Source organism: Haemaphysalis longicornis, unplaced genomic scaffold, assembly GCF_048455015.1.
Source record: "Haemaphysalis longicornis isolate Haplotype H1 unplaced genomic scaffold, Haemaphysalis longicornis Haplotype H1 scaffold_1, whole genome shotgun sequence".
Taxonomy (NCBI): Eukaryota; Metazoa; Arthropoda; class Arachnida; order Ixodida; family Ixodidae; genus Haemaphysalis; species Haemaphysalis longicornis.
In genome coordinates, this window is record NW_027526203.1 from 148,075,890 (window position 1) to 148,146,302 (window position 70,413).

The 70,413-nt window shown below is 47.3% G+C and overlaps 1 protein-coding gene and 1 long non-coding RNA gene across 2 annotated transcripts in view; one reads left to right on the top strand and one right to left on the bottom strand.

The window, feature by feature from the left end:
* Nucleotides 1-10,618, top strand: part of LOC144155050 (uncharacterized) — a 12,641-nt gene extending 2,023 nt beyond the window's left edge. Inside the window, exons 3-4 of the mRNA XM_077686268.1 lie at nt 9,035-9,266; nt 10,515-10,618. Of these exons, the coding sequence (XP_077542394.1) occupies nt 9,035-9,266; nt 10,515-10,618 (336 nt within the window). The remainder of the gene's footprint in view (nt 1-9,034; nt 9,267-10,514) is intronic.
* A 32,266-nt stretch (nt 10,619-42,884) lies between these two features.
* Nucleotides 42,885-59,566, bottom strand: LOC144166445 (uncharacterized). The gene is made up of 3 exons (XR_013321680.1): nt 59,481-59,566; nt 45,502-45,676; nt 42,885-44,621 (listed from the first exon to the last, which is right to left on the bottom strand). It is a non-coding gene; the product is annotated as an uncharacterized LOC144166445 (long non-coding RNA).
* Nucleotides 59,567-70,413: the final 10,847 nt, after the last annotated feature.

Genomic DNA, 70,413 nt, shown 5'->3' on the forward strand with positions numbered 1-70,413 from the left:
AACTGTGTTGTAGCGTCGCTCACTGTGTCTACGGAAGCCTATATTATGGCTTCCGCAGAAAAAAACAAACAAATCTATAAATGTTTTCTCGGGCCTTAATGATGAACATTCAGTTACGAACTACCTGGTGACACTGGTGCCATGTCACAAAATGGCCTTTTATATCTGGCTGAGTCCATATGTTATGGGACGAATGGGGGGGCGGAAGTGGCATCAAGCAGTGGGTTGTGGAATGTAGTTTTTTTCTGAGCGTAGGCTGTATTTTAACAGAAGTATTAGTTCGTGGGGAAAGCTGCCAGGTGCTATGGTGAACATGATACATTTAACCTGGTATTCTGAATAGAACCTACACTCTCGAGCCTCCAGTGGAGGAGATCCTTGAAATCGATTTCCCCATGCATAGGCATTGCGGAACCCTCACCTCAGCCGAGTGGAGGGGGCATATGGAGTGGAGGAGGGACTCTGAATATGGCCCTTAGCTTCAATTGAAAATAGTGCTATTTTTTTTCATTCAGTAAGACAATGAGTGGATTATGCTGGAGAAAGTGGTGCAGCAAATATGATTTTGTGACAGTACCACCTTTACTGTATGCTTCTCATCTGACATGAAACATTTGATTAGCTCAGTCAAGCTTAAGTTAGCGTTTCTGAGTGTGAATTTTGTCACCTGAAGCAAGAGCGGAACCCTTCGTGGAGTTGCTTGGGCAGTAATGCCTGATAGATGTAATTGGTAATAGCTGAATGGAACATTCCTGTGAAACTGCATCAGGATGGCCCAGAGTTAGTGTAACATGGGCGCTTCCCTGGGTGCATCATGTTATTGGAAAAGAAAAGCTTACTTTGAAATTACTGCCTTTCAAAATTGTCCTCGCGAATGGCGCCATCATGCAAACCAAACCGAGATGTAGAGGGGTAGGAAACAGCCACCTATTCAAGTGAAATGTTTATGGTGTCTTGAGGGTTCATTTAAAGGGACACTGAAGTGAATTTGTCAAGCTCCTGTATTTGCTTGCACTGCGTAGACTCGCTCAAATTAACACACTTTTCATCGTTTATCCGGTTGACAAGTCGGTAATTATTTTTTAAAGCTCCAAAGAAGAAAAACTACCATGCGTGGTCTGCGGTTGCCGCACCAACTAAAGGCTGTGACGTCGGGAGGAGGTGCGCCATGATTGGACGATGTCCAAGGTTAACATTCAAGCAAGTTTTGGTTTCGGTTTTGTAGAACATGCTTGACATTCAACGTCATTGGATGGGCATTCTCGATATCTCAGTAATGGTCGTACCGCGCTTCTGCCATGTTGACAACTGTAAAATGCCTAAGATAAGCCTCCCAGGATGGCTTGGAATCGTAGGAATCACTAGCGGAGGCCTACGCAGTGTATGAATGCCCTTCGCGTCCCCGCAGACGCTCAAATGCCATGCGCTTTTCCTCCATCTTTGGAGCTTGCCTCACTCATGCCTGTATCGTAAAAAGCATGTTTGCACCAGGCCAAGGGTTTGCTATTCTGGCCTGTGCCCACTGCCCGCAAGCAGTCTCTGCTTATGGCAACAGCCCGCCAACAAGAACTCGCTAGCGCGTCAGTGTCAGTCTGCGCGCGTTCTGCGAACTTTCTCGTAGATCAGTGAATGTTACTTCCCAAAAATGGTGAACTCAGTGTAGAAAACATCGGCCGGAAATTAAAAAATCAACTTACAAAAAATGTACCCTGGGGGATTCGAACTTGCGACTTGCAAAATGACATACCTAGCGCTCCAGACCACTCAGCGACGGGCCAGCGCTGCCGCTGTTGGAAATATAAGCTATATAATGTATAACTAGTGTACACTTGTATTTAGTTTTAGCATTTCAAGCAGCTTAGGTGTTTATTTGTTCTATAGTGCTCGTGCTGTAAGCATCCCCCAAATTTCCAAATTATATGACGCCTAGCAATTGTTTCTTATACAGAAAAGCGTTCGCAGATGTGTGGTCGTGCTGCTGACCGCTGTGTTTGTTCACCCAGCGCAAAAAAGTGCTTCCTGCTCCTTAGTTTTACGCTGTACGGTAAAAGTTTCAGTTTATTTTATTTCCTTAGTACCTATATTGACTTTGCTGAATCGTCTCCCGCCTTCAAGTGTCCTTAGGTTTTCCTACTAGCATACCAGTCAGCGAAGCGTCGCATGTGCACTTGCGTAGCGTTTGTGTGGAGCGACCTGGACTTGGAACTTGATACAGTGTACAAACTAAAGAATCGCACATTCTTCCATTCACAAACGTGTCGTGGCTTAGTTTCAACTGAGTGAATGAATTTCGACAACCCGTCGGCGGCCAGCGGACTAAACGTTGGGCCGACTGACCCTGTCGGAAGGTCGGCGAGCCGTGCAGTAGCCCAGTGAAGCCAAGTCATTTCCTCCTGATGTCACATGAAAACACCCCAGAAAATGGGCGAGGATGCAGAGAGGAGGGCAGCATTTTTGAATTAAATTTTCTACACAATAAATTCGCGTAACCCACTCAGAATGGTCGAAACATGGCCTATGGACTTCGGACTACAATTTGTGCTAGTAATCCCGCAATGTTTACAAGTGACTTCAGTGTCCCTTTAAAGGATAGTTTGAAATGTCGAAGAGGCTAGCACTTGAATATTGCACTTGTTTATATTTCCCTTGGACGCACCATTTATGGGTACTTATCTTGCTGTGTACACAGTTGGGCTTGGTGCATTGAATTATCGAAATATTCTGCAGTGTATTTGCAACTGAGTTGCTACTGTAGCAGGATGTGTGTATATTGTGAAAAAATGATAAATACCGGCATCATTTTCCTGTCTCAGTCTTGTGACAAGTGCGAGGATGCATTGGAGGTCATCGCAAGCCTGAAACTGAAGGTTGCTGACCTGGAGGGAGAAAATGAGAAACTTCAAGCTACGGTAGAGTACATGACATCATACAGAGACGGAATTGATGGTAAGTTAAATTACAGTGCTGCTCTTATGCTGAAGCGAAATACCTGTTACAGTTGAACCTTATTATAATGAACACCGATATAGGGAATTGTCGGCTGTAGTGATAACTAAATATGAAGTTTGGTTGGTCGCACTTGATTTCTGTGGCACCTATTCTTTTTAGGACGAAACCGAACCGCGAGAGCCGCGCGCAGTAACGGCTATAACAAAGAAGTTATTTGTTTGCGCAAGGCTCAAAACTTGAAAGCTAGCATTAAAAAGAGATGAAAAATTGAGATAACACAGGCATTTTTATTGTTTGAAAAAGTTTCAGAATTTTGTCCTCCGACGCAGTGCATTTGACTGGTTGCACAACCCAAAATACAAGTAAAAACTCCAGGCCTGTAATGTCCAACGGACTTTCTTCTGTTGTAATTTTTTCTTCTCATGTTCCGCTTCATTTAGTTTGAAATGCCACAAGAAGACATAAGGATTACCTCGTTTTTAGTGGGTATGAAGGCCAGAATGTGTTTTTATAGTATTTTTGCGAGAGCCAGACTGCCGATTTGTTGAGAGCCGATTTTTATCTATACTGTTATATAGAATATCAGATAGAGTGAACTAATTTGCGTCCACGATACCACTTTGTTATAACGAGGTTCAACTGCACAGCTTTCAAAGACCCAAAGTTTAGGGCCCTCGGTAGTAAAAGGTTGCACCAGTCAGAGGTGGCCTGTCCCACCAATGCTCAAGAACTGGTCGGTTTATGTGCAAGGATTTGTATCTTTTTTTAGCATCAACGATTTGCCAAAAAGTGTAAGCTTGCTACCATGCCAAGATGAGGATTATCTGAAGTTGACACCAGTTTTTGGTATTCTGACTCTATATTTTCATTTTTTTATACACTGCAGGACTGCCATTCTCTGCATTGTGCAAACTGTTAAGTAAATGCTCCAGCAAGCTGTATTTTCTGTCTTAGGCGACCTTAATGCACTATTGTCAAACATAGTTGCTTAGTGCACAAGACAACAGGGTGGACGAAGCACGCAAGATAACTATCAGGCATCAGCTAATTCATTGTTTACTGCACATGAAATAGTGCAATGAAAGTAGGAGTAATTGGGTGGTAATAGTTCGATTGATTGTAGGGTTTAACGCGCCGACGCAACGCAGGCGATGAGGCGCGCCGTAGTGGAGGGCTCCGGATTAATTCTGACCACCTGGGTGTCTTTAACGTGCGCCGAAATCTCGTACACACGGGCGTTTGTGCTTTTCGCCTCCTTCAGAAAAAATGTGGCCGCCGCGACCTTGTGCTCCGCAGCGGAACGCTTTAGCCACTGAGCCACCACGGCGGGTGGTGGTGCTTAGCGTCACTAAATAAAGGCTTTTAGAGTATCGGAACTCTTTTCTGTCATTGTTGTGTGCCGCCAGGATTTTCATTGGTCGGTCGGCACGACATGACATTTGTTTAAATATGGGCGCAGCCATTTTGTTTCTGGGCGCCTCTCTCTCTGCTGCGCCGACGCCAGAGCGGCTAGTCACACCCTGCCCATCACAACCAGCGGCGGTTTCATTTGGAGAGATGGCAACAGTGCAAGCCAGAAACAAAATGGCTCACATATGCTTCCTAATGCACGAAGTGGCGGTACTCTTAAGCGTAACTTATTTAGTGACGCTAGTGGTGGTATTTCATCTGCAGGCAAGAATTAGTTGTTGCCGAGCTCTTGACCTGCAGGCGCCTCCAGGTCCATTCTGTTGTGTGTGCAGTAATTATGTTTAACAATTGCTGTAACTAACTAGCCCATATTGGTGCTCTGATAAATACGCTAAACTACCTTTTGTTGTAATAAAAGCAGAAATGGCGCAGAACGCTTTTTGACTTTCTTTAGAATTGCTGCTGTTCTTTTTGAAGTTGGCAAAAGTGAAGTTGGCAAACAGCATTACATTGAGCATAGTCTTTCAAAAATGGTATATAATACCGAAATTATGTCTGTCAACTTCCATTAAGACAAACTTTGTTATAACGAATTTCATGGTTAAAGTGAGCAGCCCTTCTGATTGCTTGTGGCATGCACAGTACAAAACATCAGCTTAAGACGAACTTCTGATAATATGAACAAATTTTCATGGTCTCGTCGAATTTGCTGTATGAACACAAGTGCACAATTGTTTCATTTCTTTCTGTGGAGATCCATTTAATGCATGACTCAATTACTATAATGTAGGGTGATAACATTTGAAATAAACTTGGATGGCACAACCATTTGAGCTCAAGGACACGAGTTCGATTCCTGCTGTAGTGGCTGCTTTTCTGATGGAGGCAAAAAGTGAAAATGCTTGTGTGTCTATACTTAGACTTTGGTAAAGATCCCCTAGAGAATTGGTTCTCAGCCATGACTGCCCCAGGGACCCCTTTTGGGCTTGCGAAAATGATGGGGGACCCCAAGACGGAACATAAGTTGATCGCTGGTATAATAACTATTTGCATTTGCTGCTTGCGTCACCTGCACATTTATCCACCCGCCTTGTCTGCGTGGCATTAATGATGATGGGCATCATAGTGTTAAACAATTTGCAGTTGAATCTAAAAGCCTTTTTAAACACCTGTTTTCAACACCTGCGTCTGTTTTTTCTTCTCATAGCTGGCGTGTTGTGCACAAAGCAGATGTTAAAATATGTGCTACGTGAAGCAACTAAATGTGCATGTAATGTGGCGAAACCTTTTTTCATTGCAAGCAAGTGCTGGCAAAATCGAGAAAAGAATGGGGGGGGTGGCGGAGAAGTTATGAAGGAGGCTTTGCAGACCCCCCCCCCCATTTGAGAACCACTGCCCTAGAGGTCAAAATTGTTCTGGAGCCCTCTACTGCAGCATTCCTCATAGGCCAAATGTAGCTTCAGCACATTAAACACCACAATCAATCGGTCAAAACTATTTAATCCTGAAGAACCACTATGTCCCATTAGTGCAGTCTGGTTCCTATTTTTGTTTTTGCTTTTATTTTTTAATCACTGTACATGTTTTTATAAGAACCAATTTTATAGCTTGAAAGGTAATTTATTGATCTTGTTTTCTAGACCTTGCAAGTGCCGTAAGAGACCTGCGAGTGGTGTGTGCTGAAATTGAGGCAAGGTCCGTTTCCTCCACTACCAACAGCCAGGCAAAGGTATGTACTTCAAACCAACGTACTCACGTTACCGAGTTTTAAAAATCCCCATGTGATGAGGATTAGTCCTGAGCACATGTTGCCTTTTCAGAAAAATATAGTGCCCCTTTTTGCCAAAATGTAACTACCGCTCTTTAAACCCTCTGAATTTTAAGCAATGCTATAAAGAAAGGTGCCAGAAAGCTGCCTTGACGACTAAAATTCATCAAGGTAAACACTTCACATAGGTCCATCTGTCTTGGAAGGTGTGGCCAAGAAAATAAAACCACAGCCAAAACTTTTTTTTAAAGCTATTTAATGTTCTTAGACTAGCACTCATGTTATATAATAGGGGATGCGTGCAGATTTCTACAGGTCATTTAGTGTATCTGGGTATGACCAATATAGATTACATATGGTTCAGACTATGGCTTGCATAACTATGGTGTTTTTACCTTAACTTTAGGCACATTACATAAATTTTCCTCATGATAGCCATCTGATTGCCAATGAACTAACATGCAAAGCAAAACACCTCTGGTAGTATAGCTTGCTGGGCCAGTTGGTACATTCTGATCTGAAAAAAAAGCCTCGGCATAAATCTACCAGAGATGCAAGTTGTGTTCTCCTTCTTTGCCTCGTGTCTTCGTTAAATTATCGCTGTTTATTTTTCTCAAAACACCTGTTTTGCTGTAAATTTTGAGAGCCAATGCTTGTTTCCAAACTTGCATGTCATGATGCTCCACATGCTACTGAGCTGGATGAATGGGGTGTAGTTGTGTTGTCAGTTTTAGAGCTACAGAAACAAAAAGTTATGGCTGCAAACAGAATTTGTTGTGCGAGTGGGTTTGATGAGTGGGAAGTGTTTCAATACTTGCAGTTGGGGTTATCTCTGCCTAATGAAGGGGAAATAAGGAATAAGCATTAAGCTTAATTTTAATCATTTTTTTCTTCTCAGGGAGCATGTGTTTAATATTCCAAATCAAATTTCCAACATCTATAGGAGGCATTTATGCATCTTGAATCCCAGGTGGTGGTCCCATGTGCTCCTTATCAGCATACTCGTGTACCATACAAGGGTTACGGGCATTGTGAAAAACAGGTGCCAGTTATACGCTTTTCATGGGAAATTCCACTTGGCAGTCTAGAGGTGTATTTTTTGGCGGCAGGTTATTTGCTGTACTGGTCTTTCCAAAGCAGCTCATCCCACTGCAGGTGGTCCATGTTTGGCTGTAATCAGTCGCCTGCTGCTGGTTCATTTGGATTTACTTGCTCTGTACTGAATTCTGTTAGTTCTGATGGAATTTAGCTGCCCCTCCAGATTGAAGAGTGAAATTCACTATTTGATTGCTTTTGGTTTGCTGCATAGCATCAAGTTCTATCACTTCTGTTGCAAGCATATGCAAGCAAGGCCATGTACAATACAGGGGAACAGGTTGACTTTCTTTTTTGCATTAAGGTTAGTGGAGTTAGCGAATTTTAAAACTATGTCATGAAAGAAAGTGAAGAAAAACCCTCATCCAGAGTGGGGACTGAACCCCTGCATTGTGATGACATGTCGGATGCCTTACAGATTTGCCTCTAGGCGGCTATGTTCTTGGCCAGTTTCTGGAGTTGAATACATATCACCAGCAGAAATGAGGCATGGACGAGGAAAGATGCACACAGGACATTCACGACATGTAACGCATGGTGGTAGCATTAACAAGACGAGGCTAATAGATGGCACGCTCGCACATATGCCTGCCTTCCTCTGAAAAGCCTTACAGATCTATGTTAGCTTGGTCGTGCATGCCTTCTCAAAGATCAGTGGCATCAAATGCTGCGGCGTGTACACATTGCTTGCCAAGTGGACTCCCACTGCAAAGTGACGCCACTGCTGCTGGAAGCTCCCTTAGTCATTTATGCGCTGTCCCTCTGACCTCGTAGCATTTGCCACAAAGTAATGCTCTTAACGATGACTCGTTTGCTCGGGATGAACCTGGTGGCATGTTTTTTTGAGCAACCTCGCCCGTTCTTCTCACTGACAGCTAGGCACTCCTGCGTCAGCTGGTGTACTTGCAGTACCGCTACCAGTCTTAACTGCCTTGATAAGGCTTTCAGCGACAGACGCCACCAGTTCCTGAGGGAACCCAAAAGATGACAGGCGGGCCACTTTTATGCTTTCGGGGGCCCTGAGAGACACGACTTGACGAGGAAGCCACACAGACAGTTATCACTATACTGTGCTTGACCAGCTTTCAGCACACCAAATTGTAATTTTAAATTCTATGTTCATACCTAGGTTGAAACGCTTAGCAACTGTGCTCATGGCTTTCACCGCAGGTGCACACCTCAAATCTATGATTCCATTCAATTGTACCTCATGAGTGAACTTTAGCCCTTTAAATAACTTCTGGATGTGGTACAAATAGTTTGAGATGATTTTGTCTGTGTGGCTTTCTGGAGGTTAAGAGGAGCAAGCTGATGTCGAGTGGAACACCATTTCCCACATCAAATGTGCAGACGGACCCCTGAAGTTTGGCCGTATCTCAGCAGTAATGCTTGGAATCCTGTCAATACCACACAGCAACATTGAATGCGAAAGGCAGTTCGGCGTAGTAAAGAAAAATCGCCCCCAGGTCCGGGCATCCATGTCTGACACAACCCTTGGCGACGTTGTTTTGGCGAAGTGTCACATGGGTGAACATTGTATATAGCCTGTTGGTAGTTTGAAGAAACAGTTCATTTCCTGCTATGTTGTAAGTAAACAAAAAAATGTGTGTAAAATTACCCATTCTGTTGTTGCTACTACCCACCCCTCCCCCCGGTCAGATCTCCCTAACGCCATCCTGGCAAACCTGGCAGGTATGCATAAGTGTAATCCTCACGAAGTATTATCAAATTTTTAAATAGGTTTCATATCAGGAATATGTAATTTGAAGCCAAATATTATTTGTGACATAACTAAATTTATTTTATTTGCAGGAACCTGAAGGCGACACTGACATTAAGGGCTTTTTTGTCCGGAGCTCCCTCTTAAAGATGCTGGAGATCAGCCATTCGAAGAGCCCGACAATGTACGCGCGAAAACTTCTTCGGCAACTCTTCGAGCCAGGAGAGCTGGCCGGCACCTCTATAACGGGCAAAATGTCCAATGCCCACAGAGAAAAGGCGGCCAAACCGCAGCTGGACCCAATCAGGGTCAACGCCGTCGTCAGTGAGTATATACTGTTTTCACATTGGGTTAGTAAAGAAGTGCATCTACTTGGTGTACTTAAGTCAGGAGCTACAATTGGTTTCCATCTTTACTGTAATTATCAAGGCCTTGAGAAGCTTGTATAATGTCTTTCCATTAAAACTTTTGGAATTGGTGCAGTAGGACCCCAATCATTCGACCTGCTTTTTACGGCTGACCAGCGCACTGCTGCCCCACTGGTCATGAAAGCTTTTAAAGTTTGCATGGGAACACATGTGCTGATGGATACAACAGCTTGCATGAAACTGGAAATTCTCAGTGAAGTAGGAAAAACCAGTACTGGTTTCCTCCCTCCACTTAATACTGCACTCTTTATGGCCTCATCCAGTCATTAATTTTTGCGTCTTTGGTTTGCGTTCGTTTTCTTTGGTGTATCTCGGGCAAACAAACGATGCATTAAAACTAGTGTCAGAGAGGTGCGACAAAAACAAACATTAAAACAAAAACTTGGTTGAGCTACTCCAAGCAGAAAAAAACTAGATACAGCAATAGGCAGGCACTCCCCACAAATGGCAAGCGAGCGGTGTGAATGGGGGACAACTTACTTGAAATGAGCAAAACCCCTCCGTCTTCGGGAGAGGAGCAAGAGGAAAGGGAAAGAGCATGATTAGTAGTAGGGCATAAAGAAGAGGATTGTTCTGGGGGTGGAGACTCATCTTTCAAGGAAGCAGAAATGCTGCCAATTTTTTTGTCTATTGTTCTCTGCTGCCACGTGGCCATGCTACGTTTTTCATGCTGTGCCAACTGTCGTGATTTTTAAGCCAGCTGGACACAAGCAGATTGCTCTGAATGATCATGATGAGATGTTGCATTTGAGTTGATCTGGTCTCAAGGCAAATTTTTCATGACAACAGATCAGAGGAGGCACCTCATGGAGCACTAATTTAAAAAGGCTGGCATGAAACAGTTCTGCGTAGGCTTGGCCTGTTGTAATTTGTACCGGTCAGTTGCTTCTTGCACCTCCTTTACCACGATGAGCCATTTGAAGCAATTAAATAAAATGTGTAAATGTTCGAATGATTGGTTTCAAATGTGATTCACCTCTCATTATCAGGGATTTCCAGGTATATTGCACAGATGTTCCTGCATTTCTTAGACCCCAAAACAAGTTACGGGATCTTAACTCGAAGAAATATTTTTTAGTTTTAACTTAGCTCTGCCCATGATGGACAAGCAAATATTAGTGATTGGTCTTCTTTTATTTTTCAGAGTACACATGCAAGAAGTTTGGCTTGCTGAAAGAGGGACCAGTGCGGGCGTCCCTGTCATCCATGTTGAACAAGGAGAAGCCGGCTCCTCCCATGGACAAGTGAAGTGTCCCTTGAACAAGGAGAGGGCGGCTCCTCCCATGGACAAGTAAAGTGAAAAAAGAAAAACCTCGCTAAATTCAGCATCAATAAACAGTAGCTCTTGCTTTTGTTCAAGATCTGTCTTGCTCGGAATGGTCAACTGTACTCCTTTTCTGAAGGAACAGTAGGCTACTCCTTAGTTATACCCTGTAGTGCAATGCAGCAGAGTTCTCAATGGTGAAATATGCATTAGGTGCACTTTTTAAGGAATACCATGCATTGAGAAGCCTTTGGAGATGTGATGGCAGTTACAGATCACTTGTGCATATGGAGCTGGGCATGGCTATTGCATGAAGGCCACGCATTTTCAAGGTAGGTGTGTTAATCAGATTTTAGGCCCATGGTTAGTTAAAACAGCCGAGAAGCAAGGCAGGGCAAAAAGCATACTACACAGTTTAGCCTAGGCAGCTGGGCAAGAGACAACGAAGTATCAGAACAACGAAAAGAAATATCCCGAAAGAACTGCCTCTAGTGAACTGATATTTTGTTATGTCACCATTTGGGCAGAAAAAAAAGCAACGAAAGCTGGACACACATTTTACTGTAAAGAAAACAGTTGTGGTGGGATAAGCTTTTGAGAAGTCTCTAGCTGTCCCTAAGTTCAGAGGGGACATATAAAACCAGAAGAAATGTTTTAGGCAGCTATGGCATACTGCTTAAGAGCACCGCAGGAGAAATCATGAGGTTGTATTTTGAAAACCATACAAAAGACTAAGGCAGCTGAAAGGCGTCGTAAGAGTGGTCGTGAAGGTGTCTTTTTAAAACTGTGCAAAACACTGTAGGCAGCTAAAGCACTTGAAATTAAAACCTATACGTAGAGCTACAGCACTTAGGCTAAAGTTGTCAATAGGATAAACCATAGAGAGGTCAGCAGTAGTCTACAGGCTTCTTTAGAAAATGCTATGGTTGGCTAAAGCTTCCTAGCTAAAGAAAATCGTGGCATAAGTGATACGGGTACCAGTAGGTGGGGCTATAGCATTTAGGCTAAACGTGTCGATAGTATAAGCCATAAAAAAGTCAGCAGTAGTCTACAGGCTTCTTTAGAAAATGCTATGGTTGGCTATAGCTTCCTAGCTAAAGAAAATCATGGCATAAGTGGTACAGATACCAATAGGTGGGGCTATAGCATTTAGGCTAAACGTGTCGATAGGAGAAGCCATAGAGAAGAGAGCAGTAGTCCACAGGCTTCTTTAGAAAATGCTATGTTTTGCTATAGCGTCGCGGCTAAAGAAAATCGTGGCATAAGTGATACAGGGTGGGGCTATGGCAGGTGGGGCTATGGCAGGTGGGGCTATGGATACAGGTGGGGCTATGGCATTTCGGCTAAACGAGTCGATAGGATAAGCCATAGAGAATTCAGCAGTAGTCTAGAGGCTTCTTTAGAAAATGCTATGGTTGGCTATAGCTTCCTAGCTAAAGAAAATGGTGGCATAAGTGATACAGATACCAATAGGTCGGGCTATAGCATTCAGGCTAAAGGTGTGTATAGGATAAGCCATACAGAAGTCAGCAGTAGTCTACAGGCACCTTTAGAAAATGCTATGGTTGGCTATAGCTTCGCGGCTAAACAAAATTGTGGCATAAGTGATAAGGATGCCAATACATGTGGCTATAGCATTCAGGCTAAAGGTGTAGATAGGATAAGCCATAGAGAAGTCGGAAGTAGTCTACAGGCTTCTTTAGAAAATGCTATGGCTTGCTATAGCTTCCTGGTTAAAGAAAATTCTGGCATAGGTGAAAAAGATGTCAATAGAAAGCCATAGAAAAACCTTTCGACGTTTAGAGAAACCGTATGCAGGACCTATTTGAAGGGGCTATAGCACATTGTCTAAAGAAGGATATACAACATACCATAAAAATGTCTTTAGCAAACCATAGAAAAAGCTAAAGAATTCTCTGGTTCACTGTTCATAGGACCATAGAGAAGGCTAAAGACACCTGTAGGAATTTCGATAAAAATTCTAAAGACAGCCGTAGAAATGGGTAAAGATAATCGGGCCAAATAGCTAAAGCCGACCGTAAAAAGGATTTTCTATAGCCGACCACACAAAATTTTTGGATGGGATGGGCTAACGGGCCGAAATCATGTGGTACGATGTCGGGCGCTCTCTGTTGATGGCAAAAACTTCTCTGTTTGGCCATTTAAAAACAGTCAGATACATCTCCGCTAGCGTACTCCTACACCCTGTCTGGAATACCTTGAAATGTGCCTTCGAACAATAATATAAATATAATGGCCAGAAATTTTACTTCTTCGACCAATATGATGTCATATCTTTTCATCGGAACGCTCCCAAACAGCGAAAGACCTACACATTAAAAATACCGCATTACCTTATCATACAGTGTATCTGGCTTCGAAGAAGTGACGGCGACGCCGTTCGCGGCGAAAGTAACCCTCATTGTAAAATGCGCCGCGTATTGCTTCCTCCACTGCAAACTTTCTCCGCTTTCGACTTCCACCCCCCGCACTCTTCTCCTTCCTTCTCCCTCCTGTCACGATCAATCCAGTGGAAGCTTGTTCATTGCAATTCAGTTCGCATTGACTTCGCACTGATCGCCAGCAACCTGCGTGGAGAGAGCGTCCCTTATTTATTTCAAAATGCTTCCAGCGCCTTGTCGAGATTTTGGCAGGAAGCTAGGGCGCGGAAAAAACACACACAATAAAAATATCCGTAAGCTATACATCGTTTAGAATACGCGGTACATTGTTGCTTACCTAGTTCTAACCATTTATTGGCACGTAAATTCAGCATTATCGACAAGGTAAGCGAGACAATATAAATACAGTACAACCAAATGATTACAGCGTAAAAGAGTCAAACAATGAAACAGTTTAAACAATCAATTTTTGCGAAGATGACCACTAGCGCCATGTTCGAGTTCCGAACGCAAAAGTTAAACATGGGATGAAAATTAGTTCAAAGAATAGACCTTTCCGGAAAGTTGCGCACGCCCCCAAACGGCGGCCGCAAAGCAGCTTGGGAACTGTGAGCGCCGCAGCAGCCGCCGCCGCTGCCGCCCGGGCCGCTCTTCATGTAGCTCTACCGTGCCAAACCGTGCTGTGCCCGACAGCGCCTGTGGCGGCAGCATTTGTTGACGGTGCAGCTTCGGCGTTGAACATTGTATGATGCATGCAGAACATCTGCTATCCTGGACAGCTGTTCTGATGACTGGCTTCTTTTTGAAACTTCAGCAGTCTTACCACAGCCCGCATTTCTTCAACAAACTGCTGCATTTTGGGGAGTTGCAGTGTGTATCTTATCCATTCATGCTACACTATGTATTTGTTTCAAGTACTGTTGCCTAAGAGGTGGCAAGTCTTATTGTGCAATCCTGAGCTTTTTTGCTCTTTTCGACTGTGAGTAAATATGAAAATAGAAATCTTTATTTCAGTCAAAAAAAGACGAGGCAGCTAGGATGGTATCATTACAATAAAAGACACGTACATTTTTATTCGGTTAGCAAAACTAGCCAATACCTAATGAAAGGTAAAACTGTTCAGAGGGCGCTAATAGAAAACATGCATAGTTGACATTTCGCTTACTTATCGATTTAGAAGCGGTTCATGTGTGAAGTTGTTCAGGTAGCAACAAATTTTCCATATCTGGTTGGGCTTGTCAGCCACCGCATTTGGGAAAACATACCACATGTAGTATTCTGAAGTTATTCACTTCTCGAATAACTCGCTCAACGTGTCTCCTCAGGGTGACGATCTGCTGTGTGCGTGTTTTCTCCGCTACTGTCAGTTGACGCCGACCATTTAACATGGGGGGCCTGTTCAATTTAACGCCAACATCACGGAGCTCATCTTCGATCAATAATCCTGGGTCAGCTATTACGAGCTGTCTCCTTTGTTTTCCCACAGGAAGCACACCACACCTTCAAAGTGGGAAATAATAATTCCACAATGAGCGACCGAAAAGAAATAGCCGAAATGCTGAACTCACAACAGCAGACACCCCGTTCCTCCAATGCCACAGGAAACGGGCTGCAGGCAGTCGCTGTCGCTGGATAAACCACATCGTTGTCTGCTGGAGCGAAAGCATTGTTTTATCGCCTTGTTACGCCCTTTGTGCTAAAATTAATTTCAAAATGGGCGTTGATTACTCTGAGCTGACAGGAGTATCTCGACAGTGCTGCATTTCACTAGTTCGTCTTGGATGCCTGGAAGCGGGACGTGTGGTTAGGATAGCGGCGTTTCGTTCACTTCACGGCAGCTAGGAAACAAAAAAAAACGTATAAAAGGCATAATTTGCGTTATAATGCTGGGCTTGCCTGTTTTTACCGCAGGACACCTCTCGGCGAAGACCCGGTGTGGAAAAATGGTCGCATACGGTCCATGTAACATTTGCGTGTGCTAGCGTTGAAATGGGCTCCACATATCCTGTGATGCTCGGACGGCTCCCACAAAGCGAATCGGCCATCACGACCCTGGCGATTTATCCGGCGAACCCATTAATCCTTCTCAATTTTCGTGTGCAATGTACAAACTTGTGCAAACTTGTGCAATGAAACATGCCGGTCTCGTAGCGTATTGTTGTCCAAACCAAGCACACAGCACGTTTGTCCGCCTCCTGCAGCTTCCTTGGCAGCTTCCAGCTTCCTTGGCAGCTTCCTGCAGCTTCCATATCGTCAGTATCGCGCAAACTACAAACGCTAAGGTAGGTTGTAAACGAGTGTAGCTTTGCACACGCGGAAATGATCACGAATAGCGTGTGCACACGATATGGGCTTCTTCGTTTTCCCACTCGGCTCCCCGCGGGCTGCAGGAGGCAAGAGCTGGTTATTTGTATTTTTCTCGGGTAGCTCAAGTGTCACATTTGTTTTCTATTTCCTCGTGTTGATGAATTTCTCTTTTCCCGCGGCCAGCCAGAATCGCGAAGACGCTTTTCAACTGGCAGCAGCTGGTTCCACTCTGCAAGCTAGCAGACGACGTTTCTAGCAGACGACAAAAGGTTCTCATGCGGTGCAGGCAGTTTCAGAAGGATGCGGAGTTTATTCCTTATTTTGGGTTCTATGGTTTAAAGAGGTTTTAACTGATACGCAACATAACTTTGAAAGCACGGCACTTCACTCTACTTAAAAACTCTGTCCTTTGACGGGCTCGCTGCGCGCACGCGGCGCGACCACGCCGTCGCCGCTCGCACCGCGTGCGCACGCAGTTCCCATGACGCCTTGCGCGGGCCCGCCAGGGGAAGGAGCGGCGGTGCAGTTTCTGGAAAGGTCTATTGCTGCTAGTACTCATGGCTGTTAGGCTGTTCCATTCCCTTATCGTTGATGGGAAGAATGAGTGCTTTAAGCAGTCCGTGCGGAATGAGTATTCTTGCAGTAATTCGGGATGCTGTTTACGCGTGGACCTTAATTGTTTGACCGTGACGTATTTGGAGGCGTCGATGTTGGTTTGCCTATGGCGTAGCTTGTACATGAATCGCAGGCGTGCTATTCTTGCTCGTTTCGTTGGCAAGTCCGCTTGGTTAAACTTGTTAAAAATGAATCGCATGGATTTTTCTCTTAGTGCTTTCTAGCTGCTTTTTGTGTTGCAAGTTGGGCAAGTTGGAAATGCACCATGAATGGAATCACCGCAGACGATACGGGACGCAGAGAAGAGAACGCAGGACAGAAGCTCTACGGGTGCCAAACAATGTTCGCATATTCGAGAACAGGTCTCACGTACGTGTTGTAGGCTAACGGTTTCTTTTCAGAAGGTGCTAGCCGTAGGAATCGTCTCAGAAAAAATAATTGTTTAAATGCAGTTGATGTAACAGTAATGTGAGCATCCCATCTGAGATCGCATGGTACACGTGAGGCCAAGGTACTTGCGATTACTTGCCGTAGGAAATGGGGTGCTATTAATGGTATACGAGAACAAAGAGCCTCACACTTACATCAATAATGATGCAGTAAACGTCATTGCGGCAGCAAAGAAGAAGAAAATCGGCTGCAATCGTGCACTTAAACCTTCGTAATGGTCGCGAAGCTTGCCTACAGCTTCGCTACCTTCAAGTTTCACACGTTGGTGCGAGTTTTCTTGTGTTTTTATCTTAAATGACACAATCATCCGCAAAAATTATCACGTTTATGGGGATCTGAGAGGGTAAGCAATTGATAAAAAATTGTGGCGGATTCCTCTGTCATAGGTATCGGTAAAACATGAAAGTGAAATGTGCAGTGAAATCTGCAGCTGAGCATGATTTGCGGGTCGGCGGCTGTCTTGTGGGTGCGCTTGGCGAGCAACGACCTGCTGGCGGGTCGTTTCGGCAAAGGTGTACTCACGTCATTTCCGTGACGGATATGATGTCAATCGAATCTTGGTGTGTCCCGGCATAAAACACTTTCGTGTTAAAATGTAAGCCCCGAAAACGAACAACCTTATTTATAACGTACTCTTTAGTTCTAAAGGTTGCTTCCCCGCAAAAAGACCCTCTGTGCAGGGGTGCACAAAAAACCCAGGCCGGACCTAGCAGTTCTCGCCCAACACGCCGAGCATCGTCAGGCTAATCGGGCGTGCAGAATAGAGATCAGTATTCCTGTAAAGAAAAAAAACCACAATAACAAGCATAGAAACAGCATGATGGGTGATAAGAAACCGGTAAACAATGGGACCCCCCCGTCCCTTCCACCCCGTGTGTTCTGGTAAAGATTAGGTTTGCAGCTGCTCTCGACAGGGGAGGGGGGTTGATGTCACTCGAGGGTTAGCGCATTCGCGAGGCTAGACTGGACCTAGCATTTCTCGCCTAAGGTGCCGAGCGCACGCGTCAGGGCCCACACTATAAATTTAAATACCCCCGATAGGGAATAAATTGCTTCTCCTCTAGCATCCTCCGTATACGGAGTTCTTTTTACTCCGCTAAAAGGGAGTATCTAGTAAACTCCCCTAAAGGAGGGAGCTTTTCAGGCATTTAGCGGAGTGTTCTTGCTCTTATTAACCCGCTGAGGAGGGGAGCTTTTGGGGGCATTTACGGAATATTTCGTGCTGTCAATTACTCCGTTGAAGAGCAGTTTTTTATGACATTTAGCGGAGTATTTTATGTAATTAAGAACACCCCTGAAGGAGGGCGTGTTTAACCATCCGGAGGAGTATCTTATGTCACCTAAAACTCCGCCACGAATAAGTGTTTGAGTTTCTAGTGAAGTATTTTATGTTTTAAAAAACCACGCTGAGCAGGGCAGTACCGAGACTTGCAAGGAACAAAACAGACATTTATTTCCTTGACAACTTCAACGTCAGCTTCACGTCAATTTCAAATTCAAAATAGAACAAATAGCACGTCAAGTTCACAAGAACAAAATATTTGCGTTCAAAATTTATCAGCTGATACCCAAACATATAGATAGAACACGAATAAAGTCACACCGAGAAATAAATGGCATCAAACACAAATGTAACACCAACCAGTTGAAACATGAAATATGGTGGAAAATATATGCGGCTACCAGACATACTGTGGCCCACTGGGGTTGGGCTACTGAGCCCAAGGTTGGTGGTATGATCGCGACCACAGCGGCGTTTTTTTTTTCGATTAACGCGAAAAACAATAAATCTCGTGTGTCGATATTTTCGTCACGTAAAAGAACCCCAGGCGGCCAAAAATCCTCTATTACAGCACGCCCCGCAGTAATAGCAGCTTGGGCTCGTTGAAACACCGATATATTTTATTTGGAGCTCCAATGTCTTCTGCGTCTTTTCTGCTCACTCATAAGCGAAAATTCCAAAGAAAGTGACCAAACGTTGTAAAGCGGAAGCGAGATGTCTTCCCTCTTTCAACCGTGTGATTTATTTAAAAATAAAAACAGAACTCAAATTGAAAATCAAGACCATATTTGGCGAGTATCATTATTGCCAAGTTTGCAACACAGTTTCCAAGAATGACGTGACTATAGCCACGTCAGAAAAAAAACAACTACGGAAAGGGTAACTGAATTCAAAACAGCGCAGGCAGTGCCGAAAAGCCACACACATACGTCGTCTCAATACAAAAAGCCAAGGAATCAACAAAAGAAAAAAATAAGCAGGGTATTCAGACATGACGAAAATGAAATATCACAAAGCCCGAAGAAAAGAAGGTGGTTAACTACAAGAATGCAAATAAGGCGACGACATTGGAATGCGCATTGGAGGGGGCACGGACCTTTGTCAAGCCTTTGTATGGCTTTTTGTCCGTGCCTCCAGACATCCTTGATGTTGAAATAAACTGAATTGAATTGAAAAAAAAAAATTGGCCGGGTATCTGCTTCTTTCGTTGCAAATGTCGTCGAAAGACGATAGTCTTTATCGACTTTTGCCAAGTAAATGCCTCCCTTCGCTTTCCCGCTCACCTCTGATGGTGTTCCTCTTGCGTCGCACTCCTCCCAAGGTAAAGACGCCAAAGGTTTGCTTAAATCATTTTAAATTTCCCGCGTTCCACTGCTCCAAACCGGGTGTCTCGATGCCAACGCTGCCGTGCGGCGAAGACGCGCGTGAATCGAGGCGCCCTACTTCAACGTTTATAGAACCGCGTTTCCCTACTCCACGTGCGTTGCAAGCAGAACGTGGAACCTATCTAGTGGAACCTTTCGTAAATGTTCCCAGTTGATTCCTTAAAATGCCGCAAGAAGCTATAGTGGCGCGGGCCAGAGCAGGCGACGGCGAAGTGAATTTTTTTCTGGAGTTGATGAAGTATTTAATTTCGCCAAAGTGAAGCATGTATGATTTTTTTATAAAGGAACACTGCAAACATAACTTCTGTATTAATTTGTTGTGTTATATTTGGGTAATGTCTTGTTCTTCTTCAACAATGTTGACAGGTATGAACATTACACCGGACTTAGACAGGTAGATTTAGCGGTGACTATAAAAACTATTGCGCAGGCATTGTTTTAGTTTGGCCGGGTGGCTGAATCGAGTCACAGACAGACAGACGGACAGACAGACATACAGACAGACCAAAATTTCTGGGCTTAAAGGGGCACTGACACAAAAATTTTGCACCTTGTTTTTTTTGTTGCGATAAGTAGCTAGTGACCTACTTATAACCTGTAGAAACCTCATTTGCTTCAGCTTGCGACGGTTGTTTAATTAGAGGCATTTTCAATGCGGCCAGTCGCAGTTTCGGTTTCAGCGAGTGCCGCGAAACGATGGATTTTGTGGATTTTGTGTGAACAAAGATGACCACGTGGCCGTCGGAGGGATATCACAGAGGAGAGCCGCCGTAGCACTGTCGAATCCGCATCGACGGCAGTTTCTGCGAATGCCCCCACGTACTGATCTCGAGAGGCGCTTAATTAAAAAGCGACCGTGGATGTGACGCAGGCGCTGCGAGTGCAAATGCTACCGCGGCTAAAGAACGACGCGCGACGCTCGAGACGGTGGGTGGCAAGATGCGCGCTGGGAGCAGCCGGCAGGTCTGCCTACAGGTCCGCCTACAGATGTGTTCGGCTTAGCACTGCGGCGGATATTCGAGTGCCGCTCTCGTAAGCGGTGCAGATGACAATTTTTAATGCAACCCGCCATCGCATCATTAACTCCTTTCTCATGTAAGCCACCATGGTCGGAACTTGGGGACAATTTCGTGCAGCGGTAACAAGCTATCACTCGAGCTACCTGCGCCGGCCTGGGCCACTTCGCGGCCGTGGCCGCCGCCTGCACAGCGACCGTGCGGCTAGCTCAGTCGGCTTTTCGTGCCTCCGGCGCGTTTTCGCATCCAATGGTAATAAACAGTAATAGAAACAGAGTGCCTGGAATCGCTGTAGAACTTTGGTCGCGGCCAGCTGCCCGATTAGCTGACGAAATAACGGCGCCTCCGCCGCCAACGATCGGGTCGTTCGTTCTCGAGAGCAGAAGCTCCGCCCTCCGGCCCTCCGATTGGAGCTGCGAGCCGGGCGAGCCGGCAAAAAACGCCGGCAGTGCGGAAGCGGCAAACACAAACTCGTGACGTGTTTAGATGTTGTTTATTTACACCATATCCTCGGGATGTCGATTGCGCGTGGTCCTCTGCTGGCTACTCGGTTGCGTTTCGCACACTTTAAAATTGATTTTAAATATGTTCTAGGCTGTATTCGCCGCTGATATTTTGCAGATGATGTATATGTGTTCCCACCAATCTATCTCCGAAGTTATCTCGCCTTCAAAATTTTGTGTCAGTGCCCCTTTAAGTAGCCCAAGAAAGACTATTGTCTTTACCAGTTACCATCGAACAGTTACCATCGAACAGTTACCATCAGTTACCATCGAACAGTTACCATCGAACAGTTACCATCAATTACCATCGAACAGTTAACAGTTACCATCGAATGCTGGGAATGTATTTTGAGGTAAATTCTATTGTCCCAGCAATCTCCTTCCGCAAGAATTTCCAAAATCCTTTCACTATCGCCGAAACTACGCGCGATGAAAAATCGCGCATAATCGTCCCCTCTCAATTCGACCGCGGAATACGCGACGAAAGCTGCGCGCTCCCGCCCGGAGAGGGGGGCGACTCACGGCGTTCTCTTCGGCGGCCTTCGATATATCACAGGCCGGGAAGTTTTCTCCTTTTCTCCGCAACGTGGAAGCGCCTATTTCCGGTCTGGTTCCACAAAAAAGCAGGCATGTGCGCCTGCTCGCAAGCGCGCGCTCGGGCTGGTAGGGCGTTTTTGATTCAATAAACGTTTGTAGTCGAGTGGTCCCGTTGAAAGGGAAGTATCGAGCTTATCACTGAAACTCCGCGCGCACTCAAAACACAAAAGAAACGGCAAAACTGTGCCTACAGGTTCAGGCATAGTAGAGGTTCGTACACAGCGATGACGACGGCGGAAATAGGAGAAATTAGCCGCGAAGTTGACCAGTGACAGCCGATCGGGCAGCCATGGCCTCAGTGACGTCGCTTAGGCCATGCCAGGGGTCCATAATGAGGAGAACTGAAGAGAGCGCGGTTGGTTTTTCCGCGTCTTTCACAGCGATTTGCGCGCTCACCGCTTCACGTGCACATGTAATATTTGGCTCAGGTATTCCTGGCAGTGTAATCTAAACGTCGCGCAGGTTTACTTGCACTGCTCAAAGAGTGTTGCAGGGTCCCTTTAAAACCTGCGTAAGGCGCCCATGTTTTCTGTGCCAGTCAACTTGTGTGCGTATATCCCCCCTTCTTTTAATCGCGTTCCCTAAACGGTGGGGGCGCGCGGCAGTGCCTCGGTGTGCGCGGTACTGCGTTCGTGAACGTTCCCAGAAAACTAAGAGGAGATTTTCCCCCCGCGTGACGGAGGGCGAAGCGGGCGATGTCTGTTTGAAGCAACACCATTGCGGCGTGTTTACGGCGCATTTTAGAGCTTTTCTGGCACTGGAAACTCATGGATATAAAGGAAGAGGGACGACTTTAGGCTAGGAAAACAAACAACAAAATAAATAAATAAACATGTACAGCTATTTTGTACAATCATGTGCTGTTTACAAAAAAAAAAGAAATGGAATGTGAACTGAGCATTGCAAACGATGGTGCTATTGCAGAAAAGACTAGCCTCTCTTTGACCGACTACTCTTAGTTTGAAGCAAAGTGCGGCTCCTGCAGCATTTTATCAATGAAGAATGAAAACGTTAGCCGGGTCGCTCTTACCAAATGATTGCAGAAAGACGCAAACACGTTCACTTTTAAAGCGCTGGACACATGTACGATTGGCACACGCGATTCGCATGCGACTGATCATTACGACTGTTGCCACGACTAGTCGTATGCGTGGTTTTGAGACACGTGCTTCGAATGCGCGTACGATGCGCCGACGACGTCGCATAGTGAAGCTCCGCCCACTCTATTTGCTCCATTGTTGCCTCCCTACTGCGGTGTACTTCGACCGATTTTGACGCCTGCTAGAGAAACTCAGAAAAGTAAACGAAAAATTCCAGTTTAATTTTATGTAATAAAAAAAGTGGTATAAAGTCATACAGTAAGTTTTATGTGGTCAGCTAAGTGATACAAGCGTACTTAGAAACGCCACACTTTGCTCGTGCCGCTGATCCAGGCTGAGCCGCTGAAGTCTCTGGCAACGAGTGCCCTCCGCATTCCCGCGTTTTTCTCGTCTGCTGCTGCTCCGAGGTTCGCGCTTCCTTCGCTGCAGCAATGATTCACCTGACGCACCGAGCAAAGCTTCTTCTAAAAAAACGCTTCTGCTTCTCAAGAAGAAGAAAAAAGCAGCGAAAAGGAAGCACTGGGTTCGGCCAGCGTGGAGGAGTCGCCATATCGAGAGCGAGTTTTTCACTTCGGTAAGTACGTGCGTTGTCGTTGTCGGAGTTCGAAGGCGCGGAATTGCACCGAGTGAATTTTTCTTGGCGGGGACAAAACCGCAACTGCCATGTAAATGAAAGTTGTGTTATCAAAACAGCTCATTCCGCGATTTATGTATAGACGGCTTTTCACCCTGGTTCATTTAGAGCGCGAGTACCTCGTTTTAATTGCTGTTTCGTCGCATTCGCACAAAAGCAAAAAAAGCAGTGATTTTTTTCCGCTCACGCGAGAAAACAAAATAGCTGCGTGTGCCGGCATATATTAGGCAAATTTTGCATTGTGAAGTGGAGTTGAGGTGCTATGATCTTGACGGCACGAGCGTACCTTCATCGGCGCCGCTGCTGTGTCAAAAGAAAAGTTCCCCGGCAGCTAGGGTAGTAAATTTTGCCCCGGCATTGGGCGTGTAACGAGCAGCCAGATGGTGAAAAGGTTAGAGATGTAGTCAGAAAACAGGTTGATAGAGTGGGAGGGTACTAGTACTCATACGCAATTACAGAGACAAGAAAGACCTCAGAATTACAAAAAACAAGTTAATGCACCTGACGACACGAAAACAACAGCGCAAACTCAGTGCAGCAATTTACAAGTAGATAAACGAACCAAAAGAAGGGGGGAAATTAGTTATATTTGCATGCACAAATTGCGCGCTCATAAAAAGGAAACAGAATATATATAACGTACAATAAATAGAATTTAAGGGGGGAAAAGGGGGGGAGGGCTGATCAACAGGGTCAAAGTTCATTATTTGCTAGAAGCCCAAAACTGCAATGCATCAATCTGCCAAAACAACCAAACAAGGAAAAGTACTAAAAACTTTCAAAGACTGCTTACTTGTAGAAGGATGAACTCACACACACAAGACAGATGCGCGCAACAAAATAGAATGCCACAAATGAGGGGAAGGGTGTACAAGCTGAATTCACCCTATTGCATAAACAAGGCTCCATAGCAGTTGCATGGTTGTTCTCCCAAAACTAATCTGAATGTTTATGCGGGTGAGTTGAAAATGTCAAAGGCTCTGTGTTGCAATCTGACATCTATGTTAGACTACATGCACATCCCTGACTGTTTGCCAGAAAAACTTTGTTTTGTTACGTTGCTTGTTGTGGTAACCTTTTGTACTTAGCATTTCTTGTGTGTTGCAAGCTTCTATTCCTTCTTTTTTTCAGATGCAGAAAATTCGGGCTGGGGACATAGAATACTTTAAGAAGTTTTACAGGATGTCACCACGCCATTTTGATTTTCTGCTGGGTCTTGTGAGGAAAGACCTGGAGAGGCAGTACGTGGTGAGAGAGCCGATTTGTCCAGCGGAACGGCTGGCCATGACCATAAGGTATGGTTAACTGCCACTCAGCCTTGTGATAACTGACCAGACTGCACAATTTAGGAATGTAATCAGTGCGTTGCTCTGATTCAAGGACTTGCTCTTTTTAGCAATGCTTTGGAGGCTAGCTGCACATTGCAGTGGCAGGTGTCTCGTGGAACATTGTGTGGTACATTATCTGTTTTTTTTGGCCTGCGAACTGAACTGTAACACTAACATTGTCCTTTTATGCAGGCACGGCATGATTTGCCTGTGCCCACTCCACACTTACAACTCTGTTACTGTGAGCCCCGCTTTTCCAATTAAAGGCAGAACTCCCATTGTTAAGTGCTTGGGGTAGAAGCTACACCAAAAACTGAGTTCAATAATTTTACTGTGTTAACTTGAATGTGCTTCTTGCACTATGTAATGTCAGGCAATTAACAGAAAACAGCATTGTTGCAGAGATTATCACAAATTGCAATAATGTTTCATTAATTTCCCTTTCCTGTCACTGTCAGCTCACGCTTCAGCTTGTTTCCCTCATAGCTTTATTTACTGAGGATGTAATTACTATTGCCGTCTCCTCATTTTCCAGCAGTAATCTAACTATAACCCATGCACCAACACTGCGGAATGGGTGGCCGGATTCTATTCTGAGGAATCGCAACTTTCCGTGATACGATTCGTCAACTCCACAGAATGCCACAATTTTGCCCATTCCAACTCCTGGAATGGCGGGAAGTCCAAATCCATTTCTTTAGTTCCTCAGCGTGTAAATTACTGCTGAGTGGTTTATCAAGCTATTGTAAATGCAACATGAAGGTGTGGTTATCAGACACATTGAGATCTGCAGAAGTATGTGTGCACGTTGCCAAAGTCGCGGGATGGTAGCAGCTTGGTGACTTCTCAAGCAGAATTACCACCCGTGAAATTCACAAACGGGTAGTATTTCTGATGCCTACTATACTATTTGCATGATCAGCGTGTTGTAATGGCTTGCTCTTGTGCAGTACTAGAGGGAAAATATGTTGCTGTCTGCTTTCTTTGTTTTGTACAGCCTGTAACGTAGTACCTGGCTATGTGCTTCGCACATCATCACACTAGCGCCATCGCACTGCTGTAGCTAAATCACAGGCACCTCGTCTGTACCTGGCTCACATCTGCGTGCGCTCGTAATCCTCACATTTGTAGAGCGCTGAGCACTCTGATGGTTAAAAAGCCAGCCTGGTGTAGACCCCTGCTGAAGATCGACGCAGCTCGTATAAAAATCTAGCCCATTGCATTCCGGACCAAACGCACCTAATTCCATCCCATTTCAAATCCTTTAAGCATTGTCGCCATTATATTCCCGTCAATTCATTCCAGTATCGCGAAAAGGTGGCATGAATACGGGGTCTGATTCGAGAGCGGTGACTCCACAGCACTGCCATGCACAATACACCCAGAGTCTGCTGAATGCCTTTTTGCGGGTGGACGGCAATATGTGCCACCTTTTACGGATCAATGCCAATTTTCATACCTTGTAGAGCAGCTTTCGAATGTTTAGCGTCATCTTTAAGACTATTTATGCCCGTGCTCTCTGTTGCCTCTGGCACAATGTTTTAATGTATTTGGATAATTCTCAGGTGTATCTATATCTTCCTTGCGCAGGTACTTGTCATCGGGGGACCTTCTTCAGGACATCGCCCTGGCATTCCGTGTAGGAATTTCCACCGCCCGATTGGCAGTTCGGGTGACGTGCAGGGCTCTTTGGGCCCGACTGCAGCCTCTTTACATGCCGGTGGGTACTGTAACACTCATACACTTTAATAATGAGCAGCTGCACATTAACGCAAACGAATTGCGTTTTTGCTGCATTGCACAACACACGAAATGTTAAGTGAATCTGCTACCAATGATGCAGGCATGGTCTTTCTAACCGCATGCCAAGTCCTTGACATAAGAAAAAAACATATTTACTGTAAAAACATGACTCCAGCAGGGAATTATGTCAGCTGCTATTAGAAACCATGCTCTTTTAAAAGTAATTCCCAACATTTCTTCAACCAGTCTGAAGATTTATTATTTTAAAGCTTTTGTTCTACCTGTCTGCTTACACGCAGGGATTTTTATTTTCTGAAGAGCAAATGCGTTATATTTTCTTCTAAAATACTATGTTGGAAGGTTGATTATGATTGAACCTGTGCTGTAATTTAACCTCAAAATATTGCACGGATTCTGAGGTTTCACTGGCTCAATTGAATGTGAGAATCTGTGGTGATATTTTTTTATTCGTCAAATTGATGATTTAGTCATGTTCATACAAACATATTGTTGGCCAAATTTGAGAATGCCTACCTTAAAATGCAGCAGCCAGCTGCACTGGAGAGGCATTGTTCACTGTATTTCTTTTACATACATAAATTAATGAAATCATTAAATTTTAAACTTGATTTTGTAATGTCCTTTCCACTTTTTTTTTCTCCACATGAACGATTTCACCACAGTGTTTGTACAAGTGTAGTTGAAGGGGCTTGTGAGGGAAATCACCCCTGTGGAATGGGGTGGCTGAAGAAAGCCGATCTTTTAAAAATTTGTGGTTTCACCATAATATGGCATATGTTATTGTGTTGAAAGACATGCATGTTGGTCGAGGCACACTTTTTTACATGTGCACAGGAGTTTACAATGATAAAGTGGAAAGGTGGCAATGACTCAAAATGTGGTATGTGAGTGCTAAATTTGTAACACAACAGTCTGGTGATGAAAGTCCTCAGTTTGTAGGTTTGTGTATTTCATGCTCTTGATCAGTTCCTAGATACTGTTACCTGGCTTCGGGTGGCTAAGGGCTTCAGCCGTGCTTGGCAGTTCCCCAACTGCCTTGGGGCCATTGAGGGCAAGCACGTGCAGATCCGGCGCCCTGCAAAGTCTGGCAGCATGTAATTCAACTATAAGGTTTGTTTCAGTTTTACATAGGTAATGTTTTCAAAGTCAACTGATTTTTCGGTATTGTCGCTTCAGCAGTATGTGAGCCGTGTCATCAAAAATGTATGCTGCATAGGTGTGTATGCCTATGCTGACACACCTGCCGCACACTATCGACGAATACCACAATGCCCGTTGCCGCTTGTGTGTGTTGTAAACTGCATGTGCAGCTAGTGTAGGGGGTCAAACAAGGCAGGGATAGCTATCACGGGAACGACATTGATTGATTGGTTGTAGGGTTTAAGGCGCCGACGCAACGCAGGTGATCAGGCGCGCCGTAGTGTAGGGCTCCAGATTAATTTTGAACACCTGGGGGTCTTTAAAGGGGCCCTGAAAGGCATTTTTAGCACACTAAATGAACTAGCGCAACCGTTAGATTGGGTCGTCAACGTCCTCTGTGCCAAGTATTACTCTTTACGCGCAGCGGAAAGCTCACACTTTTGTCGCAAAGTTTGTCGTTTTTTTCTCACCCTTCCCTTCGTGTTTTTGGACGCCGCCATCTTCACATGTCTACATCATCGATTCCCAGATGTTCGTCATGAGCTAGACATCCTGCTATTGGGCGGCTTTTTCACGCACTTCCGGCAAAGAAATGAGTCGTCTGCTCAGCGTCGCCTCGCCGGCTGATCTGCCGGCGGTGTGCCGGAGTGCTTGGGCATTTTACGTCAAACGAAACAAGTGTAAAACAAACGCTTAACCGTTTGTATTGAATGCAACACGGCCATAACAAGACATGGATATTTGTTACCTGAGTACGTCCCATAAAGAAAGCGTTGAAGCCCCGTGGCACTTCTTTCGTGCAATCGCAGAGAACGCCCTGAGCCGAATGCCCGGGTTTGACGCATACATTTTATTCAACTTCAAAACAATCCAGAGATGCGTTTCTAACGAACACAACGTCACAACATGCGTTGAAAGTCTGAACCACGATTGACAGAGGATGGGTTGCCTCCTGCCCGTCGTAAATTCGGTACTCACCTCGCGCGCGCTTTGCGGGGACGAACGGCAAGTCACTTAACTCTGGCGCACAAGCCGATGGCTTTTAGCCTCGCACACTGCACATACCCCATGCGAGGTTGAGCCGCACGTCGCTCGAGAAAGATAATCCAGATCATGGGAAGCACTATCCACCCGCAGAAGCACAACGTCGCATTTCATCGCGAAACAAAGGCCCACAACACACACACACCATCGCCTCCTGTAATTCCAAACGCATCTCGCACTTCCCAATGGGAGTGAGTGGTACGCCTGCAGTGCCCACATGTCGCGAAGTGGGGCCCCAAGCTGAACCGGGATCACGCAACCGTAACTGACTTCTGGAGCGGTTTGTGCCTTGTTGCCAAGGCAACCGATGTTTGAGATTGTCGAAGAAATGGCGCTCGCTCCAGCGCTAGAAAGCTGATAGCCGCGGCGGAGCATGTTTTGCCAACGTTGCCGCTCTCCACCATGCGTCGCCCCAAGCTGAACTGGTCACATGATTGAAGCGTTTTGTGCACGGGTTCTGTATCGGTTTATATGACTTTTTCACATGCCACCGGCAGGAATTACCACCGCCGCAGAATAAGACCTGGCACCAGCGGGGCCACATCTGATACGGCGCTTTTTGGATAAACAGTGCGCGGTGCATCAAGGGAACGAGCGCACGACCCTCCCCATGCGGCTGCGAGTTCGCCGCCGATAAAAAGTCATGTGCCGCCAGCAACGTACACCGCGAAAGGGCAAGGCCAGGCCGCCGCATACATGCGGCCAGATTTTTCGTTCGCTTTTCCAGCCTTGAGCGGAGTGCGGGATTCATGGTGTCAACAAGTAGCAGACGACAGTCTGAGCAGCGCAATAGCGGAAGTACGTCACCGCTGCGGAGCGCAGCATCATGGGAGGCAAGGCTCGCGCGCCGTCAACAGCGGAGAGTAAGTCGAAAGGAGGAGGAAATGCGGAGCGACGATAATGCGCGGTTTTTGATTTACGATTTCTCAGCTAATACTCATCGCTTAAACAAAATTCTTGCGGGAGGTGATTGCAAATACATTGCTTTATTCGGGTACATGTACATCCATGCATCAGCGGAAGGTATTTCAGGACCCATTTAACCTGGTGCGCTGAAATCACGTACACACGGGCATTCTTGCTTTTCGCCTTCATCAGAAAAGCGGCTGTCGCGGACGGGAATCGAACACGCGACCTCGTGCTCAGCAGCACGTCTTAGCCACTGAGCCACCGCGGCGCGTACAGAAACAACATGTTGGATACTGAGCAATAGGCAGCCTGTGCCACTGCTACAGCGAGCGAACGTGACCACTGAGAGGGTTAGAATCGATAGCAGGGTGTTTGTGAGGGGGGTCACAATAAACACCATTTTAGGCTTCAGAAGCTGGAACAAGGCATACGCATCGGGCTGGCCAAGTGTCAAGTTCGTGAGGGTGAGGTGCTACTGTCACACATTCTTGAAGATCCACAGATGGATTTTCTACTCATTCTGTCTCTATGCATAGGTATCACACCTATATAGTGCACGACCGGCTTTATAGATAGTGAGCTGCCCTGAGCAGCCAGCAACAATGGGAGGCAGCGTTCCAAAACATTGCCATGCAGAAACGGCGCGCTCCGTCAGATTAAGCCAAGTTTGATCCCTAAACTTGCCAGCTTCATTTCGCTCGCTGTGGGCCCAGCGACTTCGCATGAGCAGTAGCGGTCGCACTAATAAATTCCAATTGTACCGATCGCTAGCTATAATACCGGCCAGAAAAGGGAAATCACGGTTAAGTCTAGAACCGTTATGTAGCTATGCAGACATCATCAAACCACTCTGCTACTAGGAGTGCCTGCTGACGGGCATTCTTTGTGTTTAACCTTTTCTTTTATTTAGACATCCGGAAACTTTGCCGACTTTCACTTTGCGTTGAGGAGCTTTATTTCTGAATTCGCAGAGAATGCTCAAAGTTGTATAAACACCCCAACAGGGTCATTGTGTGTGTGGAAGCGCCGTCATTCTTGTGGTGAAACAGTGTTGTTACAGCAAATGGAGTACTAATCAACGGCAACCTTTTCAGTGACTGCGGCGTTTTTACCATAACTCAGGTGTCACATTTGAAGGAGCTCCACCGGGGTGGCTTACAAGCCCAACAAATCACAAACCTGCGTATCGCAGCCGTCCCCCGCCATACCTTGCGGTGAAAACCACAGTGGAACCCTGTTCATACGTTTTTCACTAGACTGGGAAAACAAAACGTAACAAGCAGGAAAACTGAGCACTGAGGAAACCTTCAAAAATGAACGACAACAGTGTAGCTCTGACTTGGAACCATGTATTTCTGTTACTTTGGCTTTCGAACCTTAAAAAACTCGAGAACGTAGGATTGCTGCTTTTTGGGATCTCTCAAAAACACCACGCGTGGCAATGCAAGGTCAGGTTCCTACCGATTTTGACTATCTTCTATGCTGGCTGCTTGTCTCCTGCATTTAGTACGTCAAGCTTTTCCTGAAGGGAAAGCGCTTCCCATTTTCGCGAAGCCTACAACGCACGACAAAGTTCGTGGTTGTAAGTTCAGCCCTGTTCTCAGTGCTTGAAGCACACAATTACGACAAAAGCATGTGCTATTCTTGCGATGATGCTTTTATGGCGAACACGCACTTCCGGCATTCCGAAGTGAAACTTCCGTTGTAAGCGCAGTGATGCCGGTGATAGCATAGAGTAACATAGGGCCATCTAGGGGTGACAAATTGCACCCGTGTGTGGCGTCATGCAGTCAGTTCCATAGCCAGCCCTGGCCAATTCTTATCAAACGTCAAAATGGTGGCCCGCGCATATTGCCCGCGTGGATTCGGAATGTCAGATGGCGGCGAATGATCTGGGAACATATTCTGGGCAACGAACTATCAGTGAGGATTTTAAAGGGACCCTGCAACACTCTTTGAACAGTGCAAGTAAACCTGCGCAACGTTTAGATTACACTGCCAGGAATACCTGAGCCAAATATTACACGTGCACGTGAAGCGGTGAGCGCGCAAATCGATGTGAAAGACGCGGAAAAACAAACCGCTCTCTCTTCAGTTGTCCTCATTATGCATGGCCCGAGGGACGTCACATAGGCCATGGCTTTCCGATCGGCTGTCACTGGTCAACTTCGCGGGTAGATTCTCCCATTTCCGTCGTCGTCATCGCTGTGTACGAACCTCTTCAATGCCTGATCCTGTAGGCACAGTTTTGCCGTTTCTTTTGTGTTTTGAGTCCGCGCGGAGTTTGAGTGATGAGCTCAATACTTCCCTTTCAACGGGACCACTCGACTACAAACGTTTATTGCTTCAAAAACGCCCTACCAGCCCGAGCGCGCACTTGCGAGCAGGCACCCATGCCTGCTTTTTTGTGGCACCAGACCGGAAATAGGCCCCTCCGCGTTGCGGAGAAAAGGAGAAAACTACCCGGCATGGGATATATCGAAGGCCGCCGAAGAGAACGCCGCGAGCCACCCCCCTCTCCGGGAGAGAGTGCGCAGCTTTCGTCGCGTTGCCCGCGGTCGAGTTGAGAGGGAACGATTATGCGCGATTTCTCATCGCGCGTAGTTTCGTTAATTGTGAACGGATTTTCATAATTCTTGCGGGAGGAGATTTCTGGGACAATAGACTTTATCCCAAAATACATTACTAGTAGTCGATGGCAAGTGTTGCAGGGTCCCTTTAATGGGACTCTAGATGAAGTGCACCGGGAGTAAACAAATAACAATGTAGCAGCCAGGAAAACGCAGCAGTGAGGAACGTAAGGGCGGGGTTGATTGATTCATTGTAGGGTTTAACGCGCCGACGCAACGCAGGCGATGAGGCGCGCCGTAGGGGAGGGCTCCGGATTAATTTTGACCACTTGGGGATCTTTAACGTGCGCCGAAATCTCGTACACACGGGCGTTTTTGCTTTTCGCCTCCATCAGAAAAGCGGCCGCCGCGGTCGGGAATCGAACCCGCGACCTCGTGCTCAGACGTAAGGGCGGGGTTCTACTGTACAGGTTTTCATTGCAACGTCAGGCATAGCATAAAAGCAGTATTCGTTTTTCCACATTACAGAAATTAGCAAAAAACATTTTTGAGAAAGAGTACTGAACCACTTGCTGCTTCCTCATAACTTCAGTCATCAGCTTGTTATTTGGAAAGAGCCATGGCTCCCCTCAACCCACCACACATGTCTTTTGCGGTGAAAAAACTAGCAAAGGAGACCATATAAAAAAAACTGCTCTATACCAGTACCTAAGCGAGGGTTGCATGTAGTCTTTCCTTTATTGGTGTCACAACCGGTTACTTCAGTTACTTGTAACTTGTCACTCGTGGTGTTTGTCTTTCAGTGTGATTGTGTAACAGAATTCCCATTGTTTAGACTGATCTACCATAGCCCCCTTTTCCTTGTTTTCAGGGCACCTACTCCATTGTGCTGCTTGCCGTCGTCGACAGCGACTACAAGTTTGTCGTTGTAGATGTCGGGGCATACGGCAAGCAGAGCGATGGAGGGGTGCTCCAAAACTCCCGTTTCGGGAAACGCCTCGACGAGGGCCGCCTTCAGCTCCCACGAGACCTGCCGCTGCCAGGCACCAGTCTCCTGGCCCCATGCGTGTTCGTGGGCGATGAAGTGTTTCAGTTAAGAACGGACTTCTTGCGGCCATACCCGGGAAGGCTGCTGGACGACTGCAAGAGGATCTTCAACTACCGTCTCAGCAGGGCGAGGTGAACTCATCTCATCTTTGCTTTGAACTGCATTAATCGTTACCTTATTTATCTCAAAACTAAACCTATAAAACACTTTCCTGCCCACAGGAAAGTGAATGGCTTTGGGTACTCTAGCATACACGTTTTTTTCCGGTCGCAAAAATTATGCAATATATCAGTGTATGGTATCGAATTGTAGAAGAGTAAATTTCCTTTGCAGTGGTAATTGTTTCAAACAGGGATTTTTATTCTAAAAAGAAAAAAAAAAGCTGTACAGGAAAGTTTTCGAACGGACACACAAAAAAAAGCAAAATGGTGTTGCTTCACACAGAAAAAGCGCACAAAAATTTTAAGATATACATTTTATACACATGCTATCAGCGCAACAGTCCTGCAAACATCAAATGAACTGTGAAGCTTTTTGAGTTACAATAAAAACGTTAGCACTAGTGGGTTTTATGCCACTGTGCAAAGCAGTTCCTCCAGACATAGGTTGGCTACACATGCATTGCAGAAAACATGGGTTTTCTGCTCCAACAAGTAATAACTCTTGATTCATGACTCATATCATTATAATGAATGAGAGGTATGGTTATAAATTTAATGCAAATAGCATTGAACTTCAGCTAACATGCATCAGAGTTATAGCCCGTCTACACTAGGGTCTGAATGTCATTTGAACCAAATGTCATTTGACTAAAATGGGGTGCTTCGAATGCCATTCAGAATCCGCCGTGCTACACTACAGTTTCGATGGCATTTGAAAGCTTTCACAATTGCTCGACGCGTGCTGTAGTGGCGCTGTTGTAGCACCGTTCCGTTTTCTCACGATAACACAACAATCATATTTAGGAGCAGTGAAAGGCAGTAAAATGATATCAACTTAGAAAAGACACCAGTTTTGACTCTAACGTGGTGGCTGTTTGCGTGGTGTTATTTTTTTTTTTTTTTTGCAACTGACGCACTGGTTTTGAGAGTATGAAAATTAAATATGGTGATTTTCATATTTTAAGTAAATGAACAGTGAACAAAGGACCACAAACAAAAATATTTTGTTTGTTTTACGTACGGAAGTATTATATTTTTATTGCCGATCAAAGACGCTGCGTGCGAGAGAGCTAGAAATGGCATTGAAACCCCAAATGTCTTCCTCGGTGATCATTTGGCTCGAATGTCATTTGAGCCGAATGGCGTTTCAAAACCTGGTGTAGCAGCACAACTTGGCATTTGAGTCAAATGACATTTGGTTCAAATGACATTCGAACGCTAGTGTAGCAGTGGTATTACACGCAATTGTTTCGCACAAGGTTTGCATGTGTTGGGCTTCTTTGCGCTGCTTCAGTGTCGTAAAAAAGCCAACCCCATGAGGCACACCGCGCAGTGGAGCTTGAAAATTTGTATGTCTTGCAGCAGCCAATTTTTAGGGCTCTGTTGTAGGTGAATTTTGAATATTCGAAAGCTTTGAACTCTTCAAATGGTAAAACAGCTCCACAATTTGGATCAAATTCTGGGTGAAAGTGGTTGAGAGATGAATACGAAAAAAGAAGGGACTATTGGGGGTTTTTTAAATTTTCAAATCAACATCGATGGATACCACTTGTGTTCATGCCAATCTATTGGGCAGCCTTTCGGTGTGATCCTGCTGTATGATCGCATTCAAGCTGTTCAAGCTTTGTTCTGGCTGTGAGGATCGTTGACAGAAAACTATCATCGGCAAAGTGTCTCGAGAGGGGAGGAAATGCTAGGCCAATAAGTGTGAGGGAAAGTGGCGAACGGCCAAGGAGCCCACCAACAGGTGTGGGGAGTGCGCGCCTCAAGAAAAGAATGGGGTTAGGGAGGTCCCTGCAATTGAACCCGAGACCTTTAAGCCATGAAACTGCCAACCTAACGTGGGCCACACCGAAGGCCTGGCGGGTAAGGGGTTAGCAGCGGTGGGCAACAACAACCTGTGCAGCCAATTGGAAATAAAAAAAAGGTTCCTGGGGTCCGAATCGAACCTGGGTCCCTTGCGTTATGAAAATGGCGTCTATCCAATCTCGCTATCACCACATTCGGGGTGCGCAATATTTTCTTCGGATTCATAGTGCGGGCATTGGCTTCCGATTACGGTTGACTTGAAGTGGACTTTGGCTTCTAAATTTGCCAGTCTGGATTTTGGAGTTGAAAAGGGTGGATTGGGGACTTCGTTTTCACTCAGTTTGCATGTGGACAGTTTTGCTTTTTAACTAGCTCTACTGTTTCCTCAGTCTTCACATCTCGATTGCAAAGGTGACCGAATTTTTGTTTGTTACTTGCTGCATGTGTTGTTTTGTAGTTAAAACACTTGTAAGTGTGCACAAAAGAAAAGAAAAAAAAGGGCTTTGGCCATCAGTGCCTCAGTGAATGGGAAACCTCTACTTAGAAGAAAATGCAAGTAAGAAACGAGCCAGGTGAACATGTGGCATTTTTCCTTCTCCCCCTCTTTCAGTGCACTTCTGAAACTTGGCTGTTTGGCTTCAACTTTCAGCCACACCGCTTTTTCAGTTCAGTATGTGGACGAAAAATATATGAGGTGGTTGTGGGTATTCGATGCAATTTATTCAGAGTGAACTAACCCCCTCCCCCCCCCCCTCCTCAATGCTTCCAACAGGAGGTGCGCAGAAAATGCCTTTGGCATTCTTGTCGCCGGCTCGCGAATCCTCGAGCGGAAAATTGGGGAACGACCAGAAAATGCCGAGGCGATGGTGAAAGCGCTCTGCGTGCTGCACAACTTTTTGATGATCAGGCAGCATGCTGATGATGAGGACGGCTACTGCAGTGCTGGCTATGCCGACTCAGTGAGTGGGATCGGTGAAAGGCGGAGCGGCTTGTGGCGGCAAAACCTTGTCCAGCCGCCTCTGCAGCTGGCACGTACACAAGCCAGGAACTTTGCACAAATGGCACGGTATGTGCGGGACTTGTTCACACAGTATTTCTGGAGTGCCGCAGGCAGTGTGGCTTGGCAGCGAAATTTCCTGCAGTCCTGAGAGAAAATCTGCTACTACTAGGAGTGTTTTCTTTTTTTTTTCATTTGGTATGCATCACTTTTCTCAGCAATGGTATGTATGCTGAGCAATTTGTGTTAGTAAACTTTGGAAGATGCTGATGTTTGTGCTTTCTATTTATTTTCTTGACAATTGTATATAATGCTGTGCAATTTGTGTTAGCAAGTTTTGCAAGATGATTTTTTTTAATTTATTACTTTTCTTAGCAATAGCATGCATGCTAAGCAATTTGTGTTAGCAAGCTTTGCAAGATGAGAATGTTAAAGGGGACATGAAGAGGAAATGTACTTGCTTAATTTTGTCTGGTTGAACAATCTTTGAATAACTTAAATTCGAACTGTATTCACAATTCATTCCTTCAGGAATTTAGGGGAGGTCTTTGAAATGCTCATTTTTGGGCGCCCATCAAGTAACCATGTGATACCCTCCGGCAGTGCAACTAGCAGTGACGTCACGTTAAGAACATTACAGTTAAGGGCTCATGAACAGAAAATGCATTTGTCTTTGCTTAATTTTGTCTGCTTGAACGATCTTTTAGTAACGTAAATCCCAAATATTTTCACAAGTCCTTGCCTGTGAAATTTAGAAGAGGCCTTTGAAATTCTCATTTTTAGGCGCATCGCAAGCGACCATGCGCGTATCATTGGTTGCCAGCGCAACTAGCCATGATGTCACGTTAAGAACATTCGAGAGTTAAACGCTTTTTGTGTATATTGATCTGTACAGCTGCAAACTCAATATAAAAAATAATAAATCCTTTATTCTTCGCCATAAACAGCTTTCTATCAACGTGCCCGGTGTCGCGACCGCTTTCAGTTGCCTGGCAACCATTGTAGCAGAACTCAGACCTCCTGTTTGTATGGTTTGTAGCTACTTTCCCTGCTGAAGTTCACATTATTTTGCCGAATTATCTTCTGAATCTTACCATTTTTGTATGAAAGGGCATAAATCCGCTCAAGCTAAAACAAAACAAAAAAAAGAATGTGCCCCGTGTGCGATTTGAACTTCCGGCCACCGGCCCAGCCCACTGTTATGGCCAGCCTGCATTGAAGTCTGACACTTTACCCACTGCGCTACACTATTTGTAACCCAGCACTCTGGTGTGTTATCATAAATTGTAATGGGCCCACAGCTTTAACCGCCTACTCACTGTTGAACGGTTCTGCAGTAAGCCAAAGGAGAGCATATCCAATCAATGAAACGACTTTAAAAACATTGTTTACTGGAGGAAACATGAAATCAATTGAACTGCGTGATGGTGGGGCTAAAATTTGGACTCGGCAACCCGTTGTTGTATCACTGCTTCTCACTAGTTATTTTTGTGCTTGATGAGTAAATGATGGGTTCGTTTTTGGGAGTTCAGACTACTCCAAGTTCCTTCGATAAATGTGTTCATGTAGTTAAATCTCATTTTAAGCTTTCGGTCATTCATCTTGTCAGTTCAGAAGTTTCACATTCGCGCAACTCTCAATACACGCTACGTGAGACAGATGTAGGCACGTTTGTTCAAGAATACCAACAAGCAGAATGACAGTTTAGACTTGTCCGAAACAGCGTACAATCAGCCTTTGTGGTTATGTGCCGGCAACATGTCGCCACAAGTGAACCGGCAGAATATCGGGACTTATAAAAGTCACGGAAAAAGAAGATTGGACCATGGCAGCTGACGCAGTGTCACGTCCGGGACAGGTTTATTTGCAGAACGTTGGCTCTTGAAGCGGAGGGAAAACTGGTGCGCCGATTGTCCAAACCGTCGAGAAGTCCCAGCTTCTTCCTTCTCTTCCTCGAACGTACCCGTTCTTCTTCTTCTTAAGCTTGGAGGATGGAGTTGCTAGATTAGCTTAACTACATTCCACATGCGTGACACTTCCCCGGTCGCAGACGAAGCCCTCTGGGCGAGTCACTGTGCAGTACGGGAGTTATAGCGTTTCAAGCGTGCCACGTGCACAACCTGTGTTTTCTTGCATGGTCGTCCACTTGTAGCTACACGTGATACCAGGTAAGTAACTTCACTCACGCGTTTCAGGACAATGAAGGGACCAACGTAATGGGGAAGGAGTTTCTTGCACAGTCCACGTTTACGCTGGGGGGTCCAGAGCCACACGAAGTCACCAGTGGCGTAAGCGAGATCGGAGTGGCGGCCGTCATACCGCTGCTTTGAGCGTTCTTGAGCAGGCAATGTGCGTAAACGCGCAAGGCGGCGTGCTTCTTCTGCAAGACAAAGTGTCTTAGCCACTGAAGGCTCGTCGTGTTCTTCGAAAGGGAAGATGGTGTCGAGGCAGCTGCGAGGGTTGCGGGCGTAGAGAAGGAAAAAAGGGCTGTAGCCGGTAATTTCGTGCTTTGCAGTGTTATAAGCGTACGTAAGAAAGGGCAAGAGGTCGTCCCAATTTTTGTGGTCGGAGGCAACGTACATGGCGAGCATATTTGTCAGTGTGCGGTTGGTCCTTTCGGTGAGGCCGTTCGTTTGAGGATGGTATGGACTAGAATGACGAAACTGCACTTGACAGAGGCGAAGGATCTCTTCAACGATGTCGGCGGTGAACTGACGGCCACGGTAACTTATGATGACGCGAGGGGGTCCATGGCGAAGTAGAATATGTCTAAGCAGGAATTTGGAGATTTCCGCTGCGGTAGCAGATGATAGTGCGGCGGTCTAGGAGTAGCGCGAGAGATAGTCCACGCACACAACAATCCAGTGGTTTCCTTTCCATGAGCGCGGGAACGGGCCTAGCAAGTCGATGCCAATCTTTTCGGAGGGAGAAGTTGGCGGATGCAGCGGCTGAAGTTTTCCTGCCGGAATGGTTGTGGGAAGCTTGTGCCGCTGACATTGTGTGCAAGTCGCCACACAATGTTGTGTTGTTTTATGCATATTCGGCCAATAAAAACGTTGTTTGGTGCGATGCAGTGTTCGTGCCAGTCCCATGTGGCCAGATGTGGGGTCGTCGTGCGTGAAATTGAGAACACGGTTTCGAAGGCTTTGCGGTACCATGAGCAGAAGGCGGCAACCAACACCAGAGTAATTCCTTGCGTACAGTACGCCGTCGCGCACGCAAAAACGGCTAGCTCGCCTTTCATTACGAGCAGACTCGAATAGGGACTGTAGACTCTTGTCTCGGCGCTGTTCAATCTTGAAGGTTCCGACGTCAGGGAATGGGGTTGAGAGCGAAGCAAGATAGTCGTCAAAATGGTCATCGTCGCAGGGAGTGGTTTCCAGCGGCAGTCGAGAAAGGCAATCGGCATCAGCATGCTTACGGCCGTTCTTGTATGACACGGTGAAATTATATTCTTGCAAACGCAGGTCCCAACGTGCAAGTCGGCCGCAAGGATCGCGAAGGTTGATGAGCCAGCATAGCGAGTGGTGGTCTGTTACGATAGTAAATGGGTGGCCATAGAGATACGATCTAAATCTTTGTGTGGCGAACACGACAGCGAGGCACTCCTGTTCGGTCACTGTGTAATTCTTTTCTGACTTGCTTAGTGCTCGACTAGCGTAAGCGATAACGTGTTCACTGTGATCATGGCGTTGAACCAGTACGGCCCCTATTCCAACACCGCTGGCGTCGGTATGAACTTCGGTAGGAGCCGAGGGGTCAAAGTGCCGAAGTATAGGTTCTGACGTCAAAAGAAGCTTCAGCTGACGGAAAGCGGTGTCACATTCAGACGTCCACGTAAAGGGAACATTTTTCTGAAGTAGCGAAGTCAAAGGGTTGGCTGTGTCAGCGAATCCAGGTATAAAACGGCGAAAATAAGAACAAAGGCCTAGAAAACTTCGAAGCTCCTTGACAGAACGTGGCTTGTGAAAATCGCTTACTGCTTGGATTTTCCGCGGGTCAGGCCTGACGCCGTCTTTATCGACCAAAAGGCCCAGCACAGCGTTTGGCGGTCTCCGAATCGGCACTTCTTAGAATTTAGGACTACGCCAGCTTATTCCAAACAGTCAAGAACGGTGGCTAAGCGACTGTTGTGCTCCCTGAAGGTTCGTCCAAAAATAACGACATCGTCTAAGTAGCACATGCATATTTCCCACTTGAGCCCGCGCAGAATCGTATCCATGAAGCGTTCAAAGGTGGCCGGGGCATTGCAGAGCCCAAAGGGCATTACGTTAAATTCAAATAGTCCATCGGGCGTCACAAAAGCAGTTTTTTCTTTATCCTTAGGGTCCATGGGAATTTGCCAATAGCCTGATCTCAAGTCAGCGGAGGAAAAGTAAGATGCTGAATGGAGGCAGTCTATGGCGTCGTCTATGCGGGGCAGCGGGTAAACATCTTTCTTGGTTATAGCATTGAGACGTCGATAATCTACGCAAAATCGCCATGAACCGTCCTTTTTTTTCACAAGAATGACAGGTGCTGCCCAGGGACTGCAGGATTCTTGAACGACGCCATTTCTCAGCATTTCCTGGACTTGCTCGTTGATTACTCGTCGCTCGGACGGGGAAACGCGGTAAGGTTTTTGGCGAATTGGGCGTGCTACTCCAGTATGTATGGAGTGATGAGTCCGAGTAGCAGGAATTACAGGACACCGTTCCAGCTGAGAAAAATCGAAAACACCCGCGTGCTTGGAGAGAACATCGGCTAGGGCGCGGCATGCATCCGGTTCAAGTGACTTATTAATCATGCCGAGAAGCTTGGAGGAATCCATTGGATGAGTGTGAACGGATGGGCCCGACTCTTCAGTTAAAACGGCTATCGAAGTGGATGTATACTCAGTTCCATGGGCAACATTGAGACCACGAGGTAACATTACTGGTTCGCTGGAATAGTTGACTGTCCACAACTGGGACTGACCCTGGACAACTGAAATGGCGGCACGGTGAACTAGGACGTTCTTCTTGGCACAATTCTGGGTTGTAGGCTCCACTACAGCGTCGAAATCACGGACTAGGGAGCCCGGCCATGCAACTCTCACAAATAGGGCACACCGCGCGGGAATCATTGTGTCCTCTAAAACGCTAAGTGCGCTCTGATGGCAAGCAGTGTCTTCAACAAGTGCAGATAGAGCAGCCCCATCAATGAAAATTTCTCCATTTTTACAGTCAAATTTGGCACCACACTGCTTCAAGAAATCAATACCAAGTATCACGTCGTGGGTTGAGCGTGGGAGCACTGTGAACTCCGCCGTGAAGTACTGACCTCCGAAGCAAAGATTCACCGAGCATACGCCAAGCGGTCGCAGTGACTCACCACCTACACCGCGAAATGTAGCCACCTTGTCCCAACTAAACATCACCTTACGACCAAGCCTATTTTTAAAATCAGCACTCATCACAGAAACTGTAGCCCCTGTATTAACTAAAGCCGTTGTTCGAACACCGTCAACCACAATTCCAACTTTGTTTTTGAGCATGAGAACGGGCGAAGGTAATTCCATCGTAGACAGTCCGGTCGGAGGTATAGTAGACGTGGTTTGCCCAGCGACCTCACCTCCATTGGTCGCGCCATCTAGTTTCCCGGCGGCGGTGACCTACGCCGAGGCGAAGGTGAACGTCGCTGGCGAAGGATAGGCGGTGTAACGCTGCGGTCTGAAGCCGGTGAATCGTGGCGTGCCGGTGAATTGTGACGTGTCGGCGGTTGTCCCCCGGAAAATAAGCTCGTCGGCCAGTGGTCATCGTAGCGGGAATCCCCAGCCTCAGAGCGGTAGAACACGCGTGGGGGCTCGTACCTTGTGGTTCGCGCTCACGGCCAGTAGTGTATTCGTCATACGCGTCATGGAAACGTGGAGGATAATAGGGTCGTTGGGGACGGCGACGGGAATTCTCGGGACCGTACCTGGCTGACTCGTGGTCAAGAACACGTCGAGAACTTTCCCTCACAGTGACGAAGTTACGGTCATTGAAGCCGGCGTTGGGGGGCTGGAGAGAGTTAGCCTGCAGGTCTTGGATGAAGTAGTCTTCACGTGTATGCCCGCGGTCGATATTGTCTTGGTATGCCTGGTGTCGCGCCAGTTCTTCGCGCACGATGCGGCGGATAGTGTCAGCCAAGTCAGGCGGAGGGTTATCGTCAACACTTGCGACGGTGGTGACGTTGGTCAAGCGGCCGAACTTGGGGGTAATGCGGCGGGTTTTCAATGCCTCAAAGGTACGACATTGCTGGATTACGTCCGCCGCGGACTCCAGTTTTTCCCGGCTTATCAGGAAATGATAGACGTCTTCGGCTATTCCTTTTAAAAGATGGCCTACTTTGTCTTAGTGTCTTTGTACTTTGTCTTAGCAGCATAGTGGAATCGGGGGGAGCCATGGTTCAGAAGGCTGCGTGCAAAGATGCGGTAGCCGTCAGTAGGACACCCGGAGACCCAGCCAGGCTGCAGTGCCAGCCATTAATGCTACCTAATTGTTGACCGCACATTGAATCGCCAGCTTCAGCTGTGTCACGCGGTGTTTCCCGTGCCAATCTACCAGCGCCCGCTGACAACCAGGACTCAGTGCCTCAGCATCGAGTGCGTGAGCCGTTTAATCTATCACGACCAGGTTTCCAGGCTGAACTGTGAACTGTTATTTCTTGTCACCTTCACAGAACTTGTCTTTAGAGTAGAGTTCAGTATTGCATTCTGCTTGTCACTGCATTGACAATCTTGTTAACTCGCCCGTTTCAATAAATGTTCATCTCTTGTCTTTGCAGTACTTCTCAAGCGCCTGTCTCATTTCTGCAACATGAGTTGCGATGACTAGCCACGAATAGTCACAGCATCCTTTATTGGTTGCCATAGTTCTCTCTCCTCAGATTGGTGGTGCAACCACTTCAGTAGTCTGGCAACCATTGTAGTAAAACTCAGACCTGTTGGCTGTTTGTACAGAGTTTTCATGCTGAAGTTCACGATCGTTTGCAAATTCTCTTCAGAATCTTACTTTTGTACCAATGACACTAAGCCTCACAAACAAAAGAAAGGAAGGAAGAACAAAAGACCCTGCATGCAATTTGAACTTGCCACTGCCAAGCTTCTTGCTTGGGAGGCAGTTACCTTAGCCACTCGACCACAGAAGCACATTTTTTTGTCTTTATTTTATAAAATTCAAACGTCACTCTCAAAACATGCATCTTCACATCTAAAGATGAAAATGGCCATATTTGCAACACACACATATATAAAAAGTGATATGCTGTTTCTGCATACAACATTATAAGTGGAATGCAGAAAATGATGTACAGTGAATGTAAAATACTGGCTTATATGTACATAACCATGTATTTTAAACTCCACTGAAACAACAGAAAAACCACAAATGGTTTCTTTTCTTTTTTACCTCTATCTGACCTTTCGCAAACAGCAGCGAAAGCGTTATTGCACTTTTTTACTTGTTTTACCTGATATCACAACGAAACGGGTATGTGCAGTTTGTACATCAATGGCCCAAAGCTCTGAATACCCCCACAGCATAATTTTTCTGAACATTCCTTCCCGACCTCTTCAACATAAAAGCAAGCAGTGGCAATTCTTTGCATAGTGCGAAATTTATGTTAGTAAGCATTGCACAAAGCTGAAATTAGTATGTGAGCATGCACTAGCGGTTGTGTAATAAAAGGTTTGCTTTGGGCATCAAAAAAGAAGCTGTCACAGTGACTAGGGTTTGTGGAATAAAAGGTTTGCTTTGGGCATTAAAAAATAACCTGCCATAGTGACTAGGGTGTTGTGCTGCTGAGCCCAAGGTCATGGGTTTGATGCTGGTAGCAGTGGCTTCTTTGCAAATGGAGGCTAAAGCTGAAAAAAGCCCATGTGCCGAGATTAGGATCTCGTTAAATATCCTAATCTCGGCACATGGTCAAAATTCCCGGCACATGGTCATGGTCAATATGGTCGAAATTACATCCAATACGACGTGCATCATAGCCCAGTGTAGCCTTGGCATGTTAAACCCCATTGAATGGGCAGCAAAAAGGTGGGGGTTACACGTGACATGTACTTATTGATCACGGTTAAAAAAATCATGAAATTGCATGTCTTCTTATACTATCATATTAGTTGGCGTCTCAGTGTTGAAGCACTGCAAGATATTTTCATCGCACTACTTCCCCGATAGAGACATCTTGCTGCTGCATCTGTTCTTATAGTACCTGAAGCCATGTGCTCCCATGCTCCCTTTAACTGTGATTAAGATAGTACGTTCACCCATCTGTTGATAACAATGGCATGGAACATTATTTAACGTTCCATGTCATCATAGTCTGGGATGGGGGTGAGCATGGTTGGCACCCGCCCTTTTGCGTAGAGGCGAACGACATCGCGCAAGTGCATCTCGCAGCATCCCTGGAGGTGCTCGGGCACTTTGTTCATCGGTCCATCTAGAGATAGCAGGAAGTGCTGCCTCGACGTGAGCCTTTCGCCTAGCTGCTCATTGATTTGCTGAATTATAAAGTCTTCTTCAGACTCCCCCCTCGTTCTCTTTGTCCTGCGGGCTCTGCGGAAAGTTGTCGCGGGGGAGTTAGCGTTCTTGGAAAGAGCGGAAGAAATCTCGTTAGGCGAAGGCAGGGAGTTGCAGGGAGAAGCGTTGGAAGAAGAGGGGAAGGAAGCTGGGGCAGAAGCGGGAAAGTTGGCAGCTGAAGGACGGCGAAATGTTGTAGACGAGAAGCTGCTAGGGGGAGACGGGAAGCTGCTAGGGGGCGGAGATGGGCAACTGCTGTCGCTGTGGCCCTGTACCATTGCAGCAGCAGCCCGTCCACCGTAACACGGTCTTCATCCTCCTCCTGTATTATGTGGACCTGCAGCACCTCGTCCACAGAGTTGGAGGAGGCAGCCACGTCGGGGTCCATATTGCTGGTGGTCCTGAGGAAGGGCAGCAGATTCAAGGGTATAGGCCGACTGGGGTGAAAATTGTGACCTTCGGAAAAGTTTCTAGAGTGTGGTTAAAAAACCCAGAATGTGATGCCGGAAACATGCAACTCTGCAAACGATTGTCGAAAATTGGCCATTCTGAAAGAAATGTTTCGAAAAGAGCAGCCATTAAGCATTGTGGAGGTGACTTTGCAGCCAGCCAAGCAAATGCTACAAGTGAGCCCAGCTGGCCAGGCCCTCAGTGGAAATGCATGGAGCACATGACCACACGGGTGTTTGACTGGTGCTCCAGCAGGCCAGCCGTGATGCCACTTGTGCATGCCTGTTGGCGTATGACATTGGCAGTCCCAGCTACAAATCTGCTTTAAGTGCACAGAATTGGTCCACTAGGCATTTTACAGAGCTATACCTGTTCCGCTTGGCCACAGAATGCAAAATGGCAACTGTTTCAGACATTCTACACATAAAATGCTGTATTTTTCACGCATGTGTAAATGAATGCTATGAACAGTTCTTTTCTCTACAAGTCTGTTGGTACACTTTTATCTGTATTAAGATGCAACAAAATCTTGTTGCTCTACCTGCTTTGAAATCGTAGACTTCTCTCAAAAAGGCAACGTTTACAAAAGTGTAACTAAGGGTCACAAACTTGCTCTAGCAGCTCTGTATGTTGCTTTGAAATCACATGCTTTGCCACTGCCTTTCTTGCTGGCTAGCGTCATGTAATGTGAATGGCCTCACTACGACTACAATAGATTGGCAAGTTTCTGGCTGCCTAGTTACACCTCTAATGTCCAGAAAGGTTTCGTATGTGCCGTACACACACCTTGTTCCAGCCCCGAAATAAAAGCGAAATAAAGGTTTCTCACACTTCCTTGGTTCAATAACATCCTTCAGGAAAAGGAGCTGCTTGAAGTGGGCCCACGACGATGAAAGCTGCTCCGGCTCGTCAGCGGGTGCACCGCTTGCTTTCTTTGCTTCCTTCAGCTTGCGGGCGAACGTATCTCGTAGGTTCCTCCACCGCTTGCCAACTTCTTTAATGTCGACTGTGTAAAAATTCACACAGTTACAGCACTTAAGTCACTTACTGCAAAGGGTTATTTTGGAAGGATATTTATGTCAACAGCAGCTAGATATGTCAGTTGTTCAAGCATGCAAAGTTTTTTTTGTAGCGGTAGAACTAAGAGCGCCAATTAATTAGGCGCGCCATAATGGAGCGCTCGGGATTATTAATTTTGACTACCTCAGCACCGTTCACGTGCGGCCAAACACACGGGCGTGCGCTCATTATATCCTGACATGCACAGCTGCAAAGCCAGAGCGCAAATGGCCAACAATGTACGTAGTGGCCCTTTCGGTCCGGCATGTGTTCAATTGACTAGCGCAGGCGGTAATTGCTTTAAAGTGTTATTGAAACACTGTTTGGAAAACCAACAACGGCGCAAATTTGGCCTTGGTGTACAGTTGACAAAGTGAAATAAAACAGCGCGAGTCCACCGCTAGACGTGACGTCGCGTTCGCGGGTAGCCCGGGCGCGTATTCCCAAACCATATCCCGTAGGAGCCCAGACCGACCACACCCCCTAAGCAGGGGCGCAGCCAATGAGGTTAAAAACATTGCAATTTTTTAACCTCCTTGGACGCAGCACCGTGACGTCTCTACCTATATGTGCGCGGCTTCATGCGATGTGGATTTTTTCTTTTTTCCCTCTCCCTTCGTTTCGGCTGCTTTGCGAGCGGCCGATGGTTTCGCTCTGTGGGCGGTACTGGCCTGTGGCGCTGGGGAAGCTGACGCAGATGTGATAAAAGTTAACCTTTTGTACCTGAGCCCCTGATCTCTCCGCGCTCTTCTTGCGCGCCTGCAAGTTGACGCTGCCGTCCGATCGTGTTCCTAGATAATCGCTCGGCTCGGTGCTCGAAGTGCGCGCGCGCGGATGGACGCTTTCACGTACATGTGGCAATTATACAAGTCCTGGAAAGTAAACACTCTCATAAAAATGAAGAGAAAAATTTGTTTTGATCTTTTGTGATCGCGCTGCTTCGCGGCGGCCGATGGTTTCGCTCCTAGCGCAAGCCTGGCGTACGCGCTGGGAAGATGAAGCTCGCTCTCCGCGCTCTCTTGTGCGCCGTCAGTCGCTCGTCTCCCATGCTGTTCCTAGTTAAGCTAGCGCTCGGCGCGTTGCTCAAAGTGCGCGCGCGGATGGATGCTTTTGCGCGTACATATGTAGTTATTGTTTACGTTCCGGAAGGCAAGCACTCCCAATAAAGTGAAGGCAAAAATGTTTTTTTTTTTTTTTGGTCTTGGGTGGTCCTTTGGACTCCCTACCGAAGCGCAGAACGTTTGCTCTCGTTCGGTCGAAAGCACACGCGTACGTCGGTCGCTGGTCTGCTGCGAACATCAGCCCGCGTGTTATTCGCCATACTCGTCTGTGCCTCGCACTCGCGCAGAACTGCCCATCACAGGGTCCGTTCTCATACTTGTGTGCGCCACGCGCGTCCCCCTCGCATTCACGCGATGGTCGCGAAGCTTATAATTTCTGCTTCATGAATAAGCACGAGCAGCCGCTCGAGGTCGTCAGAGATGACCTCGCGTCAACAAATCATGAGTCTGTGTTCCGCGCGAACCTGTCTGACAAAGTAGCAGTCAACGCCTTCATGGACACGTAGAGCGGGTGCACCAACACAACCTGGATTGTCCAAAAGGTCCAGAAACGGGGCGAAAGGTATGTTTTTCGATACGAAGCGTTGTAGTACGCGAGGCGGCGTTTTGCAACTTGTGTTGTACTATTTATATTTTTATTCCTGCTATTTCTTGTTTATACATTTGTATATTTTTTTGCGTGTGTGTGGCTTACAGTTGAGGCGCGAGCTGTGACACAATGCTGGCGAATTAAAAGGCCAGACACTACAGAAATCTATATATGTGGTAGCTAAAAATGCGTCGCAGGAAACAGACACAAACTGCTCATCTATACCCATCAGTGGATCTTTAAAAGTGAATTTTTTGCCGCTATTTTGACTCCGAGATCACTATCGCAAAAATAGTGCGCCAAGGAGATAACTTTTTTACTTAGTTTTATCTCTGCTGCGACTACCGTGACTTCAAGCTCACGGGCAACTACTCATTAGTCCCAGCGAAAAGAATATACGTATCTGATTGAGTGTAAAACTGTATTAAATGAGAGGTCATGGCCCCTGGGGGAGCAAGGATGAGGAGAAAAGGGGAAGGTCACAACTCGCACAATGAACACAGTTGCAGTCTTGGGGTCCTAATCGCAAAATGAACACGTTAAAGTCAGTCAGTGGCAGCAAAACGCACAGTTCACACTTAAATGTACAGTTCACACTGTAGACAGTGCGGTTCACACTGAAAACAGTGCATGCTGCATACAGTTCACATTGTAGACAGAACGGGGAAGTCGGCCAGGCTGCTACACCAATTTGTAGATTCTGTTTTCAACGGCGTACGCGGAAATTGCTTTTAGTGCGGTGTGATCGTCACGGATCCGACTAACATGTTCCTGTTCAGTCGCAGGGGCGGGACCTAGAGTTAAAAGCTGGTGGCGATTACGCTCGAATAATGGACAGAGCCAAATTAAGTGGTAACGATTTGGTGTGCCTTCCCGATTACAGGGGGGGGCATCAGCGCCATTCGAATCCTGCTGGAGCTGTCTATTTATAAATAACGTATCTTATGCAGCAAAATCTCTGTGTGCATGAAGCACAAATTGCTAAAAATAACTAATCGACATTGGCAACTGTGTGAGTGGTAGCACGCATGATTACTGATATCAAACTCGACCTGATGGCTTCAGTGAAGAGACTGTGGTCAATAGCCCTGTACAGAAGACATATATCAAACTCTTCGAGTACTTCAGTAGCTGTACAATCCAACTATTACTTTGCCCTTGGTTGGTATATATTTTCGATATTGTTTTCCTAAATTGTTATGACCAGCAGTGCAAATTTTGGAGAATTTATGACCCAGTGTAAAACGTGTACGTTTGAGCTGGTGTCTTATCGACGTATCACCTTTGCAAGAACGATTCACACCTTCCATTACTGTTAACAAAATGTCAATGTTTTCCTTAGTTGCACTGTTCCTGATAAAGAATATTGCAATGAAGTTAATGTTAACGAAATTCAATGTAATAGTGCTTATGAAAGTGCAGCTGTAGCTCATGCAGCTGTAATATTTCGCAAGAGTAGGACAGTTTGTAAATGTAGTCATGGGTAATTGGCTGCCTTTCCTTTAATCCTTACCTGCAGCACCGAAGCGTGTTTTGAGGTGTGTATATAGTGAAAGAGCACCCAACTCAATTGTATACCCTTCTGTGTGCTGTAGGATGAGCTTTCCATGAGGGTGTTTGCTTTCCGGAACGTGTATAATTGCCACATGAGCGTGAAAGCGTCCATCAGCGCTCGCGCACTTCGAGCACCGAGTCGATCGTTTATCTAGGAACACGATCGGAGGTCAGCGTCAAATTGCAGGTGCGCAAGAAGAGCGCGGAGAGATCAGGGGCTCAGGTACAAAAGGTTAGCTTCTGCCACATGTGCGCCAGCTTCCCCAGCGCCGCAGGCCAGCCCCGCCCACGGAGCGAAACCGTCGGCCGCCTGCTAAGCAGCCGAAACGAGGGGAGGGGAAAAAAATCCACCTCGCATGAAGTCGCGCACATATAGGTAGAGACGTCACGGTGCTGCGTCCAAGGAGGTTAAAAAATTGCAATTTTTTTAACCTCATTGGCTGCGCCCCTGCTTAGAGGGTGTGGTCGGCCTGGTCCCTGTTGCGACCGGGCGGGGGCACCCGATCCGAGTTCCGTGGCCTCCAACATATGATGGGTAGCGTGTATGATGCGAGCGGCCAGCCGCTGTTGCAGCCGAAGAGAATTCCAAAGCAGTAGGATAACGTAACTGTGTACTTCATAGCGAGAGGTGAGCCGAAGCCAAAAAAAACATACAATGCCCTGACGGGCGAGGTTACAATACAGGACTCGAGCAGAGCGACCGCATGGATTCGCTGCTCAGACAAGAATGATTATCAGCGTTTGTGCTGCTTCTATTTATACCCAAAAGCAACAATAGGTCAAACGCCCCCAAGAGTAACACGCCACGAACATCACAGACACACACACGCTCTTTCCATAGTTCGTGAGTCATTGATGGCTTCGCCCCACGTGGCGTCCGAGAGAGGGGAGAGAGTGTCCTTGAAAGGTGCCAGGGTCGCGCTATCGAAGGTTGATCGCGCCGATAGCGAAACGTCTGAGCCGGGTATGTCGAGGCGTGACTCACCGACGCGCAGGTGCCTGAAGGGTGTGGCGAACGTCGTGGCTTCGAACGTGGAAGCTAATGGCTAATGCCAGAAAACACGTGGCGGCTGATGCAGGAAAACACGTGGCGTTGGCCGATTCCTAACACCTTCTCCGCCGGGGGTCCGAGATCCCGATGGATAAGGGTCTTCAACCGTTGTCCGGAGGGATGCTTTCGAAGTGAAGTGCTCAGCAGACGCTCGACTCCAGGCCTGGGCTGTACGACACCCTGCTGGAGCTTCACAGGGCTGATCACTGGACGAGAAGTGGCTCCCCAAGAACATCTCTGGCTTGGTCAGGCAAGCAACAGAACAACACAGGAAGACACAACCGCATCGCCGGCAAGTGCGAAGACAAATCCACACTGAAGATCTACCAGGCTTTTAGATGCGAAAAAATACGCTAATAACTAACTACACTAGTTATATTTTAGCCCAGCAGTACCTTAGACAAGTGCACAAACCTGAAAGGTGACATTTCGCGTGATTGGAAATGTCCCACATAAAAAAAATCGCGCCAATCCACCCCGTGAGTGTGGTTGGAAAGCAAAGCTGTAAATTGCACCCACAACGATTATCCATGCCACGTCACTTAAATTCACTCACATAGCTCTACAAATAGTAAAATCAGAGAGAAGTGAAATGCACTTGACCACACCATTTATTACTTCAAAGAGATATTCTTGGTAAGGTTAAATCAATGCATGATGCATGAACGGTGTTTGGTTCAGTTGTATTGGTGTAGCAAGAGTGGAAACGTTTTTTATAAAATCAAAGTAAGCTCCAACCCGGTGTTAGACGATCTGACTTCTCCGTCTCTGCGCCGCTGACGGAGGCGACGAGACGCGGCTGAGAAGGCGGAGGAAGAAATACGGCACCAGAGTGCAGCCTTTGGGGAGTGATTCCTTCTCCTGTAGGGCCCATATGCAGTCCGCGCGGCCTGTGTTCTGTCCACCCGCTGAAGCTGGGTAGGTAGAGAGGGCATGGACAGCAGCATCTCCCATTGCTCTTGTTGGGTAGTTGACGGAAAGAGAGGAGGGTGCTCAGGGCTAAAGTCGCACACCCCGATTACGGGGCGGAGTAATCCTACTTCTGAGAACAATTTACATTCAGCGCAGTAGCGAATCGGATGCATTACGCGAAGACGCCTAGGCTGTTCGAAGGAGCCCGGATTGTATGAGCCGTAGGGTAGTTTGTTGTTCTTTGGAAAGGTCAGCGTAAGGCGAAGGTACGGTCTTCTCAGAAGGCGATAATGCTGAATTATCTGCCTGGACGTGACAAGCGCGGGTGACTGTCCTCGTGCAGCTCCATAGCACGGGAGGTAAAAGCGCAGGCTTGTTGGGTGGGCGTATTTGTTGCCCTCCATTGAAGCGTGAGGCGGTGTCCAGATGAGCTGAATGGAACCGTTTGGAGAGTGGTTTTTTAGCACGCACAGTGCAGGTCAGGACACCAGACCCGACTGGTAATTCGAGTAGGCTTGCTGGGAATCGGTGACTACCCTCCGAACCCCTGGTTGAGTGAGAGCCAAGGTGATGGCTGCCTCTTCTGATGCCGTCATTTGTTGGGTCCTAAGCGAGGTACACGCAAGGATGTTGGTTCTGCTGGTAGCCACGATGATGGCGTGTTGCTGCCCTCGATGTTAGGAGAAGTCTGTGTAGATAACCGCATGAGCACCACCGAGGGTGGTGTTTAGCGCTTGAGCCCGTGCTTTTCGTTGACCCTCGTCATGTGAGGGGTTCATATTTCTAAGCAAAGGGAGCATCTTTAGTTTTAGTCGCCAAGAGTCTGGGAGTACGTCAAGCGGAGTGACATTCTGGGCTGCCCAGCCAATCTGGTGAGGCATGCGGTTACCCACCGCAGTTCTGAGTCGGACCTTCTGGTTAGAAAGATGGCCTTCTATCAGCTCTTCCACCGTGTTATGGAGCCCGTGCTAAGCAGCCTCTGTGTGGACGCACTCATGAGAAGACCAATGGCCTGCTCAACCGCCTTTCTAATCATTATATAAAGCATCTCTATGTCTTCCTCGTCGAGAAGAAGATAGGGGTTTGTCGTAAGTAACTCTCGAGAGGACAAAAGCTTCAATTAATCGAAAGGTACCGGATTCTTTTAGGCCTTGCTTCTTGGTGGCAACTAGCCTGATCATGTGTATGATTAGAATAATGCTGTTTTTGAGGCGCTGCAAGGAGGCGAAACTCTTGGTGTTGCCTGGAAATGTAGGCCCAGGATCTTGATGCTGGGGTTTGGAGTGATGGTCTGGTCATCAAGGAGTATTTGAATGTATTCCTTGATTTGGCGTGAGGGCGGACGACAAGGAGCTGTGATTTTTTACGTGAGCACTGGAGGCCACAGGCTTTAGCACATTGGCGTACTAAAAGTGAGATTCCATGGATTGGTGTGAGCTTCCTTTAATTTTTGTAACTCTTAGCACATGAGCAAGGGGCGCACAGGGCCGCTAGACGGGCGTGAGTGGTCATGTGACGCTTTCACGTGGCATTCAGCGAGAAGGCAGGGGGTAAACCCGTAGATGTGCTTGGTGAGTACACCATTTGTCTTCTCGTGTTCGCGTGGGCTCGTAGCTGAATCGGGAAGACAACGGGCTCTCGCTTTGTTAGTCTATTAGTTTCAGGTTCGATTCCCGGCGGTGCCAGTAAATTCTTTTATTTGTTCGCTGGAGTTTTCTGGTGACACCAACGGTCGCGAAAGAACCCTTGGGGGGTAGAGGTAGAAAGCTTTGCTTTAAAACGTAATTGTAAAGGGCGAAACCTGCCTCAGGAAAAACAATGAAATTTGAGAAAGTCAGGCGTCAACAGGCCACATCTCGCGCTGAGAGCTGCGATTTGAGCCCTCGTCAATGCCCTGAGCTTTTCCCCTTGTATCGCACTTTAGGTGCAGCCGTTCTCTCAACGCTGCTGTGACCGCGTGAAATGACACCGGTCGTCTTCTTCGACAAAGTTCGAGCGCGCGGACGAGCGAGCGGGATTTTCCACCGTTCATACGTTAGGCGCGCACTGCTTGTAGGCGGCGCTCCCTTGGCGCGATGCGAGCTCACGGCTTTACCCCTCGGTGTGCCTGCACTGAAACACGTGTCGCAAGTACGCGCAGAAGTTTTCCCTCTCTCCTCGTTGCTCACCTTTTTGCGAACGCGTTCGGCAAACGAACCTCGGAACGCGTTTACGTTCACTTCTCTAGGCTGGTCGGTTCCCGACTTCGGTTCAGCCACAGGCGACACCGGAACCTCAACTAGCTCGGCCGATGTTGGCCTATCGACGGGAGCATCAGCTGGGAGTGAAACGGGCACGACGAGCTCTTTAGACACCTTGTAGTTCCCTACAGTCACTACCTCGTCGCCACTCGGGCTTTCAGCGACAACCTCGGCACGCGAAGACCGAAGCGTGTTTCCGTTCTCCTTCCGCACTGCCAGAACTACACTACAGCCAGGCTGCCCTGTCTCAAAAGACGGCTCAGCCGCCCGCGACCCCTGAATCTCTACGAGCTCGGCTGGCCGTTGCTCGAGGTCAGCTACCTGAGCTGGTGGCAGGACGGAATCGGCTTGCCCAGTGGCGAGACCGTCATGACTCCCAACTGAACCCTGCAAACCGTTTGCTGCCTCGACGGCAGGCTTTCCCACCACGTCGCTCGATTCTACACTACCGTCCGAAGGAACAACCTCCGTTTCAGCGGACTTGTTTCGCCTTTGGGTAGCCTCATGGTTTCCGCATCCCAGCGAACCCTCGCTATCTCGCGAAATGTTCATGTTCAGACCGGTAGCCGTTCCCACGGCCTGCCGCGAATTTGAACCGTCCGAACACTCCGCCGAGATCTCCAAAACAAACGCCGGCACTTTATCGCACTCAGTGGACACGCACTGCCCTCTGCCGCCTCTGCAGACAGTCTGAGCTAATGCGCCTTCGTTACCTCTCTCAGCAACCTTGTCGCGCTGCTGGGCCGCTACGGTCGCCTCCGACTCGCGCTCCCGAGCGTCTGCTACTAGCACCGCTGGCACGGTGCTTTCCTCGACAACGAGGTCTTTTTCGAGCAACTCAGGCTTCACTTCTTCCTGCTCGAGATGAATTTCGTGCTCTAGGTTCTTGTTCTCTCGTTGCAGTCTCTCTCGCTCGAGCCTCTTTCTTTCCCTGCGGATTCGCTCGATATCGAGGGCGTACCACCACATCTTTTCCTCGTGTTCCTGCTCTCGTTTCTGCCTCTCGAACTGCTAACCCTGGCGCTCAGCCTCAGCCTCTGCCTCGGCGGCCTGACGTTTCGCGGTCTCCCTGCCATTGATCAGCTCAATGCATTCCGACAGCTCCTCATCGTCAGCCCCGACAGCGAGTATAGCCTGTATCAGCTCTGGCTTTCTCAGCGCGTCCGTAACATCCAAGCGCAACTCTTTTGCAAGCTCCAACAACTGCGGTTTTTTTAACGCTTTCAGAGTAACACGCCACGAACATCACAGACACACACACGCTCTTTCCATAATTCGTGAGTCATTGATGGCTTCGCCCCACGTGGCGTCCGAGAGAGGGGAGAGAGTGTCCTTGAAAGGTACCGGGGTCGCGCTATCGAAGGTTGATCGCGCCGATAGCGAAACGTCTGAGCCGGGTATGTCGAGGCGTGACTCACCGACGCGCAGGTGCCTGAAGGGTGTGGCGAACGTCGTGGCTTCGCACGTGGAAGCTGATGCCGGAAAACACGTGGCGTTGGCCGATTCCTAACATCCCCTACGGGATATGGTTTGGGAATACGCAGCCCGGGCCCAGCGCAGTCGTGCGCAAGCCACTGCGCTGGGCATGATAATCGCACGCTTATTTGAGGTACCAAGCTTGGTCATAGTTTAGTCGCTTATTAAACCGGCCCGGCAAGTTGAAAAGCCCATGTGTTTACATCCATTCACTATGATCTCACTAGAAGTAGCGGATTTTGTAAACGCGAGCTACGTCCATCTTGGCTGTAATGTCATCCGCTAATAACATCTGCGCCTGAACTACGAAATACCACGAAACAACGTAATAGTGAGGAAGGCTTTTCACACTAGTCGTTGGTACAGCGATAAAATGGTAGACGCACCTTTCGTTCCTTTAAGCCCCATGCCCCTGGCGACACGTTTCCAACTTGACGTTCTTAAGTCCAGCATCTTGCATTCCGCGCACCTCAGGTCCCAAATTGCGGGCTCCCTGTATATCAGGGCAATCAAAGACTCGTTTTCTTGCGCTCGTGCCGCTTGTGCGTCCATCTTCGGTCGTTGATGAACAAAGAGGGAAGATGCCGGGAGCCGCTCAGGGAACTGCACACCTTCGCTCCCGCGTAAAGTGACGTCGTTATGACGGCAGCTTATGACGACACCTTCGGGCTCTCATTGGCTGGGGCCCCACGATGATCGCGACCATGGCACGACTGCATCTGGCCGGCCAGTCGCACGTCGTGCGCCTACTCCGACCAGCGATCGACGCCAAAACAGGTCCTTGCGATCAATCGTAACGATCAGTCGCATGCGAATCGCGTGTGCCAATCGTACATGTGTCCAGCGCTTAAGCCACAACCACCGCGTCACAGCCCGCGATGGTAGCATCTTTCAAGCAAAATTGAAATTCCAGGCTTTGACAAACATCACGGTGTTAGCGAGTATGCACCTACCGAATGACAAAGTATAGGCCAGAAAGCCTCCCTACCGCTTGCGACATCCACCTTGCTGTGTAGGAAGATTGGTTGCTTTTACAGCGCAACAATGTTATGCCTCGACGAGTACTACGCCTGTTGATCCGATCGCCACTTGAAGTATCCTGTTCGTGCTCCCGCACGCACCCACCGCCACATTCTACCACCGCGAAGCGAACTCGCGCACCACACAATACGTCGGAACAGTCTTGGTTGATCTTGCTGATACATTCCTTCCTCGCGTGCCGTTTAAAGGGCTACTGAAGCGCTTTTAAAATCAGGCAAGACTCTACTTTTTACAATTATTACATTGGTCAGTTTATGCCTGTAAATTTTTTCGGCATTTTTAGCTTGGGGACAGCGGTATTCGTCACTAAAGCTGACCCTACGCCCCGCCCACTGCTCCCTGCCGCATCGCCGGAAGAGCGAAAACCGAGAGGCAGCGACCGGAAGTATTGTCATATTCGGAAGACGGCCAGCGACGTGCGCCGCCGCTTCGCTGTGTCCCAGTTTTCTGGGCGAAGTTCCGAATTAAACAGGCGTGTAATCTGCACTTTATTAGTCATCATTGTCTAGAGTTGCTTCCGCGTCGATTTTTAACCGTAATGCTACTGCGTTATTCCTAAAGCGACTCCTAGATACCACAGATTTCCTACCCTAGCGCCCGTGGCTACTGCATTGCCTTCACGAGTTGTTGCGGGGCCGGCCGTGTCGTCGGGTGCTCTGTGCTTCATACGCGAAGCGACGGGCTCAAACAAATACGGAGGTACCCCAAGTTCCTGATCCATTATAGAAAATTTGTGGGACCACAGCGCTCTGGGCTTCCCAAACTTTTTGCTCGTTTTTCCGATCAACGTTGTTGGCTGTGACGACAGCTTAGCTGAATAGCTAGATATTAAGAAGAAATCAAGCAAGCTGAAAGCATGAAGCGTTTTCTGCGCGCGGAAGCGCTCCGCACACTCACCGGTCGTGCATGCTCGTACGGCGCGTGAAACGGCTCGCACCACACATGCCGCGGCAGCGACCGCTCTTCGCTGCCGTCCACAATCAAGGCCGTCGCGAAAAGCAAGGTAAACGTGCAAGAGAGGATGACAGTGTGGTGAAAAATTGTGCCAGGGATTGTCATCCAAGGTTATTTCGAAAGAGGTGATCGAATTTGTATCGCAATGCGGAGCGCCGACCTGTCGCGCAGGCTCGTCGTCGGCATCAAACGAACCTGCCCGAACACGAGATGCAGCGAGAGGCCGACGGTTGGCGTTACTTGCGCGCACGAATGAGCACAGTACCGATCGCTAGAATGACTATCAACGTAGGAATAAGGTTCCACATGCGAGAAAGGGGACGATAGTGTGATGAAAAACTGTGTTAAGGATAGTCATTCGCAATTGTAGAGATAGCGGTGATCAACTATCTCTTTTGGTGCTAAGCCTAAAGTTCCCAACATCAGCGGTGATCCGTGCAACCTGAGCCGGCTGGAGCTGTTGGGGAAGACGTTCTAAAGTTCGTCGGGGACCAGCGTGCTGCGCTTGGGTCCCTCTACCTTTTGGGGGGCGACCAACGTTCGGCTCCCCTATTCTAAAACATGCGTATGTGCAGCAATTCTACGTTCCGCTGACCAGCCGAGCAGCGACCCGGTACCAGCACCTCTGCGTGACGCGGCGACCGGCGGCGGCCACGCTGCCTGTGCGCATCGCACGCCGCTGCACAGAGCGTGTTGCCGCCTGTCTAAATGTAAAAACAAAGTTCCACATTCGAGGATGGGGATAATGGTGGGTTGAAAAATTGTGACTAGCGCTGGTAATGAAAGCGGCGAACCAATATCTGCGCAACTTCCTTGCACCCGAGAAACAAGTCGGCCGTGAGTCGTCGGGAGAGAACCCCTTTCTAAAGCTCGCCGCGACCGAACCTGTTGCGTTTGTACTTCCCTCGGGCTCTCCTATTCTAAGGAAAGATTGTGTGAGCCCTCCATTCACCAGAGGACCTTTTGGCCCGTATCTGAACGGGAACAGAATTTGATCTTCAGGCCGAGCGGTCCCCGCAGCGCCGGCACTTCCGAATATGACGTCATCTGCCGCCAGCCAATCGCGAAAGGCAGCCAGGGCTCTCACCTCGCCCGCGGGCAGGGGTCGTTTGTTTTGACAAAAAAAAAGATGGTTTGGGTGTATTTACAAATAAAATAAAACATGTTTTTCGAATTCAGAGTCAGGAAAACCATAATGTAATGCCTCCAACAACATTTTTTTGAAAAGCTCTTCACCAGCCCTTTAAGCGGCAAGGTTACCACTTTTTGGAAACTCCACGCGGCATGCCACGCTTTCTATATCGGAGCTCGGTGTCTCGCTGCACGTCCACCGGGAGCAGCGGGCATCTTGACGACTGCCCTCTCGTTTGCGTCGAGATCTCGCGAGAGGCTCGTCCTGACACTCCGCTCAAGGACGGAGCTTTTCTGGGCGTGAATCTCCCAAGCCGGAGTTTTTTTGGAGGTTATGTGCCTAACTCCGTCTTCGGCCGGAGCAATGGTATGTTATCGCTTCGTATTTACACCGTCACTTGGTTGACGGAGTGTTTAGGCGTATAGTGCTTTATACACTCCGCAGTACGGAGTAAGCGTTGTACTGGTGGAGGATTTATCGGAGCATAATCCTAATGAAACTCCCCATCCGGCTTGTTTTCATTTACTGTGCAGCATTTGCCGCCAGAGTAGCCTAGTCCAAGCGACAAGCCCGCCGAGACAACGAGAAACATTTCGTACCCTCCCCCGTCAGCATGTGTAGTGGTTTACAACTGCTTTGCTGGAAATCCACTTTCGCAGGGCGAGATGGCGTTCGTTTTTTCAAGCAGCCATCACTCCAGCGGCAAAACAAGTAACCCCTTCCTCTTTTTTTAATCGCGCACGCAGCGACGGCGCACCACTCGTCGCAACAAAACGAGATGGTAATAAAATTTTATCTAAAGTCGTGCAAGAAAGCAATGAGGCGATACAAGTGACACCACTTCTCGAAAAGGTGCGCGCAAACGGATCGTCCGGAAATACTGGGCATTTACAACACTGGGTGCTATCACAGCTCACAATAGCCAAGAAGAAAGCGCACACGTAATTACAACCGCACAAAATCACCACAAATCGGAAAGGGTGGTTCGCTAGCCGTGGGAGTGATGACTGTCTGAGGGAACAGCGACCGAAGGAGAGTAGAAAGCATAAACTAGGTCCCAGACGCGCCGTCGTTCATCGGTCTAAGCTCGCGCCTTTATACCTTCAAGTCACACGCGACTGTACTCTTACTTATCGCTAACTTCCATGCTGTTTCCTCGGCTAGGCTGCGCCGCAATGGCCGCCCCTTGGGATCTCATGGCCGGAAGTAGAATAAGTACGACCGTACTTATTCTGGCAAATTTGTTGAGTTCGAAGCAACGTTTTGGTTCGAAGTATTATCGATTCAGCGCGACGACCCATTCGCGGCGGCACTCAAGGGACGCAGGAAATTTGTGCAGCGAATAGACTCCGCACACGCAGACACTTCTTTGGTAGTTGATGCACTTCACACGTTTTTTTTTTGCATGAGCGCTCTGCGCTTATGCTGATTGTTGGTGTAGCCAACAACGGCGTAACCACGCGCGGACGAGTAGCTTCGGTACATCGCCAAGTAAAGGCAATGACGTCAACCTACCCAGAATTCAGAAAATCAGAATGTATCAATTGGGGATGAAAAGTTGGGCGTTCTGCTGGCACGGCGAAACGTAGCCTCACAGACAATCTCCGTCAGGACAAAGCACGTGTGTGTGGACCGGCGCCTTAGCGGGTTGGGAACGGAACAGCTCTCGGAGGCTTTGAACGTTCTCCTTAAAGCACTGTTACACCTGTCGCAGGTGACATACCGAATAAATGGCGCTTACCAATTTTCGAGGCCGCCAGGACGTCTGATAACCACGCACGGCACGAAGCAATAGCCTGGCACTGCGTCATCGTTTCCTCGCTCCAGAGTCCCCAAGAAATGCCCCCCAGGTGGCGCCCCGATCGTTAGAAAAAGGCGGCGCATGCTCGTCGTCTGCTTTCAGGCCGCTACTCCGCGCGCCGGGTCCCCGGAGCCAAACGCGTGGACGCGGAACGGCGGCACGCCGCTCGTCCGAACGCGCCGTCGACAGCGAATAGCATTGCCGCCGCATACCCGATCGAGATAAAAAAAAAAGTTCGAACGTGCAGCGCCAGGCATTTGGCGCCGCCTTTTCCTCAGCCTAGCGACGAACAGCTGATCTGACTATTCGTGTCGTATTTCTATATGGGAAGGCTGTAGATAGGCTAAACGGCACTAGCATAGGCTTTCATAGCAATGGTCGCGTGATACCATTGACGCCTTCGGCTGTGCACCATATCGTTGTAGCGCGTACTTCAGAAACTGACTCCGCTATGCAATCATGACGTTGTGTATGGAAATGATTTACTTTGATGTACGTATTCTGACGTACTTATGTGCTTCCTGCTTTGTCGGAAACGATCGATGCTAGTCTCGTGTTGCTTAGTTTTTTTGTTGTTGTTGCCCCTCCTTTCTGGGCCTAAATAGTGGCCTGCTGTACAAACAGCCAAACAAATGAATAAAAAGAAATAAACAAATAAATAAAATAGATAGATAGACTGATAAATAATAATATTTCCTTTATTTTCCATCCTTGGAGGTGGCGGAGACAAGGAAAAAAAGCTGCACAACCATAATAAATACATGAAACACAACACCCGTATTAAAAAGCAAGCGTATACCTGCTACTGCAGGGTTCAAGACCTTGAGCGCGTTTCTCGCCATGCGCGCATTCTTTTTTTTTTTTTTCATTCGGCCAGGAAAGATGCTTGTGGGAAGGGAAATAATTTTGTTGTTGGCAATTAAGATAGGCTTCATCACGCGATTGTTTTTCCACTCATTCATAAAACACACCAAGAAGCATGCGGAACCAATTAACAGGAACGCTCTCAAGCAGACGCATCCCCACAACGCGCTTTTACGTCGTAAATTTGAAGTTGCGAAAAGCACTGCAGTCATAAAAACTAATATACGTGCTGCTACTGTAAACAAAACAGTGAGGGGTCTCAAGCATTTCTTTTTGGTTCAGGCACACATTGACTGCGCTGGATTATGCTAATCAATAACAAAATGCCTGAATGACAAACGATGGCTGGTTATAGCACGGGATTCATGAACTACCCGTTTATTAAAAAAAAAATGTATTTGCACAAGCCTGTTATGTGGCGTCTAATACTGAATTTCAAAGATCAGATGTCATGCAATTGATGATTACCCAATTTCATTTTTTCTCACTTCGCACGTTTAGGGTAGGATTCAGGTTATCCAAATCTCAAACAAAGCATATATAGTGTGTACCGTTTCATGTATCCTGAAATGTCAAAACAGAAAAAAAGGCATCAAGGATAAAATTGTTCATTTAATTTAATTGATATCAGGAGAGGGCGATTTGACAAGAGACAATTATTTGTATATTTCATTTCTTGAAGGGCATTCATTGGCTAAAAAACACGCAAAACAATATCCCAAGCAAGTTCAGTACGTTGTTATCATCAGGAAAATCTGAAAAAAAGAAATTGAGGCGTCTAGCGGGCCAACTTGTTGAAAAAAAAAAGTTCACACGTTTACATGAGTACAATGAAGGTACAGCCCACACGTATATGACCTCGGCATAAGCACGACCAAAGTTCGCAATATCCACATGACTAAATAAGTGTGCTCACAGTAAACAAGAAATCCTGAAAAATACCTCACCCCCATTAAGGAAGTTTCGTGTGAATCCAGGCCCACACCACCAACGAAACCTAAATAACATAAACGATATTAAAAAAGATGGAAGCAATACACTATTATTTTGGCTCTCACAATACACAGCTGCTTCTACTGATCCTCTCACCAAAACGCTAATTCACTACGTTTCCAAGGGAATGTAGACCTCCTTTAGAGACACAACAACATCGCCTACACTGAAAGCCCGTTTGTTCTACCTACCAGAACGGCCTGTCTAGTGTGACTTGATTGATTGATTGTAGGGTTTAACGCGCCGACGCAACGCAGGCGATGAGGCGCGCCGTAGTGGAGGGCTCCGGATTAATTTTGACCACCTGGGGATCTTTAACGTGCGCCGAAATCTCGTACACACGGGCGTTTTTGCTTTTCGCCTCCATCAGAAAAGCGGCCGCCTCTAGTGTGACGCCAGTTTCTTAGAAACAGGAGCGTTGCACCAAAATTTATGACAGATAGAACTGCGCGGCACATATTCATTACGTGTGATAAATAAGGCCAGTTTTGTTTAATGTAGATGTGTGGGATACACAGTGCTTAGAAATGTATCACAACAGGAACACAATGTATCACAATTAACAAATGAAATGTTGTTATAAACGATCCGAACGACATGTCCGAAATCCTAAATACCGTAGGAGTCATCAAACAAACCGTGAACTTCTACCGTGAAAGCGTGCTCCCAAGTAAATTGGTGCCCAACATTCCCATGCTGTGCGAAACGAGGTGGTCGTCAAAATACAGTTAGGGCTGGGCGTCGGTTTAAAAATTTAACCCGATTAATCGGCTGCGTTGGTTATGGTGAAAAACGGAGATGGATCGAATAAACTTTTTTGCGCCAAAAATTAGTAAAAAACAATATTTCACGTTTGACGGGTATTTTTACTGTCACGTGGGCGGCACGGTCAAGTACTTCAGGCATACACAGCGAGTTCGCGGTGCTCCGCTGGCAAGCAAGTTAACATTTTCGGGCAGATGTTTCTAAGCCTGTTCACAGACATTTCAGATGATTAAAGGTTATCTTAATCATGACGCTGATGCGGCCGGGACGCTTATCGCCGCGTTCGTCATTCATTCACACTATTTCTGGAATCAGGAACATCGGCCTGCGCCGATGCCCTCACCTGAATTGAAGGGTGCTTAAAACAGGGCCCGGACACTTCGGCTATCTTAGGTGTTGGAAATAAAGTGTCGCCATGACGCTGGTAGCCAAACGAAAATCCAGCAACTTTTTCATATGAGGCTGTCTTTTCAATTTACGCCGCAGTAAAGTAAAGTGATTCTATTATGTGCAGAAATAAAATATGGTCTTCGCTGTTTTCTTTTTTTGACAGCCTATTTATTTATTTAGTTGCTTCATTCGTTGCGCCCGTAGAGTTTCATACTAATATATACTAGAGGGAAATCTGGCGCCACTGTCTACGGGACCCGCCGCGGTGGCTCAGTGGCTAAGGCGTTGCGCTGCTGAGCACGAGGTCGCGGGTTCGATTCCCGGCCGCGGCGGCCGCTTTTCTGATGGAGGCGAAAAGCAAAAACGCCCGTGTGTACGAGATTTCGGCGCACGTTAAAGATCCCCAGGTGGTCAAAATTAATCCGGAGCCCTCCACTACGGTGCGCCTCATCGCCTGCGTTGCGTCGGCGCGTTAAACCCCACAATCAATCAAAATCTGTCTAGGGGAGCCGCGCTTCAGCGAGCGTTCCGTCATGTACCCGGCAGGTACGTTCCACTTGTCCTTGGCATGGCTCATGAACAGGCTGAACCGTTGGCTATGGCTGCAAAAAAGCAACAATTTTACCGTAGATGGTTCATGAAATTTGTTTTGTTATTATATAATGAACCTCCAAAATGTCAGTAGTTTTTTAGAAGCTTAATGTACGATGAACAAGAAAAAATGTTACTTTTTTTCGTTGATTTTAGCTTCGAGACAAAAAAGAAGCCGTATGGCTAGCTAAGCCAAGCAGGCGAGGAACGTCGCTAGCAGCAATGGCGCCGCCCACGGCGGCCCGCGACTGCAGCGACAGATTTCCCTCTACATAGCATATATTAGTATGAAACTCTATGGTTGCGCCGATGGGCGGCACTTTCGCTCTTATCTCTTCTGCTGCCATCCTGTTCTTCTGCTCCACCCGCTTTCATTGTGTGCGCGCGTAGAAGTTTTGTAGTATCCCTTGTAGGTGGAAATTTTGGTGTCTGTGAGTGTGAACACAAAATGTCAGTGAAACCAAGAAAAGGACACAAGGCGTGCTGCGCTGGTGTGTGGTGCGACAACTCGGGGAGGAATAGCACAGCGAAATTCTTCTGCTTCCCTGCGGACGGCAGATAAGCACACTTTTTATTCAGTCTAAGTTATGAAGAAGCAAGCGCTATCCTTATCAAAAAAGCTGCATGTCGAACAGAAAAATCACCCGCTGTTGCTCTAGAGGGAATTTCTTTTTGTTTGGTAGAACGCATTTTTCAGTAATCTTGTCGGCATGTTAGGCTACTTTTCGACAATATCTCATGAGCCGATTGATGCCAGCGGACGCACAGACGGAAATTTCGCATCGGTATCGGCTTGGTGAGTGGTTGCTCTTCTTTTTTTTTCCACGAGAAGGACGCTTGCAAATTTTGTATGTCGAATGTGCTTAAATGCTTCTTTGACGAACTGGTTTGGCTTTAGGGCGTTCCGTAGACCAGTTTTGTATAGTGACACCTTTGAATGCTTATAAACACAAAACAAGCCCCGAAAATCATTTACGTAGCAGCTGACCGCTTCCTTTCCGCGTCACAAGTTCGAATACCTGCGCGACGGCCGAGCTGTACTTCGCTTTACAACCTGTGCTAGGACGCATTTTTTGTATTTTCTTTGCACTCTCAATATTTGTTTCGCTTTTACGTGTTGTTCATTGATATCCATGGGGGTATTGTTTCCATTTTCTAGGTGTGACGTCTGGCTGAATTATGCAGAAGATTCGCCAGCCATACAATGTTTTTGGCATAGGCGTAGAGTTTTCATTTACCGGCGGGGGCAGGGGTACGGTGAGCAATCTATCCGGTGGTTTATATATATATATATATATATATATATATATATATATATATATATATATATACACTCAAGATGAAGACTGGTCCACCAGTCGAAACGCCAGTAAACCACTGTTTTTGTTTATAATCCTGCGTCTACCATTTCTCAATTATTTCTTCTGGCTCCTCGAGAAGTTTCTTCACATATTTGTAAGTTCGGTGGCGCAGAATGCGCATGTATATGTCGGGGAGATTACCCCGCGACCGGTTAATCCTGTTTTTAGTTGTTTGAATATGTACTGATTCTAAAAGTAGTCGTGACGACAGGCGCTTCTCTGATGTGATTATGCTTGCGGAATCCCAATCGATGGCGTGGTTAGTAGCCAGGTAATGATCTGCCAAAGCATTCGAGCTTGCATAGCCTTTTTTGACATAGTTCTGGGGCTGTTGAATTGATGAAATCACCTGGCTACTAACCACAGTAACCACAGCATCCACAGTAATATTTATTTGGCTAACATTTCGGTACAGCCCCAATGTCCAGTTTACTGCAATGAGTTCCCCTTTGGTATTCTGAGATAGTTACATTATTCTCTGCCAAGTTTACCATGCTTGGTGCATAAAGGTCCTTGGTCTGTACTATTTCGTACTGTACTAGTGTACTATTTCGTAACTTTATTGTCTGGGCCGAGCGACCTCTCTAGGCCTAGGTCGCATTCCTTGATAGGGTAGAGTAAGTCACGGCAATGTTCGCTGTTAAATGCATGTAGAACGTTATTTGACCAAAAAAAGATGGTCATGCCGGGTTCATTCGGACTAGAAGAGAATTTTAACTAACTAAAGCGGAGTTCGAATCAGCCCGGGTGGGCGCTACGAGCGGCCATCGCGGCGGGCGTCGGGGGCTAGACCTCAGAGAAACAACTGGACTTGTTATCGCTAATATCGCCTGATGCGACAGGTGATTTCGAGAATAAAGAAAATAGCGCCTTGCAACGACTTGCGCCGGAGCATTGCCGGTGCCGGCGGCGCCTGCTGTGCAAGCACCGTGCGCTGGCGTTTGTCGGTTTGAGTTTCTGGTTTGGTTTTGCAGCGCATTCCATTCACCATTGGCCGGCTTCCACTTTGGAGGGCCGGTGTAAGCCGGAGCTGCTAGTTTGAATTAACCGCTGTGAACCCCGACGCGACCGAATTAGCGGGAGTCTTATTGCGTTTAATTTACAGTGTTGTGCCTGGACCCGGGCGTCAGTTCGAGTTAACTGAAAGTTCGAATCAGCGATCTTTTACTGTAATAATTCAAAGACGGCTGCATCGCTGATCATGCTGTTGCGGGTAGTAATGTTCTGTGCAAGTTAAGCAAACTCTTGCCAGGTTTGAAATTTTCTTGTCGGATCCTGGAGAAGGAATTTATAATGAGTACAATTATTTTGGTTTCAAACATTGGGAACGAATTTATTTTTAACGGACGCGTGCGCTGCCATTATTCAGTCCGGTACAAACTATAGATATACCGTTTTGAAGTCAAGGATGTGAAGGAAGCCCGTCTGCTCGGGATGAATTTTGATGAACAAAGACAAGGACGCCGACCACAAGTTAGTTCAGTTTAAAGGAAAATAACGTTTTGGCTCCCACACGGAAGCCTTGGTCACATTAAAATCTTCATGGGAAATAATCCCCTTTTATACGTCTCGCAACGCTGTGCAGGCAACTTGCGTAGAGTGGCGGCAGCTGGTTTCCAGAGTTGTGATTCAGCGTGTGTTCCGTCGTCTGTATGTGAAGTGATTCCAGTAACAGGCGTGAGGTAGCATTCCTTTCTTTTGCGAGGACGCGTGTAGCAGACGAGTTGATTGTGTGCGATCTGGTATCGCAGTGCTCGGCGAGGGCGCTTGTCGACACGTGGCTCTTGTTTACATCGTGGCGATGTTGCTCCAGGCGCTTCGCAAAGTTTCCTGACTCACCAATATACACGTACTGGCAATCTTCACAATGAATGACGTAAACAACTCCTGGATACCTCTTGTTGCAATTTGTCCTCCACGTTCACAAGTTCATGCCTTAGTTTGCGAGACGGCACATGCGCAGTTTTCACGTTGTACGAGCGGAGTATGCGTGACAGAGCCTGGTTGATGCCGGGCACGTGGGGAATTGCCGCGGGTTTTGGAAGTCCCACGTCGACAACGTGCGCAGGGCGAGTGCGCTGCCCCTGAACAGAGTTGATGAAGGCCTAAGAGTGACCGCACGATGAAAGTTCGTAGAGTACTCTCGTATTGTCCGCCACCCGGTCCTCTGCCTTGCTGCATATCCTGTCAGCTCTGCGGAGAAGGGAGGCGACCACAGAGCGCTTCTGTGCTGCCGGATGCACCGAAATAAAGTGTAGGTACCGGCCGGTGTGAGTCTTCTTTCTGAACACCGTAAAGCGCTAACCACATGGAGCGATTTTTCCAGCGACGCGACTAGGATCCGCAGTCGCCGAACCGAAGTCGCTCCCCGAGACAACCACATGACAGCGACGGCTCGAGCGACTGAGCATGCGACTGAGGATGGCGATTTCAATGTTTCCGCACTGCGCATAGTAACGCGCTTGGTACGCTGGATGTCTGCAAACATTTTTTTTGTTCATTTGTCATAAAAAGCATGACTAAAAAGTATTACGCCTTTCTACCTTGCTTTTTGCACTTCATTGCTCCTCTAAAACTGGTTTGGGTTAGCGATAGCGCACGCTTTTCCTTCTGCGCCTCGTTTCTCGGCTCCAACATGAACGCCGTGAAGAATTCGCTTTCTTGACGTCGTTTTTCCCACACGGGTCTCACCCAGTGTGAGCGGGAGCCTTCTTGCTTCTGCTTCAGCGTGTACTCAATCAAGGTTTGCCACGCAAAGCTTTCTTTGCCGCTGCACCGCAAACGTCGTCTGCGTGGATCTCCCCCCCGTTCTCTTTCAAAACCGGAGGTTGCGTGCTTACGTAGGGGCTCTCCTATTGGCTAGTCGCTGAGGCCACTTCCGGGAGGCGAGCGACTGTTTCTGGCGGCCCAGAACCGAGCGATTCGATGAGCGACTTGGTGCGCGGCGAAAAGTAGTTCGTCGCTAGTCGCGTCGCGCCCCGAGTCGCTCGCAAAATCGCTCCATGTGGTTGGGGCTTAAAGGACAGCCCCACACGATAACGCTTCAACAGTACGTCTAGGAATGCCAGACGCCCATCGGCCTCTTCCTCAGTCGTGAATTGGATGGCCGGTTCCATTCCATTGAGGTGAGCTGTGAAAGACTAGCGAGTCTTTTGGTAGCACACAGAAGCAGTCATCGACGTAACGCAGGAGCGTCCTCGGTTGCGGTGCAGAAGAGGCGAGGGCACGCTCCTCGAGTGCCTCCATCGTCAAGTTGCCGACTTTCACGGAAATAGATGCACCCATCACCGCTCCGTGAACTTGCTTGAATAATCTCTCGTGGAATGTGAAGTACGTGTTGGACAAACAAAAATGCAGCAGCCGCCCTAGGTCGCGTGCCTCGATTGGGCTTCTCTCCGGTAGCCTGTACCGTTTTTAAACCTCGATTGGGCTTCTCCATTAAACCTCGATTGAGCTTCCCTCCGGTAGCCGGTACCGTTTTTAAAGGTAAACAATAATGAAACTCTTGGCAGCGTTTAAACTTGGGAGCAATTCTTTTAGTGCATGTACGGCTCATAGAAACCTTGTTAATTTCATTAGGGAGGCGAGAAATCTCAATTACCTTGGGAAGTTCTTTGGTGCACCAGAAAAGGGAGCATAGACAGTTTTACAGAACCAGCACGAGCTTCGGGCGTTCGTCGATGATCGAATCAAGTCAACGTTTTGTTCCCCGCAGTGCATCATGAAAACATGCATAATGGCATGGCCCGCATACTTAAATGCTGCAATCTACAGTATTTTAAGAGGAAACTGTCCGTTTATGTTCGAACTGAAGCATAGTTTCAGGCTAAGCTAATGGCGAATTCCATTGGGAGAACAGGAGCAAGTGGAGCGAGCAGCCAGAGCAACACACGGGAGTAACGGGGACGTGTGATTTCGTTCCGCGAATGAAACATTGGCTCTGCTCCGGGAGCAGTAAAAAGAGGGGGAGGGCGTGATATCAAGAGTCATGTCACCGAACTTTTCCCGCTCTCGCTTCCCGGAGCATTTCGCGCGCTCGTGTTGTCCGCACGCTGTTCCTCCCCAGTTTTGCCAGATACGTGCCGGTGGTTTTGTGTCTGCCTTCCGCATGGCGACGAATGAAGAAGCCGAGCGGATGTTCATGTCCATGATATGGTCACCATCGTATCTCCCAAAAATTAGCTGCGAACGATAACAGCATCCGCCGTCTTTTCCAGATACGACTCTACCTTCGGTCGCTGCTCCGGCGGGGTGGTGCTCGAACATAAACTCATGCAATGTGAAATCGTCGTCGTCGTCGCTGCTGCTGTCCGATGATGAGTTTGCGCCTGAATCTGTGGTGCTTTCATCATCTAAAAGTAGCAGCATCGCCCAGACGGCCGCGCTTAGCTGCTGCCGTACGCACTGAGCGACTATCGCGGCTGCTCATGGAGGAAAGAATACTCAGGAGAGGCCCCTAGCACCCCAATGCATTGCGAAAAGTGTGGAGGAAGTCACGTGAATTTTCATGAGCCCATAGACAATGTTGCTTACTTGTTTACAACTGCGGCGGCCAAATTTGGGCAAATAGAACGGACAAATTTTTAAGGCGCTTGGTATGTGGCTGCCTCGCAACGCTTGCAAACCAGAGCAGTTGCTACGACAGACGTTTTTAAAGGAGCCATGAAGAGAAAACACAAGTTTGGTTCATTCAAAAGATTGTCTCGTTAGAATCATACTGACACCACTTTTAACGTAAACTTCGCTCAAATAAGCTACATAATTAGGAAAAACGGGAATGGTCATGCGTCCCACCAGCTCATTTCCCGCAACAGAACCTGTGATGTCACATGAGCTAAGCTCTGCGATTGGCGGAGGCTGGCAGAAGCAGACGCAAATTAGGTAGAGCTTACAAACTAGACGAACGAGCGATTTGCGCTTAAATTTAGGGCACATTCTTTACAAAGCAATAAGAATGATGGGACAAACAGTGGAAGTTACGAAAGCACATGTAAACATAGAAGTACTGATGCGTTCTGCTGTTCGTACTGCGCACAGCATGCTTGGTTTAGCTGCACAGCACTGCGGGGCTTGGGGTTGTCTCAGACGACACTGGCCGATTGACGCAAGCAACGGTGTCTTACGTGACCCCATTTGTCGAGCGAGCACTGTTTCAGGGAACGAATATTTTCTCCCAGAACAAAAACAAGCCAGGTTGAAATGCGAGCAAAAACAAACCAAACGCTTGCCACGGTATGGTGGCGCCATCTAGGTTACGGAACGTAAAGAAACGCGGGAACAAATCAACACCGCTGTACAGGGTGGAGACAACCTTTGAACGGTCCCGTGCCGCCGCAATTGGGCCAACGGGCTCAACGCGTTATTCTTTTCGTTTCCCACGAGACCTAGCAACGCGAAACAGACAATATGATTCAAACTTCTTCAGTAAACCGCGTTGCGGCGATAATTTTAGCGCGGTTTTGACACAATGACTTGCTTCGGCGGCGAGCGAGCAAACGAAAATGGCGGCGCCAGCGTATACGTGTCTCTACCCTGTACGGCGGATGCGTGAATGAAGGTACTCTAGGCTGCAGAGCGGTCGGTTCCTGTGATGTCACTTGGGACCACGAAAACGCACGATTGAGCGGGAAAATTAAAATTTTAACCTAAATTGTTTAATTTCTCAGTGAATAAAGCACCGTTTGTATCCGGACAAGCGCTGGGGGCACTATAAAACACGAAATCTTTCGAATAAAACCAACTTGCATTTTCTCTTCATGGCTCCTTTAAATTAGGCCAGTTTGAAAACTCTGCCGTCGGAGGCATCTGCGTTCGCCATCCCGCCAGCCTGTTGCTATGACGACGACAAACGCTACTTTGCCAGGCTTAAGAGCTGAAAAATCGTCCTTCTATCTCAAAAACGATGGCCG